The sequence below is a fragment of the Cupressus sempervirens genome, chromosome 7, assembly GCF_028749045.1.
Source record: "Cupressus sempervirens isolate cs-2001-9-10 chromosome 7, ASM2874904v1, whole genome shotgun sequence".
In the NCBI taxonomy this organism is placed as follows: domain Eukaryota; kingdom Viridiplantae; phylum Streptophyta; class Pinopsida; order Cupressales; family Cupressaceae; genus Cupressus; species Cupressus sempervirens.
In genome coordinates this window covers 895,828,363-895,900,451 of record NC_143124.1, presented here as the reverse complement: position 1 = coordinate 895,900,451, position 72,089 = coordinate 895,828,363, and positions in this window count along the sequence as shown.

Here is a 72,089-nt window from a genome sequence, read left to right as displayed (position 1 = left end):
TCAAGTTGATTTGAGAACTAATGATTTGGCTTGTAGCCTTCCTAGAAAGGAAATGAAGCATAAGTTTGAATATCCTCAAACAACATGGTGAGTTGAAAAGATATTTTGGTACCCTTTTAGGTTTTATGAAACATTCCAAAGAACCCAAGAATGGAGAGGAGCAGAGGTTGCTATTGTTACAACATTAGATCGGATTTGAAGGCCTAATTAAGGCATCGTTTACACTACAAGTGCACTTTTTATAATGGGGAAACTAAATATAATTATTGAGAAATGTAGGGACACATAAAATAACTAACAAACCAAGGTTTTATCCTTTGGAAAATCCAAAAACACAAACTAGGAAGGATTATTGTAAATGCTAATTGGTGTACTCATGAGGATGCACACCTAGGGTATGGTGGCAAACCCAAATCCTTCCATTTTCTAGAAAAAAACTTGTAGAATCTGAAAGTACATGGATATAAATTTTATTACACCAAATGGATTTAGTTTCCCATTGTGAAATGTGTCAAAATAACCCATCCCTAGCAAAGTATTGATTTCTAGGCTGAATCTTAGGCAACAAGCAAGAAAATTCAATAACTTTCAAACTAGGAATGATCAAAACATGATAATTGGTGCAAAAAAAAGTAGATTAAATTATCCAAATTATATGATCATTATAACATTCCCACTCATCTATAGAATTTTTTACATAGGCCTAGAACATATGTTTTGCAAGAAAAAATGTTGATCTTGTATTGATTTGAATGCCAAATTACAATTGTTCTTCCTACCATCAGTCCATGAGGCTTTGTGGGACTTCTCCAATGGTTACATGGTCATTTAAAAATACCTAGTCATTTGGAGGAATATTTTTGATGTATTCGACAATTTTTTGCAAATTTGCTCAAAAGTTACTAACAACTTTTGAGCAATTTTTGCAAATTTTGTAAAAATGCAAACCTAGAGACCAAACTTGATTTGGACCTAAAGTAAGTGATCCAACATGAATCTAGATATTAAAAAAATTTAAAAACCTATAATCTTGTGCATTTTTAGGCTTATTGATCATATTTTGTCTTAGTTACCTAGATGCTCATAATTATGCCAGATCTTGAAACTAGGCCTTATAGTTGGATCAATGTGCCAAACTATCCTAAGTGAATTGTTTAGGATCATTAGGTGCCTTCTTCAATGAGTCTAGATTAGGTGTCCCTACACCATACTTCCCTTGAGTTTTAAAACTCAAGTGCCTACTTGAGGGTAGAAAATCCACTGAAGTGCCATATTGCCTGATTTGTTCTTTTGTTAGCCAAGTAGCATCTATGTTGGGAAGGCCCTTCCATTTGACTAAGTACTATATATACTTCTTGGTTCTATTTTTCTTGAGTAGCTTTGTGTTTAATATTTCCTTTAAATCCACTAGTTTTCTTGGTGGAAGGTTGGTAACATAGTCTTCGTCATTGGTGTCTTCATCTTGCTAATCTGATGATCCTACAACATCCTTGTAAGGTGCAAGATCTAGAACATTAAATATGGGGGATATCTCATAGGCATTTTCACTATCTTTTTGAGTATGTAGTAGGGACATACCTTCTTCATCTATAGTTTTTGTACCTTCCTTTAGGTAGTCTCTCCTTCCTTAAAAAAGCCCAAACTCTATCTCCCACTTTGAAGTGGACCTCTCTCCTTCTCTTTCAACATTTTCTTTGTATTTCAAACTAGATTTTTGCAATGCTTCCCTCACTTGCTATTGTACCCTTCTTATTAGTTTTTCCAATTCTTGGTCTTGAGCACTAATTTTAAAATCAAAGGGAAGATCCATCATGTCTAATGGTCCCTTGGAGTGTAGACCATATACTGCTTGAAATGGTCTTTTGCCTATTGATCTATTTAAAGAGTCATTGAAGGGAAAAATTTCTTGGGGAAAAATTGTATCCCAACTTTGAGAGTATTTATTTATTAAACATCTTAGGATATTTTCTAAGGACCTATTCACCAACTCAGTCTATCCATTTGTCTATGGGTGGTAGGTAGAACTATAGGTGACATTTGTACCCAACTTCTTGAAGAGTGTCCTCCAAAAGTGCCCTTGAAATTGCACATCTCTATCTGATATAATTCTTTGAGGCAAGCCATAAATTCTAAATACTTCTTTTAAGAAGATATTGGCTATATATGATGCATCATTTGTGCTCTTCCATGGCATAAAGTGGGTCATCTTGCTGAATTTGTGCTCTTTGACAAATACATTATCATAACCTTACTTTGTTCTGGGTAGTCCCATGACAAAATCTATTGATATGGATTCTCAAGGCCTTGAAGGGATTGGTAAGGGTTGGTAGAGCCCTTGATTTTTTGTCATCCCTTTAGCTTGTTGGAAAATGGTACGACATTTAATGAATTTATTTACTTTATTATTCATCTTGGGCCAAAAATAAATTCTATTCACCATATCTGTTGTTTTATGAATGCCAAAGTGACCTCCTAGGCCACCACAATGTTTTTCTCTTATTATATTTTCTCACATTGAGAACCATGGTATGCATAGTCATGCTCATTTGAAGAGAAGGCCATTTTGATTCAAATATTTAGAATAAAAAGTATGATATTTGTCTTCCATATTTGTGCAAATTTGATATATCTTTGCAAAATTCTGGTCATCTAGGTACAAGTGTTTGAGAGACTCAATTCCAACACTTTGAAGTTGCACTTCTTCCACTAGACCAATCCTCCTACTTAGAGTATCAAAAACCTTGTTTACTACACCCTTTTAATGCTTAATAGTGAAGGTATAGGCCTACAATTGTTCTATCCATTTACGATACCACTAAAAGTTTTTCTTGTGAATTTATAAAACTTAATGCATGATTGTTTGTGTAGACAATTTTTTTTAAGGAATCAGATAGTGCCTCCATTTCTTGAGGTCTTAAGCCATCACATGAATCTCTAGGTCATATGTAGAGTATTTTCTTTTAGCCTCATTCAATGTCTCTAAAAAGAAAGCAACTGGTTTTCCTTCTTAGCTTAAGACAACACCTATAGCCACATTGCTCACATCTATCTTCATAGTGAAGACTTTTTTGAAATCAGGGAGAACCAAGATAGGATATTGAGAAACTCTATTCTTCAAGTATTGGAATGCATAATTTTCTTCCTTTTTCCATGTAAAATTGGTTTTCTTCCCACCTTTTACTGTTTCCAACATTGATCCACACACATGACTGAAATTTTTAATAAACTTCATATAGAAAGTTGAAAGCACATGAAAGATTCTCACATCACCTTGATTCTTTAGTGAAGGCCAATTGATGATTGTATCTACCTTCTCAGGATCCATCTTGAGGGTACCTTGTGAAATTAAAAAACCTAGGAACACAAGTTCCTTCTTCATAAAAATACAATTTTCCAAGTTGATTACCAACTTGTGCTAATGAAGTCTTCTTACTACCTATTCCACATGATCAAGATGGTCTTCCTTGCTATGGCTGAATATTAGTATATCATCAAGGTAAATTACAACAATTTTTCCAATAAAATCTATGAATATATCATTCATAAGCCTCATAAAAGTACTAGGGGAATTGCTTAAACCAAAAGGCATTACTAACCATTCAAAGAAACCATCTATTGTCTTCAATTTTGTTTCCATTCATCTCCTAGCTTGATTCTGATTTGATGATAACTAGACTTCAAGTCTATCTTTGTGAAGTAGTAAGCATCTCCTAGTTGATCCAATAGGTCCTTAATCCTTGGCATGGAGAACTTGTACCTTATTGTGAGTTTATTTAGAGCCCTAATATCAGCACATGACCTCCAGTTTCCATCCTCTTTAGGGGCCAAAATTGAAGGTATGACACAAGGACTAAGACTCTTTTGAATGAGTCCTCTTTCCAAAAATTTAGTAACCTATTTTGCAATATTTGCATGATACAATGGTGTCATTTTATATGGTGCCTTATTAGGCAAGGATGAGCCTAGTATAAAGTCTATTTGATGGCTAATATCCTTGGAATGAAAAATTGGAATAATGATGAATGTACTATGAATATGGTAACACAATGTTAGAGGGAAATATTGGAAAATGTTAGAGATAGTGGCATTGATAGAATGATGAAGAAATTTTAGTTTGAGATGAAACAAAGATTTAGAATCCCTCCCTCTAATGTAGAAAAGTAAAAAGATGAGATATGCTTCATGGTGCAAACTAATAAGACTTGTATGGAAGTAGTAGAACCAAGCATAAAATTCATTGAACCTATGAGATATGAGATAAGTGAAGAACTCATAGAAGGGTATGTGCAGATCATACTATAGTCAAAAAAGGACATTGAATGCCCTTGATGGGGTACCCATGAAGAGAAAGTAAGGGAAGTTCATTCTAAATTTTGCAACAAGGATATTAATAAGAAAAGTGGAGAAGAAGATAGATTCCATCCTTAAGGAATTTGGTATAGCTCGAGAGGATTTTAATGAAATCAAAGGTATTGCACTAGAAATGAAGATCAATGAACATACTGAGGTTATAGTAGCAACTCCAATTGTTATTGTAACACCATCTAAAAGGGTAACAATTGTAAAACATAGTGTATAAATACCTACACCATATATAGAAATTGCACAAGTTCAACCAAGGAGGCAATTATAGGATGACACAACTATTGCAAAGAGGAAATTTGAGAGATTGGTGAAGACAAGGAAGGAACCTTCACCATCCTCCAAGAAAAGGGTCAAGAAAACCACAAGTAGACCTAGGGAAAGGAGAGAGATACTACAAATCATTGATTCTAAGGAATCCAACTATGAACAAAAAGCAAGAAAGCATGGATACCAAAGGTAGAAAATGTAAACATGAAGATTATTAATGATGATAATTTTGTACTAAAAAATAAGTATTATATCTTGTATAATAATATGGATAGAAGGTAATTAGAGAATTCCATACTAAGGAATATGATCTTGAGGAAAAAAATATTTGATAGTATATAATAAAAGATTTTGAAAGATCTCTAAAATAGATTACTAAAGAGAAAAAAGAGAGTAGTACAAGAAGACACCAAGCTAAGAGAGACATGATTAACAAAGTATGTGAAGTAAAAACCAAGAAAAATTGGATAAAAATATTAAAAGGCATTGAACCTCTACTAAGGAATAAAAGAAGAGCTATTCTTCTCATGTGAGGAAACTATGAGGAAGTAAGGAAAGAAATAGAGGAAGCCATTATGAAATACATGACTTTAGTACCTTTAATCATGAAGGAGAGTGTACAACCATGATCAAATTTTCTAGTCTATGTGGAAGCCATTACTCCCACTAATATGAAGAAGATTTTGAAGAGACACAACAAGCATCATCATCTCCTCACATTGTTATGGGCATTGAATCCATGCAAGTGGATGATATGCACATAACACTAGATGCAAAAGAAAATCCTTTTGCAAGTTATGGAACATCAATTTCTGGCAATATTATTTCCTATACCATCTTTGATGAAGAATATAAATAAGAAGAAAGAAAGAGGAATATAAAGAGCAAGAAATTAGAAGAACAAGAAACAAAGAAAATTGTAGAGATGAAAATATTGGAAGAAGAAGAAAGAAAGAAATAGATAGAAGAAAAGAAAATGAAAGAAGAGGAGAATAGAAAAGAAGAGAAGAGGAAAGAAGAGGAAAAGAAGAAAAGAAAAAAGAAAGTAGAATAGGAGAAATAAAAAGAAGCTAAGAAAGAAAGATCAGAAGAAGAGAGGGAGAAGGTTGAGGAAGAGAAGAAGAGTATAGAATTGAAAGTAGTTACACTCATTCCTATAGAAAATCTAGTAGTAGAAACAAAAATAGTATTATTTGATCATGATGATGACTAGAAAGGACTGATGAGTTCTTTGAGAAAATTTCTCCAAAAGAATAAGTCAATTAAGTCTTTGGAGAAGACACTATTAAAAGTCTTGGAAAAATATGAAAGATAGTTCACATGACTACCACAAATCTAGAATTGTAGACTAAGGATAAAGAATTGGTGAATTCTTTTGATGAATAATTCACAACCTAGTCTGAAATTGCTTCAGCTCAAGCATGATGCATCATTGTTTTATATAGTATGCACAAATGTGAGAAATGATATAAAGTCATTAGATGTATGCATCGAGGGATTCAGAAAGAAAATTGGAAGGTAAGAAGTTGTATGGATAGTGCACACTATCATAAAATTACTAGTCATATTTTGAGAATTAAATCAAAGGGAAAATTAGTGTGTTGCATACACTCACCAAAAAGTTGTAGTTGCCAAAGACCATCATTGAATATTTTGGAACCGAAGGAGAGAAGATTCACAATGCAACTAGAGGCATAGAGACTATAAGGAAAAGGTAATCAAAAGGTTCTCTACCCTTACAGAAATCTTGTCACCTATGATTAGCATTTTGCAAAGGCAATAGAACAAGTATCTTGCAACCAAGGAATCCTATGAAAAATTTTCTTATGCTAACTTAAGCACACTAGAAATGGAATCCTATGCAATTTTCACACTCATCAGTATCTCTAATACACTTAAAGAGAATTGAGAGAAAGAAGTTGAGAGACTAAAACTTGTTTATGTAGACTGCTTTTCTAGAATAACAAGTTGGTTACCAAAAGGCAACAAAGTTTTCATATATAATTTTGACAACTTTTCCATTGATGTCAAAGGGGACAAGTATGCATTATCAAACCCTTGCCTAAAGTTTGACCTAAATGAAACCTTATGAAACATGGAAACAATGTCCAAGTTGTGGGACTTGAACAATGAGATTGAGTCTTTGGAGTAGGCTGACTTCCTTACTATCAAGGTGCACCTAACTATTTCTTGAGAGAAAAAGGGAGAAGGAAATGCATGAAAATGAAACTACCTAATCTAATCTAGAGGGGTTATACACCAAATAGTATGTTCAATCTTATCTCTACCTAAAACTACACAATTCATCAATATAATCTCAAAATAAATAGATTCAATCCTTGCTTAACTCAACATTCATATGTAGATAAGAAACCAAAAGAATGCTATAAAGAAGGAGCTTCAATCTATATCATTCAAAAGGAAAGTAGATACAATCATATAATTGAATAATGGAGGAAATAAATCAACATAAGGCAACAAGGTATTACATAGTTTATTAATGGAAGAAAGAGATACAATAGAGAATTATATTCACTTAGAGGCAAAGGGAATTATACTAGTAGAGTATGTGATACATCTGATATAGAATCAAAGAAAATATGGACCCTTGGAGGGTTATAAAAATTTCTTTTATAGCTCAAGAATAACTAAAAAACTTCTATTGAAAGTCAAAATTCAGCCACTCCCATTAAGTTTGCGAAGAACAATCCTTACTAATCCTAGGAAGATTTGATCAGGGTACACTTCCATATGTAGAAATCAGATTTTATCATGAAAAATATAGCCTTGAAGACAAAAAAAAATGGTGGCCATAACTTCATGGTTGGGAATATGGATAATCCAAGGTGTTAGAATGATTAAAAAACATTTACTAGGCATGGGGAACCCCAAAGAGTGGCTGTAAGTGATCAAGAACCTATTTTCTATCAACGAGTTTCTTGATTATGTACTTGCAACCATGCCAAGTCAGTTTTGTCATCATTCAATAGAAATTAACTATCAAACTAACCATGTAGCCCTATAACCTTTAGGAATTTGTCCACCTTCCCAACTTTTGTCTTTATATTGACCTATTGACCACCTTAGTTCAAAACTTCACAACTCATTTTCCCCTTTAACTATTTGATCTTGCAAACCACAACCTTCCTTCTTTACGTCATATTGCTACTTTGTAGCCTAATGTCTCTTCATCTTGCTAACCATTGTGACCTTGTCATCATCACAAAATGGACTTAACAAATCTTTAACCATGAAAAGTTGTGATGGACTCATCCTTTCCTTTGTCTCTCCATTGGAATTTCCAAACATGAAAACCCTTAATGCCATTCTATGCTACAATCACTATTTTGATGACTACAATCTTTGGTTTCACAGCTTCACAACTAAAAATAGAAACCATGGGTAACACCTTGTGAAGTTGTGAAGACCATTAACATTTCATAATTTCTTTGTTCAAAATTTAGCAACATTAAATTTTCTTGAAGCCCTGTAGCCCATGACGCTGCAATAACTACATAATTGAATGTCACTACACCTTACAACTTAAATCATTAAATCAGCTATTAACCTTGCAAAATTATAAACAAGGAAAATTGCATCATCACAACCATAACTAGGGTTCAATGTTAACTCCATGGGATACTACAACAACTATCTATCCTTGACTATTTTACCACTTGCAAAGTTGCAAAAGCCAACCTCAACTATTGACTACCCCGTCACAACCTAAAAACTTAACCATGCCTTCCACCCTATGAACAAGGGAACAAAGGAAATCATGTCATCACAACCAAAACCTTAGGTTAACCATAACAACAATCCAAGATATGAAGATGATCAAACTTGACTACTTCTTGAGTTGTAACATCATAACCTTAAAATTATTTAACCCTATCACTATCTATAATGATGTGATGAAGGATTTAATAAATTGGGGTCCACTAAGACATGTGTCTACTACCTAGATTCTCACTTTGGCTATCTTTCATGTAACTTTGAAAAGTGGGGAAGCAAAAAACATTCATTCTCTTCGAATCTAATGGTAGGGACCTCATCCTTGGGCCTTACTATATTTCTTCCCTTATAATGCTCTAGAACCTCCCTGAATGTTGAAACCTATCCATCATTATGTCACCACCACTAGGCTAACCTTAACTACATGTGAAGATGAAAAAACCATTAGTCATAGCTTCAAAAATTGGAATACTAAAGACAAAAATGCTTCACAATAATGTGATCCATAGTCTTCACCTCTTTGCAACCTGAACTTGAATATTAGCCCTAACAATTGCAAAGATGCAATGACCCTAAAATTGATTGTATCACACAATTGTGGTCCCTATGATATTTATGTCATGAATTGGAGTGATAGAGGAAGAATCACATTGTATCAACTTAAATTTTCTCATACAATGTGAAGGAATTAAAGGACTTAGGGATATAAAAGAATGAATAAGGTTTTTGTGTATCCCTATTGGGCTTGCATTGTAAAAATGAATGATATAATAAACGTAGACATGAAAATCACCCTTGATGTTCATGAGACTATCAATGTTGAAATAATAGGAGGGGGGCTAAAAATGGGTAACACTCAAAGGGGATGCTTACCTACTTAGCATGGAGATTTTGGACAATCATCTATAGATAACTTTGTTCCCATAGATATAGGAAAACACAATGGTCTACAAATTTCCATGTTGAACTTGTCCAACACAAACCTCACATACTTACTTTGAGTCAACCAAAGTTTTCTATTAGACCTATCTCTACTAATTTCCATACCTTACTGCCCCAAGATCTTTCATCTCAAACTATGCTAACAAGTGAGATTTAAAATTAGAAATCATACCCTTACCCTTCCCAAACAGCAACATGTCATCAACATATAATATAAAAATATAAAGGTGATCATTTTCAACTCTAAAATAAACACAATGATTTGATTTTGATCTTACAAATCCAATTGACAACATAAAGGCATCAAACTTAAGGTACCGCATCCTAGGAGATTTTTTCAAACCATAGAAAGACTTCTTTAATCTACAAACCAAAGATTCTTTACCTTTAACAATATAGTGCCTAGGTTGTGACATATAACTCTCTTCCTCCAATCACCATGAAGGAAAGTTGTCTTCACATCCATCTATTCTATCTCTAAATCATATGATATAGCAAGAGATAATAGAAATCTAATGGATGTCAACTTTGTAATAGGAGAGAATATTTCACCATAATCTATTCCCTCTACTTGTGAGTACCCCTTCACAACCAATCTAGCTTTGTACCTTCCAACATTGCCATCTGCACATAAATTCTTCTTGAACACCCATTTGCTACCAATTGGTTTCTATGCTTTTGAAAAAGGTACAAGGTCCCAAGTTTTGTTTTTATCATCATCCATAGCCTTAATCTAGGAACCTACATCTTCCATATCCAAAGCCTCTTACATAGATCTAGGCTCATCAAAATTAGTAATCAAAGTGAAAGCACAACTGGAATCTAACATAGAATAACCAAATCTTTCTGGTTTCTTTCTTTCTCTTTTGGATCTCCTCAAGAGTTGAGTTTGAGATTGTTCTTCCTCTTCTTCTCAAATATCAAAGCTACTATATCTCTCCTCATCATTAGACCAAACATGGTCTTTCTATATAGGCTTCTTAGGGGTAGGAGGTAGCTGAACAATATCTTCATTCTTTTCTTTTTCATCTAGTTGTAGCACAATGGGAGAAGATGTTAGCTCTCTAAAAATAATAGTTTTCCTATACAACACCTTACTAGTTACATGGTCCCAAATCTTGTATCCTTTCAGACTAACACTATATCTGATGAAAATACATTTGACAACTTTGTTTTTCGACTTAGACCTTTTCTCCTTTGGAACATGTGCATAATCTTCACAACCAAAAACATGAAGATGTCCAATTCAAGGCTTCTTACCATACCACACCTCCATGGGTGTCTTATCAAAAATAGATGATGTAGGAGATCTATTAACTAGATAGTAGGTAGTGGCCATAGCTTTAGCCCAAACCTCTATTCAAGACTAGCTCCAGTAAGCATACTTCTAGCCTTCTCCATCAGTGTCATGTTCATTCTATTTGCAACTCCATTTTTCTGTGGGGTATAAGGAGTTGTCTTATTCCTCTTGATACCTCATTATTTATAGAACTATTCAAAATCTATTAAGAAAAACTCACCACCATTGTCAGTTCTTACACACTTAATCTTCTTACTATTTTGATTCTCTACAAGGACTTTAAATTCCTTGAACCAACTAAAGACTTGTATCTTACTTTTTAGGAAATAAATCCATGTCCTTCTATTGTAATCATCTTTGAAATATTAAGAAAATACAGGCTTGGAGATTGAAGAAACTTTTATAGGACCAAATACATCAGAATGAATAAGATCTAAAATATAACAAGATTTGTGAGAACTAGAGTAAAACTAAGCATGATTTTGTTTATGATAGACACAATTTTCATAGAAGTCAAACTAAATATTACAATCATTTAACCCCTCAATGAGTTTCTTATTTTTTAGGGTTTTAAGACCCTTCTCACCAATGTGGCCAAATCTCATATGCCACAACATTATATTTTCTAAAGGAATCTTTCCTTCCAAAGTGTTTGCACCCTTAGGTCCACATGTTGCACTACCATTAGAACCAATAACCACTATCTTCTTTACTACTCATTTAAATGGTGGGGATGAACTGAAAGCTCCTATCTGATTTGCAATAGAAGAACTATTGTACTAAGAAATGCATGCATCAAGCTAAAACAGAGTACCTCTCCTAGTACCCCTAGCAAGCACCACGACTCCTCTCATCATTTTGCATCCATCTTTAGGAAAAAAAAACCTTTAACACCTACATCATTCAACATAATTATAGATAATAGGTTTCGTGCCAAAAAAGGGATGTGCATTACCCCATTGATCCCCTTTACTTGTCCATTAGGGAATCTGATAGTGACCCATCCCTGTCCAACTATCTTTAGGTGAGAATCATCACCCTAGTAAACCTTTCCACCATCAAAAACTTCATACTTTAAGAACCAAATTTGATGAGAGGTCATGTGGAAAGAAGTGCATGAGTCTATCAACCACACATCATCAGATGCATGTGCTACCAAGGCTATAATGAAAGCATCACCATCTTCTTGAGATTTTTCTAAACCTAAATTTGAGGCCTTCTTCTTCTTATTTGGCTCTATACAATTTTTATGGAAGTTCCCAGACTTATCATAGTTCTAGCATTTTTCCTTGGAATTTCTAGGAGTCCTTGATTTTCCATAGGATTTGGATCTACCCTTTCTAGACTTTTTGTCATTTTACTTCCCTCTATCATTGGATCTCCCACAAATAGCAAGAGATTCCTTAATCTAAAGACTTTCTCTACATGTCATCAGATAATAGCAAAGACACCACATCATCTATTCTAAAAGTCACCATAGTACTTCCAAGAGCCATCACAAGATGGTCCCATGAATCTGGAAAGGAACATAATAGGGTCATACATCAATCCTCCTCCTTTATCTTGATACTAGCTGATGTCAACTATGTAATCAATAAATTAAAAGCATTTATATGATCTGTAAAAAATTCTCCTTCCTCCATTCATAGATAATACAAATTCTTCCTTAGGAAAAACTTGTTAACTAGAGATTTGGCCTAATATATAGACCCAAGTCATGTCTACAAACTATTTGTAGTCTTCTCATCAAGAATGTTTAGGAGAACTAAATCAGCTAGATAGAGTCTAATGAGACCCTTAGCTTTTTAATCCTTTAGATTCTAGTCTACTTGAGATACTATTGTGGATCTCACATCAAGTGAAGTTGCCTCCCATAGATCACAATCTTCAAGCAAGTCTTCCATCTTGAGTTTCCACAACTCAAAATTACTACCATTAAATTTCTCCACCTCCATTCTTCAATATGATGAACTTTCCATCTCAATCTACAACAAAGATTCAAAATGCTTTGCAAAAAACTCCCACTCAATTTGAGATTAGCTCAAAAAACCCTAGCCAATAACTAGTATCAAAATTTGATCAAGCTCTGATACCGCTTATAAGGAAACTCAGGCATGAAAACAACTTCCTACACTAATCCCTTAAGGAAATTATTATGCAAATTCCCATTAGATCCTTACAATTTTAGATTCGATATTATGTAAAAAATAATATTGTAGTCAACCATAGATACAAAAAATAAATAGATAAAGAAAATACATAAACACACTGATATGCCAGTGTGGAAAAAACTTTTAGTAAAACAACTCCACCCCTCCAAATCCTACACAATGTATTATCTTCAACATAGAAGGTTACAACACACTTTCAATGCAAGTTCTTTAAGAAGAACAACAACACATAAGACCAATCTAGTAGCAACATACCATACGAATGATACACTTTCTCACTCTCCAATCTGCAACCCTGAAAACACTTATATCTTCCAAAGAACAACCATATTAGGGTTTTACCATTCTCTAGAAAAAATAGAAACCCAAATTTTTTTTTGAGATGATGCCATGAACCTTGTGCATGAGTTAGAGACTCAAGTGTACAATACTCAATGATCAATTGCCACATATCTTCACATCTTCACCTATCATTGAATCTTCCACAGATAGCTCTTACAAATCATAGTAATATGTCATAACTATTTTAGCCATTATGTCCTTACACACAATTCAAGATATTGACACATACAAGTAGAGTGACACATTGACATGCCAACTAGACATGTACACTTACACTTAATTACATTATTTGCAAAAAATATATTTAGAAAACAAAGAATAAGAATAGGAATTATCCAAGGTTGAGACACCTTATTCCTGACATGGTCAACTACCCAAGAGAAAATATGAGTCCCAACAAAGGACTTGGAATTATCTAATATTCTTGTTGAAGGAACACCAAATCGAGTAATAATTCCATCCAAAAATTCCATTACTAAAGTCTCTATGGTATCCTTCATAGCTACTACTTTTGTCCATTTTGTAACACAATCTATTGTAGCTAAGATCCACTTGTCACAAGAGATAGAAGGTGGATTGATTGGACCAATAAAATTTATCTCCCACTAGGAAAATGGTTGATCAACCTGAATATGGTGAAGAGGAAGAGTTTCTAATATATTTTACTTGAAAAGAAGGCACACTTCTCACATTTCCTCACATATTTATGACTACCAGTTAATAGAGTTGGTCAATAATAACCAACTCTCATGATCTTCATGGCTATTTTTCTAGCTAAGAAGTGACCACCATCAAGGCCATCATGAAACTCTTTGATCATTCTATTTGTTTGACTAGGGTTAATACATCTTAATAGGGCTCCATTAAGATCCTTTCTAAAAAGAACCCCATCTACGAGGAAAATAGAATAGACTGCATTCTAAATTGTCTCCTCTTGGCTCTATCTAATCCTTGTGGATATCCTCCTCCCAATAAGAAGGTTTTCATGTCATGCATCCAATTATTTAGATTGTCATCCCTTATTGGTTGTTCATCTATTAATACTAGAGCAATATCTTTAGTTATCTCCTAGGAAAAAAAATCTGCTCACATAATCCTTTACCTCTCACAAGTTTCATGATCTTGATATCAACATCATATTCCATGACCATGGTGATCCATCCAACTCTTTTCTCATCAATATCTTTATTCAAGAGGAAATCCTTCACAGTTGTATGTGGAACTAGGAGCTAGACCTTGTTATGTGATAACAGATGTCTAATTTTTTTTAAATATCTTATGATAGCCAAAACTTTCTTTTCCACATAGCTATATTTGTCTTCATAGTCCTTTATCCCTTCACTAAATAGGCTATAGTTTTCTTTTCATCTGCATCATTCAACTGCATCAAGAAAATTGATATGCTTGACTCACTCCCAAGGGTATAAAGAATGAAATCCTTATCAAAGTTGGGGTTGATAAGAGTGAGGGTTGGTGCTATTGTTGCTTTGATCTCTTCAAAACTAGCTCTTCCTACTTTTTTCTAGGTAAAAACCATGTTTTTGTTTAGCATGGTTGTACAAGGCTTAACCATAGTAGAAAGATTTAGAATAAACCTTCTTAAAAATTTGATTCTACTAACAAATCTTTGCAACCCTTTCATATTACTAAGAAGTGGAAGAGAAAGGATTGCCTTTGTTCTCTTTGGATAAATGGATAAACCATCCTTAGAGACAATATATCATAGAAACTTCCCATAACTAGTAGAAAAAACACACTTGCTTGGATTTAGGGACACACCATAGTCCCTGCACTTGATGAACACCTACCTTAAATGACCAAAGTGGTCTGCAACATTTTTTGAATAGACTGTTATGTCATCAAGGTAGACCAGCACAAATTTCTCAAGCATACTCTTGAAAGCAATCTCCATTTCTTTTTGGAAGGTAGCACCTACATTAGTTAGTCCAAAAGGCATCTTTCTATAAGCATAAGTTCCCCATTTAGTGGTGAAAGTTTTCTTGTATCTATCAGAACCCTAGACTAACACTTGGTTGTAACTAGAAAAACAATCTAAGAAAGAAAATCTTTTAGATCCACCAACCTTGGACAAGATCTATTCCATGGAAGGGAGAAGATGGTGATCTTTGAGAGAGGCCCTATATAGGTTCCTAAAATCTACACATAATTTGATTTCTCCATTCTTCTTCCTATCAATAATAAAGTTGGCTACCCAAGAGGAATGCTTAATAGGAAAAATGATAGCCTCTATTAGCTTGGATAGTTCCTTTCAGGGTAAACTTTAAGAAAACCACCTCCAAAAAAAGATATAAAATATTGGCGAATCTTTCATTATTTTGAAAAAACAAAATTATTTATATTAGTGAAACTCTCAATTTTTTATTCTAAATATGATTAATTTTGGCGATTATTTTTGAATCATAATTTTTTTTTGTATAAAATATTGACGAATATCAATAATAATAGGAAATTCATTAATCACCATGGAATATTACAAATCAAAATTGAACATTTTTTTTACCTTGTGGAATGTTATGAGAATCGTTACATATACTTTAAATCAATAGTGAATAATAAATATTGGTGATATATCCCTAAATTAACTAATAATTATGATAATTATTGGTCAATTCAATTTAATTTCTCCAATAATATATTATATTTAGGTAACTCAAATCTATTCATGTAAAAAATATTGTGGCGAATATTTGAGTTTAAATTTTTCAATAAAATAAATTATTGAGCGATTTTAAATATTCTAGAACTGAATTTTATAAAACTATGGCAATTTAGGTTGTATCAAATCTTAAATTAATAGCCAAATTACTAGCCAAAAAATTCTAAAATTAGCCAATTTACGAATATTAGCCACTAAATTATACCCTAGTTCCTTTCTCATCATAGGTTGAATCTTAGGGTTGACTGGTCTCTTCTTTTGTCTAATAGGCTTTGCATCACTATTTAAATCTATGGTATACTGAAATAGACTTGGGTCAAAATCCTTTAAATCATCATATTCCTATGAAAATACATCATTGAATTCCTAACATAAATGAAAAATAAAATATTGTTCCACTTCAAAGCATACCTTTCCCAAACTAAGAACTTTTCCATCAATAATGGCAACTAGTATATGATCATCTTTATTTGTAGCTAGGTTCATACCTTTGCTCCTTACTTGATCAATAGAGTTGAAAATACTATCTAAGATGATTAAACCTTTAGGAAACTTTTTTGAGATAAGGTTCATGATCTGATCACCATATTGGCTTTGTAACATGGATTGATTCCTATCGAAGAATTCTACCTCACTCTACAAAAAGTTGACAATTAGTACATTAGAATCAAACACCTACCAATTGGTATGATTATTTTGGATTTTAGGTCTTATAACAAGTTTGATGTGTTTCTCTCCTTTTTCCTCAACATGCTCTAGTACATCATAATGAGCATCTATTATGGTAAGTCTATCAACATGTTGGTATCTCTTCTAGGGACGCTTTGGATATTGAATGATTGGAAGCCCTAAAGAAGGTCCCAAACTCTATATTGTATGATCTAAGAAGATTATTCTTTGTGATATTCTAGCTCTGTACTTGGTTAACCACCAGCTCATTGTCTCCAAAGACCTTTAAGGATTTAACCCCTCTCCTTTGTGCAAGCTAGAGCCCTTGAACCAGTGCTTCATATTCTGCTATGTTGTTAGTGCAACTTAATTATAGTCTATAAGAGAAATAAAAATACTCCAAACTAGGGAAGACAAGAATCAAACTAGCCCCTAAGCCATTCTTGTTTCTTGAGCCATCAAATAACATGCTCCATACTCCATCAATGTCCTCTTTTGCTTTCATGAGACTAGGAAAAGGAGTACCTTTCTCCAGTATAAAATACGTGCCAAGGCCTCTCCCTAGAGCTTCTTGTGCTAGATAAAACTAAAATTTAGTGGTCCATTCATCTAAAATATAATTATGCACCTTTACTAAAGAATTGGCAGGTTCATGGGTCATGCCATACATAATCTATCTCATGAATTGTATAATTCATATTTACAAGACTAGGTGTATAAGTCTCTATGTAATTAAGGGCTAGAGGTTCTATCCTTAAAGAAGCTTTTGTCCCATACCTTGTCTTAAAGAACAAATAGGACCAATCTACTACAATATAACCAATTATTTGTGCAGTGAAGTCTCTAGAAAGACATATGGAAAAATATGGCTCAACCTCAACTACTAATATTTCTTGAGTGAAAATACAACTAGGGACTTCATGCAATTCTATTTCCACATTTTTAAAGATCCCTACTATCTTGATAGAGCTACCATCTAACTGGAGTACATCGCTAACGATTGGCTCATATTTAATACCAAGGAGATCAACAATACATTTAAGTATTCCTGAACTACTAGCTCTAGAATATATAATGCATTTGTGAACTAGTTTGTCCCCTATAATCAAAGAGACATAAAAAGGATGAGACTTGTTTTTATTACTTGTTTCTCCTTCTTTTGTTGGTTGCACCAAATATATTGCATGATCTAAGGTGGTTGATTAATTTGACACCCAATACTTTTTAACCCTCGGTGTAGTAGCTCCTTCTATGATGGCATAGTGGAAATAACATCCTACATAGAGATATTAATAATAGTATTTTTTATTTGATCCATCACATTGAGAGGAGTACTAAATTCTTTGATTGAAGCCTTGTGAACTATAGGAACTGATGATTGAATTTTTGTAGCTTGAGGTTTGGTAGACTCCTTGTTTCTTATGTTATATTTCTATTGGGAAGCAACATTTATTTGTGCACTTGTAACTAGAACTTAGGGAGCAACACCTGAAGTTGAAGCTTGATTTGGTCGAGGAGTTGTAGCAATTTCAATGACTCTTCTTTTTCTTTTGGTATTATGAGCTATAGCATCATAGTTATCATGGTTGACATGACAATTCTTCTTTGGTTGATGGTTCATGAAAGAAAAATCATCCTATAGTTGTATATGACAACCATCAGTAGGTTGGCTAGCACTATATTGTTATCCTCCTACTTGATCTTGTGTGGTTAGAGCTTGAGATGGTTCTTCCCTATAGAACATACATTGTTCATAAGAATAATTTCAAGAAGGGAAAAAATCTTTCTCATGAGCAAGGTTGTTTTGAGGAACTAATGCCCTATTTAGATTTGTGCTTGTATTGACCTATAGGTCTATTTTGGTTGTATAAGAGATAACCCTGGCCCTAATTTGGTGGCCTATATGTGGGGTTTTGATAATGAGATTAGAAAGGCCTAGTATTTTAAGTTTATTTCCTTTCTAAGGCCACCACCTTATTTCTCATCTTTTTCACCACTAAGAAGTTGTCTTCCAGTTTCTTTTCTAAGTTATAACTTTGATCTTGTAGCTTCTTCTCTTGATCTTGCAACTTCTTTTCTATATTCCACATCATCATCTATATCATGGCCTTAATTTATCTATCCCTCTCAAATATGTAGAGGCTATTAAGGCTATAGCAAGAGGTTTTCTTGTAAATGTGGTAGGAATAGGGGCTACTATAGGATGATGAGTAGGCATATCCAAAAAGAAGGGCATTAGAGGCCTTGGAGCCAACTTCCCTCCTTCAATCAAGATATTTTTTGCTCTTATAGAAATTTCATATGCAATTGGTAAAGTATCTACTCCCATGGCTTGTAAGGTAATAGAAATATCACTATTGAAAGCTCTTAGATAATGCAAGAAGGCATTACCAGGGGAAGGTTTTATTGTAGTAGGTATTCTATCCCATGTCTTTTGGAATCTATAATTGAAATCTGTCATATATTCATGTAGTGTTCTTTTAATGGTAGTTAGCTACTCTAGAAGTGATAGGTGATCACTTTTATCTTCAAAATGTTTGCATAATCTTTCTCCTAACTCATTCTAGTTATTGATAGAATTATGTGGTAGTCCCCTATACCACTGTAAATCTTTTCCCTTTAATGATGAGGCTAACAGCCTAATAGTAATATCATCCTTTGTAATACCATGTATACTGAAAATATTTGAAACTTCTTAAATGTGTTCTATTGGAGAAATGGAGGTTCCACTAGTAAAATTAGGTATACTTTTAAGAGAAGATACTAGGATATCATGTCTCTAGGCTAAAATAAGAGGATTGCCACCATTGAAGGTAGAAAGCACCTAATTCCTAGGGAGGGTCATGTGGAATAATAGTCTATTTAGATAAAAATATGGTACCCTAGGTTATGATCTATCAAAAAGAGGAGTAGAATGTAGGTCTATGTGCTACTTCTAAGCTCCTAACTAGTGATAGAGAGATTTTATTTATCTTTCTTCTAGGATTTGAAAATGAAAGTTTAGTATATTGAAAAGTACCTCTAGAAGATGCCATTTTTTGAACTTTGGGCATGAATCATAGTAATTTTGGTCTAGAAACCAAGATTTAGAGATGGAGTTGCCAAGTACTTAAATGACAACCTCTTGAAGGATTGAAATTCTAAGAGCAACAATGTTCCCTTAGAATAAGTTGAAGTCCTTTTCTTTGACACTAGAAAAATCGTAGACTTCTTAGTAAGATTGAATGTAGTCCCACTAGGCATGCCAAAAATTGTTGTCATAAAATTTTGTACCCTTGTCTAAAGTTTGACCTAAAGAAAACCTTGTGAAACATAGAAATAATCTCTAAGTTGTGAGACTTGAACAATGGGATTGACTCTCTAGAATAGGCTAGCTTCCTTACTATCAAGGTGCACGTAACTATTTCTTGAGAGGAAAGAGAGAAGGAAATGCATGAAAATCAAACTACCTAATCTAATCTAGGGGGGTGATACACAAAATAGTATATTCAACCTTATCTCTACCTAAAACTATATAGTTCATCAATATAATATCAAAATACACAAATTCAATCCTTAACTCAACAATCATATGTAGATAAAAAACCAAAAGAATTTTATAAGGAAGGAGCTTCACTCTATATCATTCAAAAGGGAAGTAGATAGAATCATAGAATTGAAGAATGGTAGCAATACATCACCACAAGGCAAGAAGTTATTGCACAATATACTAATGGAAGAAAGAGATACAACTGAAATTATATCCAATTAGAGGCAAAGGGAATTATAGTAGTAGAGTATGCAATACATCTGATATAGAATTGGAGAAAAGAAAAACCCTTGGAGGGGTTACAAAACTTGCTTTTATAGCTCAAGCATAACTGAGAAAACTTCCACTGAAAGCCAAAATCCAACCAATGCCATTAAGTTTACATAGAACAATCACTACTGCTCCCAGGAAGATTTGGTCAGAGTACACTTCCATATGCAAAAATTAATTTTTTTAATGCAAAATCTAGCCTTGAAGAGACAAAAATGGAAACCATAACTACATGGCTAGTTAGATGGATAATCCAAGGCGGTGGAAAGATAATACTACATTTACCAGGCATGGGGAACACCAAAGAGTGGCTGCAAGTGATCAAGGACCTCTTCACCATTAAAGAGATGCTTGATTCCATGTTGGCAACCATGCCAAGTTAGATATGTCATCATTTAATAGAAATCAACCATCAATATCACCATGTGGCCCTATAATATTTAAGCATTCTACCACCTTACCCAACTTATATCTTTATATTGACCTACTAACTACCTCTATTTGTGGGTTCACAAATCATTTTCCTCTTTAACTATTTGATCTTTCAAAATAATGACCTTCCTTCTTTATGTCATATTGCTACTTCATAGCCTAATGTGTCTATATCTTGCTAACTATTATGACCATGTGATCATCACAAATTGGATTGCCTTGCACCCTTGCTTCAGTTTGGACTTAACAACCCTTTAACCATGCAAAGTTGTAATATAGTCATCCTTACCTTTTTGGCTCCATCAGAACTACAAAACATGAAACCCCTTAACACCATGCAATTCCATAATCATTACTTTGATGATTGTCATCTATGATTTTAGGGCTTCACAACTAAAAATTGCAACTGTAGGTAACACCTTGTGAACCTATGCAGACTATTAATAGTTCATAATTTCTTTTTTTACAACTTCACAATATTAAATTGTCTTGGAGACCTTTAGCCCATGATTCTATGATAACCACATAATTGACTTCCACTACACCTTCACAACTTTACTCATTAACTTGTCCATTAAACTTGTAAAACTATGAACAAGAGAAATCACATCATCGTAGTTATAACCATGGTTCTATGTTAACTCCATGTGATGCTATGATGGTTCTATGTTAACTCCATGTGATGCTATGATGGTTCTATGTTAACTCCATGTGTTGCTATGTTAACTATTTTATAACTTGTAAAGTTGCAAAGGCTAACCTTAACTATTAATCATTCCATTGCAACCTAAAAACTTAAGCATGCCTTCAACCCTATGAATGAGTGAACAAAGAAAATTGCATCATTGCAACCATAACTTTAGCTTAACCTCAACTACAAGAAAACATGTGAAGACCATCAAAATTGACTAATTATTTGAATCATAATATCACAACCTAAAAATTATTTAAGACTACCGCTATCTGTGATGATGGATTGAAGGATCTAATGAATTGGGGTCTACTGAGACACGTGTCCATTGCTTAGATTCTCACTTTTTTTGTCTTTCATGCAACTTTGAAAAGTGGGGTAGCTACAACCTTTGGTATACTTCTAATTTAATGATAGGGACCTCATCATGGGGCCTTACTATATTTTTTCCATTTTGATGCTCCAGAACCTCTTAGACTACTGGCACCTATCCATCATTACACCACCACTAGGTTGACATTAACTGCATGTAAAGATGCAAAAACCATTAGCCACAACTTCATAGCTTGGAATATTGAAGTCTACTTCATGATCATGTGATCTATAATCTTCACCTCTTTGCAACTTGAACTTGAACATTATTCCTAGTAGTTATGAAGCCACACTGACCCTAAAATTGATCATATTGTATAATCATAGTACCTATGACAATTGAGTCATGAACTAGAGTGATAGAGTGAGAGGAAGAATCATATCTTTACAACTTGAATTTTCTCATATGATGTGAGGAAATTAAAGGACTTAGGGATATAAAAGAATGAATAAGGTTTTTCCATATCCCTATTAGTCTTGCATGGCAATAAATGAATGATCTAATGAGTGTAGACATGACAATCATCCTAGATGTTCATGAGACTAGAAATGTTGGAATAATAGGAGGGGGGCTTGTTATTTGGTATTTTGACCCCAATTTTTGAGCTTTGTAACTTGGTCCCATGAATTTTTTTTCCTATTTAGTATCTTTTTAGTCTCCTCTAATTCTTATTGAAAACTGATTTGTGGAGTCTTTTTTACAAGGATAATGTTTAGGTTAATTATCATATCAACAAACTGAAGGATACATGTGCCAAAGTTCAAATAGGTTTAGGTAGTACAAAGTGGTTATGAATCACTTCATACCTATTGAACTAGTTCATTGGTTCAAAAGTTCAATGAGTTCACATTGATTCTATAACATTCATGGTTTAGAGATGGCATTTCAGGTTTGGAGTTTGAACTTTCAGAGCCCAAGTTCAAGTTTTAGTTTTAGAGATTTTCCATTGTCAAAGCTTGAATTATATATGCAAATTTAGTGGTTCAAGAGAAATGTAGATTTCAATGTTCAAATTTTGGCTCAAAGCATGCAAGTTTTGAGACTCATTAGTTCAAGAATTCAGTTTGAAGGTTCAATCTAGAGAAGTGTAGTTCAAGAATTTAGTGGTGTAGACCCAAAGGTATAAATTCACATGGGCTCCATTAGTATGTAAGAGGCAATGAGAAGAACATGTATCAAAATTCTATGATTTTTATACATTGATTTAGAGATAACAATGGCATGGGTACCCAATGTGGAATCTTATTGATGAGATAGTTCATCTACATTATGCCTAGATATTGCTATGTTGTGGGAAAAGGATCAAGGAGCTAAGAAAGATTGTAACAAAGAATAAAGAAATTGACTACTACTGATAATTGTTAAATTCCATTTGTGTAGTTGTGAATTGATAGAGGATACACTCCTGATAAATAATTTAGGGTCTATAGATGTGCAAAGGAGGCTCAAAGTTCCATCTCTATTCATTGATGAAGATGAAAATATAAGAATCAGAGCCATAGCAATGGTATTTCCCCAATGAACATCCACTCTCCTCAATCACCCGAGTCTATTGAAGACATTGGAAATATGCATGAACTATTTCATGGAATGCCTTGATAGTAGGAGGTAAGTCTCCAATTGAAGGGCATGCAAGTTACACATGCCATGAGTGGTTTGGCATAATGCCAATGCATGTACCTTTAATTTATTATGGTAATGAATGTAGATAAAAAACCAATGTGGGGTCTACATAAGATAATTATTGTGCCTAATTTGGTCTAGTTATTGAGTAAATCTCAAGCCCTCATGGGTGTCAATAAAGGCAACCCACAATAAGAGCACATCAAGTCATGTGATAAGGTGGAGGATGGAAGCCATTTGTACAAGATCAAAGTGTCAATAGCTCCAAGTCATGAACCGAACACATGGAAAGGAATAGAAGAAGTAATTTTCACATGGAGGTTATGATGATTGAGTTAGTTCTCTCCATAATGCACATGAAGTGTCGATACTTGTAGGAGCTCACAGTCACCATTAGGAAAACATGGAGACACCATCATCTAAGGTTGTTCTGAGTCACATAATGGATAGAATACTAGCGGGTATGAAGAGAAAATAGTGCAGGAAGATCATTTAACTAAGTGTCTTTCACTCCCAAGACATGTAGATCAAACAAAGAAATCTTTCCAAATGAAGGACCTTCATGCTGAGGTAGGAAATTGAATTGGTGGGCACATACATATTGGAGCAATTTGATCTTGAACTAACTTGAAGCATTTAGTGATGATAGAGACAAATAGTTTCATAGAGACCTTGTAGATGTAAGGTATCACTTGATGCTTAAAGAGGTTGATTACTTGATCAACCTCATGTTTGATAGAATACCCTAAAAAAGAGAAGTCAATAGAGGTATTATTGGAAATATATGAGGAGTAACTAAGAGGGGAGGGGTGAATCAGTTACTACAATAATATATCCCAGATCCTTGAGATGTTAGTACAAAATAATCTCTAAAAACTAAACTTTGTTGTTTCTTGGTAAACACTTTGAAAATGTTGTAACTTGATAAATACTAAAAATTCTTGGCAAAAACTTAACATGAAAATCTTAATATTTTATTTATGATTACTTATTACTTTAACTTTGTTGCAAACACATAAGAAAAATAGCATAAACACATTTGACACCAATATTTAGTTTGGAAACCCAATTTGGGAAAAACCACCAATTGCAACTAGTTATCCCTTTTCACTCTTCTGAAGTACCCTCTTAAAGGTTAAAAAATGCATTGTTAGGTGTGACCTTATTAGAGGATTTAATCACCCTATTAGGAGTGGCCTTGTTAGTGGTCTTCAAAAAATTCAATAGAAATGTCACCTTGTTAGAAAATTTACAAATAGCTATTAAGCCAACTTTGATAAGAGATTTAAATCACTACTATAATGGTTGGAGAGTAACAATGACATGGCCTAATTTGGATACAACTATATTGCTAATTATAGATCTTATTTTTGGCTTATATAATTGATCCTTCTTGATTGAATATATATTTTCATCTTCTCAAGGATGTTCTACTTATCTTTCTTGATTTTCTTCCTCTCAGCATCATTAAATCTTCAATTATATTTCATGCATACACACACTTCTAATCCTCAACTTGACCTTAGATTTATATCTTCCATATTGTCAATTCAGCTATGATACAACTTAGAATAGTTAATATTAATCTTCTAAGTTGGCTAGAACCAAAAGATGAATCAATTGAACTCAGTATGCCAAACTAAGAAAATCCTTTGTTAGCCAACCCTAATTGGTAGACAGTAACTCAGAAACAATTTTCATGTGTTAACCAAGTGAAATTGGTCAACACTACATATTTTCAAAGTTCCTTTGGTAATTGAGTGAGCTTGATTAACACTAATTTCATCCAACATTTCCTTCATTGACCAAGTGAGCTTGTCTAACACTCATCTTCCATAGACTTTCCTTTGGTGCCCAAGTAAATTTGGTAGATACTACCTTCTGAAATAGGCAAACTCTCAAATGCTCCATAGTCATAGAAAGATGTCTTTAATACCCAAGTGAGTTCAACATACATTGAGTGGTGATAATATGACATTTTGTGTAATGTCAAGGACAATGCATAATTAATCAATTGTTTCAACAATCTCCTTTGGCATTGATGGCAACACAACAGGTCATAATAAAATGAAATTTTGAAGAAAGAATAAAGTAAGTAAAATATCCTTAGTTTCATTTTAATTCTCATCCATGAGAGCTCCCTCTTTAAGTTTGAACTCTTTCTATCTTTAGTTTCTCCCTCTATCAAAAAGCTTATGTTTGCTAGTACTTCTGCCAAGTTTATTCTCCCTCTTTGACAACTCTTTCTCTTTGCAAAATTTCTATATGAATTCAAACTTCTCCCACTTTGAAATCTCATGCCAAAAATAATGTTCAATGAATATTAATATACCTTAACTACTGATTCATTTTTAATATGCCCTTGTCAATACTACACCAATTGATTAATCTTCAATATGCTCTGGTTGATGCATCACTCCACTTCATTTAGTGAGCTTCAAAAAGGGGAATGACACCTAGCTTACCTCTTAAATACAAATATGCATCCTTAGGTAATGGCTTGGTGAATATTTATACATTTTTTTCTTTTGTGTTTAGATATTCTAATTTGACTTCTTTATCTTGAACCAATTCTCTTAAGAAATGATATTTTATAGCAATGTGTTCTGTTTTGGTATGCATCACTAGATTATTTGATATATTGATTGCACTATTGTTATCAAAATAAATAACTACTAGATCCTTGATCTTTATCTTTATACTTTCCATTAGTAGTTTGAACCAAAAAATATTAGAATAATTGACTATTGTTGCCATTTATTTTTCCTTTGTTGTGGATTGAGAGATATAATTTTGTTTCTTGCTTGTCCAAGACACTAGTCTTTTACCAAGAAAGAATGCTTCACCACTAGTATTTTTCTATCATCAATACTTCCTACCCCATCACCATCTATGAATACTTTTAAATCCAAATTACCACCTATTTTGTACCATAAACCATATTCTTTAGTACCTTTCAGATATCTCATGATTCTTTTGTCTACCATCATGTGATTTTCTTTGGGATTTTCTAAGAATCTTACCACCATACCAACTTCTAATGCAATATCAGACCTTATTTGCACAACATATTTCAATTTTCCAATCATTGATCTATATGTGGTCCAATCTACCTTGTTGGAATCATCATTTTTGGAAAGATTATGTCCACTAGACATAGGGGTTCCAACTAGTCTTGAGTCTTCCATTCCAAATCTCTTTAGTATCTCCTTGATATATTTAAATTGAGTAATGTAGATGCCATCTTTCTTCTATTGAATCTGTAATCCAACAAATAATTTTATCTCTCCAAACATAGAAATCTCAAATTCTTTGTTCATTTCTTCTTAAAATGCCTTGCACAAGTCATAATTTCCTATGAATAAAGTATCATCAACAAATATTTCTACCAACACAATCTTTTTGTCTAGTACTTCTTTGATATACAAACTACTATTATCATTGGTTCTTTGAAAACTAATCTATATCAAGTAGTTATGAAGTCATTCATACCAAGTTCTAGGAGCTTTCTTTAGACCATATAATGCCTCATGTAATTTGAAGAGCATGTCCTTTTTTCTAGGATGTACAAAACCTTCAGGTTGTTTAATGTAGACTTATTCATCAAGAATTCCATTCAAGAATGTACATTTTACATCCATTTGATAAAATTTAAATCCTTTGTGAGCTGCACATTCTAGTAAAGTCCTAACACCTTCTAATCTTGCAACAAAAGAAATTTTTTCACCATAATCAATACCTTCTTCTTGAGAATAGATTTTACATACCAACCTTGCTTTGTTTATGGAAACTTTTCCATCTTCATTTAGCTTGTTTCTGAATGCATTTTTTGTGCTAATTACATTTTAATCCTTGGGTCTAGGAAGAAGAGTCCAACATTTTTTTTTCTCTATCTATTCTATTTCTTCATTCATTGCTTCAATCAAACTTTCATTATCCGAAGCATCTTTAACATTTCTAGGTTCAAATTCAACAAATAAACATGTACTTTTGAATTTGCTTCTTGTTATTATTCCATATATTTTGTCTTCAATGATCTGATCAGTTGCATGATGTCTTCTAACATATCTTTCTAACATAGGTTCTTTGGATTTGGAATGATTTTCACTGATTTCATCAAGAACTTCAGTATCAATCTTGGGTCCCACTATTTGTGACTTGGGTACATCAAACTTGGTTTTCTCTTGTAGTAGCTCGATAGCCTCTGATTGTGACTCAGGTCCTTCAGACTATGACTCAAGTTGCACTATTTGTAACTTGGTAGCTTTTCAAGATTTTGGGGACTCAGGATGTGAAGCCTCCTTTCTTTCAGATAGATTTGGTAGCGTATTAGGTTCATAGTAAATAAATCTTTTGTAATCCTCAAGCTCTTTGCTACTTTGTTCTTCATTCTTTTCTGCAAACTCATCAATTTTCACATGTGCACTTTCTATGATTTTATGAGTAGACAAATTCAAACATGTTTATTGTTTACTTCTATAGGACTATCCTAGGAATATGCTTTCATCACCTTTGACATCAAATTTTCCTTTCCTAGACGCCTTCAAGATATAACATTTTCTACCAAATAATTTCAAGTAACTTATATTAGGTTTCTAGGCATATCATATTTAGTAAGGAGTTTAATTTGAGTCTTTCTTTAGCTATACTCTATTTAAAGTATGAACTACAGTGCTGATAGCTTCCTTGAAGTATTTGATTACAATATTCTTTTCTATCATCAATGTTCTTGCATAGTCCATGATGGATCTATTCCTTCTTTTAGTTGTACCATTCTATTGAGGTGTACCACAAGTTGATACTTGTCTTTTAATTCCTTTTTCAATGAAGAATTCATTGAATTCATTTGAGATGAATTCACCACCTCTGTCTAATCTCAAACATTTTAACTTCTTTCTAGTTTCTTTTTCTACTCTTGCCAAATACCACTTGAATTTTTGAAAAACTTTTGTTTTTTATTTTAGATACATTACAATCATCATTTTAGAATAATCATCAAAAAAAATAATGAAAAAATTATCTCTATAACTCTCTATTCTAATAGGTCCACACAAGTTTGTATGCACAAGCTCTAAGACTAGTGATTTTTGTACTGGCAAATCTTTTCCAATTGGCTATTTTGTCTCTTTGAGAAATTGTAATTTGGCTAATAAAACCTACATATGGGGTCAACCATGTCACTAAGATATTAAATAATTTGGGTAAAAATCTAAGGTTAATCGCTCATTAGTTTACACATAATTGGTCCAAATCTCGCTTCAATCGCCAATGTAATCTATATTTATAACAAACTTATTTTAAATTTTTTGCTCGCGTTTCCCTAATGTTTTCTTATTGGACGATGATATTTCACCTATAAAATAAAATAATATTTTCCCTCAGGTTGAGCAGCGCCTACTATTTTACTGAAGTGTGTCTCCAACTATTCCCATTTAGCAGACTATTTTATGTTTTGGTCTTTGGGACACATGTCCTAATTTTGGGAAGATTTAGACTTTATGGTATGTCATTTAAAATTAGACCCAAAATAGAGGTAAAGCCATTGATCTATATTACATCAATGATCTAAATTAATTCCTTTCACTATAAAAATGACAACACTAAACGTGACAACGACCAAGTTGGCAATAAAAAGTGCACAATTTTAATTGACTCTTAATGGATTGGCATACTACAAGTAAATCATATAGTGTACACTTGGCATGTGGGCCATAGACCACTTGCAACTCTATAAATTCACCAAAAAATTAAATAATCTCTCTTTGGAAAATGACATATTATCCAACTATATTAATATTTTGTGTTATATGAAATAATTAATTCACCTCTTACATTACGAAAATGTTTATGAACGAAAAAATAAATCACCTACATTTATTCGCATACCAATTTTTTTTCTTTTAATTTGCCACAATTATTATTAAATTTTGATATGAAAAGGCAAATTTTGCCAATAGAAAACAATTTTCCCCCTTGCCTCAAATGAAAAAATTGCCCTTGATTAGAAATTTTTCCTACATATCTAATGTTGAATTCACCAAAATTTTACATATTTTTCTTGGAAGGGGTTTCTTAAAGTTATCCCTATCTAAGACTTCTTCAAAATGATAGTTCTTTCTTTTAAAACTAGTCTTTCCCATCTTACAAATTTGACAATTTTTGCATAGAACCATATCAAGTTTCCTTAAGCTAGGGGTACTTCTTACTCTTCTATGTTTTCTTATCTTAACTAGATTATCAAATTTTACATCACATAATATTTTGTGCCATAAACAACTTTCTTCTATTTGAGCAATAAAATATGAGCTTTCACTAAGACCAAGATATAATAGGTTACCTTTTTTTGTTTGCTAGATCCAAATAGATTTCCTTTTCCATCTAGTAGTTTGGCCTTCCCATTCATAAATTCTACCTCGAATCCAATGTTATTCAACTATGCCACATTTAGTATATTATGATTTAATCCTTCAACCCAATAAGCATTCTCATATATAAGTTCATTGGTTAATGAAATACATCCTTTTCCTTTTATGAAACAAGGTTCAATATTTCCAAATCTAACACTACCACTATCATAATATTCCATGTGTTCAAACTTTGTTTTGTCTCTAGTCATATGATATGAGTAGGCACTATTGATAGTCCATGTATCATTTTTGCTAATACCAGAGATAAGTGTCATCTTATCTCCTTCATCACTAGATTCATCTTTTACAACAATATATACCATTTCATCTTCACTGTTATTAGAATCTTTAGCCATAAAATAAGATTTCTTACCTTTGTCTTTGTGGTTCTTGAATTCCTTCTTGTCTTTGTACTTACTACTTTACTTTTCATCCTTGTTTTCTCTATTTGGGCATCTTGCAACAATATAACCAACTTCTTCACAAGAAAAATAGATTACAGAATCTTACTTTTGTACTTTCCTCTACTTTAGGAATATTTTCTTGCAAGTAGGGCTTCAAAAACTTCAAGATCACTATTAGAAATTTCTTTTGTTTCTCCTTCACTTTCTAATTGATTTGTATTTGATTTCTAACTCTTTTTCTTGAGTGAGAGTTTGGCTTAAAAAGAAGATTCAATATCTTTGGAGCTAGGAACATAGTTATCATAGTTATCCAACTCAAAAGCTATCAATCTTCCAACTAGAGCATCCAAAGTTATATTTCTATTTGGATCACATCCCATCTCTTGAATAATATATACTCTAATTGCATAAATAAGAAGAAGAGTTTTGAGTACCTTTCTTACAACTATTTTTTCATTGCTCACACTTACTTTGATTCTTTTCACATATTTTGAAATATTTTCATCTTCTATCATTTTCATCTTATCAAATTTCCCTTTGAGACTTTTTTCTTTAGCTCTTCTTATATTGTCATCTCCTTCGTAGATGTCTTTTATTTTGATTTGCATTGCATGAGTTGTAGTGTAGTCTTTTTAATTCATCAAATTTAGCATAATTAAGAGTAGATGCAATATCAATCATCATAATGTTATGATTTTTCTTCTCAGTAATATCTTTAGTTGATGATTTTCTGGTAGGAGAGTTGTGTTTAGTATCAAGATACTTGCAACTTGAATCACTGATAGTTTCTAGATGTAACCTCATAAGTCCTTGCAATGCTACAAAATTGTCTTGGTTCAACCTGGGAATCTCTCTTCTGTAAGACATCCTAATATTTAGCTTAGTTCCTTGAAACATTTTCTATAAGTACCAAATGCTCTAGTACCAATTTTTGAAAATATAAGAGGAGTAACTAAGAGGGGGGTAGGGGGGGGTGAATTAGTTACTACAAAAATAATAAGAATTCTTAGCCAACACTTGATATGAAAATGCTAAAATGTTATATGTGATTACTTATTACTTTCACTTAGTTGTAAACACATGAAGAAAATACATGAACACATTTGACACCAATATTTAGTGTAGAAACCCAATTTGGGAAAAACCACCAATTGCAACTAGTTACTATTTTTTACTCTTTTGAAGTGAGCCATGTTAAAGGTTACAAAATATGCTATTAGGTGTGACCTTGTTAGAGGATTTAATCTGATCTAGTGGATACTTTTAGTGAAAATTGAACTGTCTCATTTCTCTCTAGAGTTTCACCATCAGAAAGATCTTTGCATTCTGATTCCAATGCAACTTGAATGGACAAAAATGGAGTTTGGATGTAGAAATTACACTTGGTCAAAGTTCTGGTCAATAGGTAGACCAGAGGGCTAGATAAGGGGCAAAATTAGACCATCTCAAAAGTGGTCAACAATTGATTTTAAAATGAAGAGCTTGTCACAATCTTTCCAATGGTGTTTGTTTTATCAAAAAAAAACTTCATATGTGAAAGTTATGGTCATTTGAATTTTGGAGGCAAAATGTAATAGTGATGACATCATCATGATATCAGCAGCTTAGGTGATGACACATGTCAAAAATATGAGCAAATAAAATAGTGCCACATGGCACCTCAAGCTCAAATTTGGTGGTTTAAAAATTTGTTGAGGAGGTTTGAACCTTCAACCCCCCACCATTTCCCACTTTTTCACCTTGCCACTAAGCTAGGTGGAGTTTTTAACAATCACCTATCAAACTTTTTATTTAAAGTGTTCTAGCTACAAACCTCAGTTTAAATGGCCTACGGATTTGAACCCCCAACCCTGCACTGGGTGTAAAAGATATGTGGCCATTGGGCCACACATTGGGTTTTGTTATACTTAGGGCATAATTATTATTTGAGTGGGAACAAACAAACCACCCACTTTTTAAATAGGATTTATTTGTTATTTTATTAATAACTAAATCCCAAATATGAATGTAATGCCAAAATATAAAAATGGCAAAGGGGTTATTCAAAGGTGTGTTATGGTTAAAATGCCTAATTATGGATTAATTGGTTTTGGGCCAATTAAGGAAAGTTTTATGTATAAAAGGAGGGAGGTAGTTCATTTTTAAAGGACAATGAAATGGTGAGAGGTCTTGATAGGCATTCATTTGATTTAGGTGGTGAGAACAGGAGAATGTTCAGGAGATTTTTGAAGACTATTTTGCACATCGAGGGCATGTTATGCTGATGTGTTTAAGGGGATAAGTCTTGGTGCATTTGTAGTCTTTTTTGGAGATTAATTAGATTGGTCGTACTCTATTGGAGCTGACTCGAAGACATAGTCATGTTTGTGGTGAACTCTAAAATCAAACTTTGTTTGCACTTTCTACCTTCGTCTCTCTCTCAATTATGTTTATTTCACCTCAAGTTTTTGAGTTTTGATGCTTAATTTCATTTATGTATAAATGTATTAAGACTTCCACTAATTTGATTTTATTTAAGAATTCAATATTGAAATTAGTCTAGATCTGTTCATCAGATCAAGTGGTATCAGAGTCCAGTTGACTATTATTGTTGTTGTTTTCTTGAATGCTAACAAGATCTAGGATTCAGAAGGGAAAAGAAAAGGTTGAAGAATTTAATCCTAAGATCCAGAAGCAAAGAAATTTTTTGAAGATGTCTATTTCTAGAATGGAGGTTCCTGATGAGATCAGTGAGAAGGAATTTCAAAGAGCATTCCTCAAGATGAAGGCTAAAGTGGACATACTTTTTCAAGAAAGACAAGAGCGAAAAGAACATGAAGACAAGAAAGGGAAACATCATGGAAATGATGATAAGAATCTAGATCCACCCTCTTTTTCTTCTCCTCCCTCTTCTCCTTATTCTCCATCTTCTCCTCATTCTACTTCTTCTAATCCTTTCAAGAGTGGGTATAAGCCTAAGATCAAACTGGATGTAAAATTTGACTTGCCTAAGTATTGTGGTGAACTTAATGCTCAAAAATTGGATGATTGGATTTAGCAAGTAGAAGTCTACTGTAGAGTCCAGAACCTATTAGATGATGTTGATAGGATTCAATTAGCTACTCTTTGGTTAGGAGGTACAACTTTAACCTGGTGGGAGGGTAAGACTAAGGTAGAAGTTTCACGACATGGTAGAGTCAGTTTAACTTGGGTAGAGTTTGTTAATGCTCTTAAGAAGCAGTTTTATCTCCTAGGTCATATGCAATAGGTAATGATGGACTGGAAAATGTTTAGGCAAGGGAAAGGTCAAACTATCCAAGCGTACATCCATGAATATAGGAAAAGGGCTATTTCTTTGAATGTTCCTTTGTACACCCAAGATACTTTGTTGAAGTACATAGGAGGTCTTCATTCCTACCTTAGACATTCTATTTTGGTATTGAACCCTTGTAATTTGGATGAAGTATTAGTTCAAGCTACACACTTAGAGTCAAGGGGTAAAGGATCTTTTATTGATAAGTTTGATAATGATGTAAAGAAATCTTCTAAGAATGTAGAGACAGAGAAAGGAAAGAAGGCAGCTATAGTCAAGAAGGATGAGAAACCTTCTTGCACTCACTATGACAAGAAGGGTCATGATAATGAGCATTGTTGGTAGTTGCATCCTAAACTGAAGCCTAAGTGGGCTCAGAGATGGAATCAAAAACATAAAGGTAAGGAGAAAGTTGCAAATGTTTTTATGGATCTTGGTTCAGATTCAGATTATAAGACTAAGATAACAACTATGGGTTTAAAAGGTAAAACTTCTATTTCTAGTGTTTCTATTGCTAGTTGTGCTTCTACTTCTATAGTTAATGATTTCTCTAATTTCTATAGTTGTTTCATTTAAGGGTTGTTGCTAAGAACACTAAAATTGATGCACTCATAGATAGTGGTTCTCAAGTGAACTTGATTTCTAAAAGTATTGTAAGAAACTTGGGATTGAAAATACATTACATAAGAAACCTTATTCACTAGGCTGGATTTGTGAAAATAATAAGTTGCCAGTAACAAGACAATGCACCTTAAGATTCACAATCACTAGTAAATTTGTGGATGAAGTATAGTTTGATGTGGTTCCACTGGATATCTATGGGATAGTACTTGGTAGCCCTTATCTTTATGATAGAAAAGAAATTTTCTATAGGGATAAGAATCGTTATCACTTGTTTAAAGATGGCATTCAGTATATTGTACATTCTCACAGGATTAAGACTAACCATTCTTTTGCGAACATAGGGCACTTAAAGAGGGTAATTAATGCAAGTAAAGAGTTAACTCTTATGTCTATCAGTACAGATGGTTCTACACTTGAACTTGGAGTAGCTAACTAGGGTCAGATGTTGTAGGATGCACCCACAATACATCATGAGGAAATGATGATTGAAAGCATTGATGGTTCCTTGGGTAAAAATGTTCTTGATCTGAAGGATCGATATGTTGTTGACTTATTCTTTTTCATTTTTACATTATTGTTTAGCTTGTTGCTAGTCAATGTCTGTTGGTTAGTGGCCACGACAATTGATGTAGATGCTTATGGAAGTGATAGAATAATGTTTATGATCAACAATGTTGTTGCAGTCTTCATTGTGCTTATGAGCTAGGTATTTGTTGGAAATGATTGAAATGATCAGAAGAACAATTGTTGGAATAATATATGGAACTGGTAAAGAATGTCCTCAATCATTGTTTTGTCATTCATGTCAAACTTGCTATTTTTAGGGATGACAATTGCTTTAGTGATCCAAATACTATCAATTAGTTGATTGTCAAGGTGGAGGCAATCAATAAGATGTAACTAGAACACCTAGAGAAAGGTTGAAGTTATGATGTTGTAATGAAGTACAAGGATCATCTAAGCCATTGATGAAAAAGTGTATTGGATGACATACTAAAAGATACGAAGAATGAGCACACTGAAACATATCAAAGATCTAAGGTTTTAGCTAAGTCTTTTATAAAGTTCAAACTAAGTTCAAGTGCTGAGCAAGCTAGTAAGAGCCGAGAAAATTCTAGTTAAGTGCCGAGCAAGTTCAAGTGCCAAGTAGAATCAAGTGCCGAGCAAGTTCAAGTGCCAAGCAAGTTCAAGTGCTGAGCAGAATCAAGTGCTGAGAAGAATCAAGTGTCAAGCAGAACCAAGTGCCAAGCAGGTGCTGAGTAACATAGAGGTGTTGAGCACCAATAAATCAATGATGCCGAGTTGCTGCATCATTTAGGTAATTGAAGATTCGCCAGATCTAAGCCAACAAATTTGTTATCTAGAAATTTGTGAATTAAAAGGAAGATAAGAATGATGAGTTGGTGGCATAGAACACCATGTAGAAAATTTTTAAGACACAACTGGCAAAGTTTCAAGAAGAGAACAAGATATGGGGTAGATACATTGTATCCTACCTAATCCATTTTGAAACCCAAAATTGGAGAGGGAGAATTGAGCGGCAAAGAAAAATCAGACTTCTATATAAGAAGACATAAGTTAATGAAGAAATAGAGTGGAATAGAGGGGATAGTGAGAGAAAGAGCAGTGGTCAAGCATAAAAGCATGAAATGCTGAAGAATGTGCTAAGGAGAAGATAACACAGGAACTCTATTTGAATAGACCACCACAAGGATGATTGCATTGGCAGAATGAGTAAGAAGACTCAAGGAGATGAAGCTTGAGAGGGAGACAAGCAGTCAGAGCTGAAGTGATTGAAGCCAAGCATAAGGATTGAACTGAAAGAGTGATCTGAAATCTGCAAAGTATGTTGTAAGTTATATCAAATCAAAAGACCATTATCATTACTTTCTAGCAATTATAACAGTAAGATAAATCCTATGGACTTAGGTTGGTTTAACAACCATTAGACAAATCCTTTAACAGGGTGACATTCCAAGTGAATATTCTAAAGACCTTTAACCAGGCCCATTCCTAACAGTTTGGCGAAATCCTCTAACAAGGTCACATTTAACAATGTGTTGTAAGCCTTTAACAGGGCATCACTTCAGAAGAGTGAGAATCAAGTAGCATGTTACTGGTGGTTTTTCCCAAATTGGGTTTCCACGTAAATCATTGTGTCATGTGTTGATCTTGAATGTTTTATCTTTGCATGTTGATTTACAGTAATTTGCTTATATGATTGATTTAAGTTTGAACAGATGAAAAGAGTATGGATTCATTATTAAAAGTATTAATAGGGCATTTGGACCTTGAATAACTGATTCACCCCCCCCCCCCCCCCCCCCCCCCCCTCCCTCTCAGTTATTCTAAAGAATTCTAACAATTGGTATCAGAGCTTAACTGCTGATTTAGTTTAAAGGGACTACTAATAGAAAAGATCAAAATGCCAAAGAGAGAAGTTTCCAAGCTCAACAAAGACAACTTTTTTGCATGGCAAAGTTTGATGAAGCTACATCTTGGATCCATAGGATATTATGCCCAAAATTCAATTATCACTGAACATGTAGATCCAACAGCTGCTCTTACTGCCGAAGACATGAAAAACAAGCAAGAACACAACCAGACAGTGCTGGAAATTGCCTCTGCACTCAGCTATGCTGAATTTGATGATATCAAAGGATGTGACACTGCATTCAAAATGTGGAAAGCCCTATTAGACATCTATGGAGGAGATTAGAATGTACAAAGAGCAAAAAGAGAAAGTCTCAGAGGAAAATTTGATGACATGAAAATGGAAGAAAATGAGAATGTTGCTTAGTATGGTGCAAGAATAAAGGAAGTGGTAAGTGCAATAAGATGCTTGAATGGTCAACTGGATGAAGAAACTGTTAATAGTAAGTTCTTAAGGACCTTGCTCCCTATCTATGCTATTAGAGTATCAACAATACAAGAGCTAAGATGTATACTGGGAAATAATCTAAGCTTTGAACGTATAATAGGTAGACTCACTGCATTTGAGTTATCTAACTTTAACAACTACAAACTTGAAAATGTTGAATCTGCTTTTAAGGCCAAGTTATCACTAAAAGATGCCGAACAGGTGAAATTAAGGAAAGGAAGAAAAATGAAGTATGTATCTAGTGACAATAGCATTGATGAAGAAGATGTGGAACAATTGGAAGCATTGCTCACTAGAAGATTTCACAAGGGAAAAGGAAAATTCAAAGGTAAGATGCCTATCATTTGTTTCAATTGCAATGAAGTAGGTCATATTGCTGCAAGATGTCCATAGAAAAAGGATTCCAAGGAAGGCAACAAATACAAGAACAAAAGAGATGATGACAAGAGAGATTACAAAGAAAAAGGTAAGAAGTGTTATATTGTTGAAGAAAATTCTAATGACAATGATGATGAAGTTGTTTATGTAGCCATAAAGGACCAATCTGATGAAGAAGAAGCCATAGCACTGGTGACATGTATAAACAAGAATGACAGATGGATCATAGATAGTGGATGCTCACACCACATGACAGGAGACAAAAGTAAGTTTGTTAACTTTACTCAGTATGATAAAAATAATGTTAGATTTGGTAATGATGCTCCATGTCAAATCAAAGGAAAAGGTTCCATTAAGCTCATAGACCAAATTTCATGTGACAATGCATACTATGTTGAAGGATTAAACTACAATTTACTGAGTGTCTCACAATTAGGCAATATAGGTTGCAAAGTGGAATTTGAAAACAAAACTGCAAAAATCCATGACAATGATGGTAAACTGATAGGAAAAGGAGATCAAACAAAGATTAATTTGTTTTACCTTGATATGGATGATATTTCTTGTCTACTTCCAAAATTTGATGATGAATGGTTATGGCATAGAAGATTATGTCATGTCAACTTTGACAGTCTAGTCAAAATTAGTAAAATGAAGAAAGTCAGAGGTCTACCAAAATTGAAGAAGCCTGATAATATCATGTGTAAACAATGTCAGCTAGGAAAGATGACAAAGTCAATTTTCAAAAGAAAAAACTATACATCTAAAGAGATACTTGAGTTAGTTCACACTGACTTATGTGGTCCAATGGAAATACAAAGCTATAAAGGAGATAAATACATAATGTTATTTGTTGATGACTATTCCAGGATGATGATTGTTATGTTCTTAAAACAAAAATATGGTTCTTTTCAAAATTTTAAGTGGTATGTGGACAGAGTTGAAAAGGAAATTGGAAAAAGCTTGAAATGTCTAAGATCAGATAGAGGTGGTGAATTTACATCAAATGAATTTACAGAATGGAATTGCTGAAAGAAGAAATAGATCTGTAATTGACTGTGCCAGAACATTAATGATGGAAAAGAATGTTGCTTTAAAATACTGGAGAGAAGTTGTAAGCATAGATGTTCATACACTGAACCGAGTACAAGTCAAGAAAGGTACAAAGACAACACCTTTTGAATTATGGTATGGTTACTCACCAAATGTAAAACATTTCAAAGTGTTTGGTTGCAAATGTTTTATCCTTAAAGATGTTAGAAATGAGAAATTTGATGGAAAAAGTGATGAAGGTATATTTCTTGGTTACTGCACTAGAAGTAAGGCATATAAGTGTTTGAATATCAACACTAACAAAATTGTGGAAAGTGAAAATATAAATTTTGATGAGCACATAGAAGTCCAAGTTGAAATACCAAAGAAAATGGAAGAATATAGAACCTTTGTGTATTCTTATGAAGGAATGACTGCTAATGAGGATGATGTCAATCAAATTGAAAATCAACAACAAGTGTCAGTTTCAGCCGATTCACAACCAGTGAATGCCGAGTTGCATTCAGAAGTTGAGTTATAGAATGAAGAAAATGCATAGTCCAATTTTGAAGACAACATACATGATGAAGAACAACCTGACAATGAAGTGCATAGTGATCCTGAATCTAAAAGATCAAATATGGAAACAAGGATAGAGCCAAGATTATCCAAATATGTGAAAAGACATCACCCTGCTCGACAAATAATTGGTGACAAAAATGCAAGACCAATGACAAGGAACAAACTAAAACATGAATCATGTCTAATTAGCCAATCTAAACCCAAGATAGTACATGGCGCATTACAAGATGATGACTGGTATAAAGCTATGGAAGAAGAAATTGATCAAATAAGAAAAAATAAAACCTAGAGTTCGGTTCCCATACCAACTAACAAGAATGTGATTGGAAACAAATGGGTATTCAGAAACAAACTAGATGAGAATGGTGAGATTACCAAAAACAAAGCCAGATTAGTATGCAAGGGTTATGCTCAAGAAGAAGGAATAGACTATGGAGAAATATTCGCTCCTATTGCTAGAATGGAAGGAGTAAGAACTTTACTTGCATATGTTGCCTACAAAGATTTCAAAGTCTATCAGATGGATGTAAAATCCACCTTCTTAAATGGTATACTAGAAGAAGAAGTCTACATTGAACAACCAGAAGGATTTTTTGATGAAAACAACAGGGATATGGTGTGTAAGTTACGTAAAGAACTCTATGGTTTGAAACAAGCACCTAGAGCATGGTATGAGAGACTTCACAAGTATCTAGTGCAAATTGGATTTGAAAAAACTGATGATATTAGCAACATGTACATCAAAGCTGAAGAAGGTAAAGTCATTATTGTATTTGAAATTTTTGTGGATGACATAGTATTTGGTGGTAAGGAAGTACTTTGCAAAGGCTTTGCTGACAAAATGAAACATAAATTTGAGATGTCTATGTTTGGAGAAATCAAATTTTTTGTTGGATTGCAAGTACATTAACTCAAACATGGAATATTTATTACACAATCAAAATAGATCAAAGAAATTCTTAAAACATTTGGATTGGAGGAATCCAAACCAGTCAGCACACCAATGGCCACAAGAAAGAGCTATCCAAAAATGATGAGTCAGCTGAAGTCAATCAAACAATGTACATATCCATGATTAGAAAACTACAATATGTTGTACATAGTAGACCAAACATAGCATTAGCAGTTGGAATAGTGTCTAGGTTCTCTACTAATCCTAAAGAAAATCATCTCATAGCAGTAAAAAGAATAATGAGATATCTCAAAGGGACTGATGAATTTGGTCTATACTACCAAAAGAATGAAAAATTTGAACTCAATGCATATACAGATGCAGACTGGGGAGGAAACATTGATGATAGAAAAAAAACAAGTGGAGGTGCATTATTTCTAGGCAAAAGGCTGGTTACCTAGACTAGCAAGAAACAAACATGTATATCCCAGTCCATTGCAGAATCAGAATATGTGGCAGCTGCAGTCAATTGTACAAACATTGTATGGCTCACACATCTATTGAATGGAATGAAAGAAGAAGTAATAAAATTAGTGATATTGTATTGTGATAATACAAGTGCTATAAATATATCCAAAAATCTAGTAATGCATGCGAAAACCAAGCATATTGCAATCAAGTATCATTATGTTAGAGAATTGGTAGAAGACAAACAAGTGAAGTTGGAATACATTCACACAAAGGAACAAACTGCAAATATCTTCACCAAACCATTGCCCAAGGATGCCTATGCATATCTTAGAGGAAAGTTGGGGGTTATACCCCTAAGTCAAGTAGTTTAAGGAAAGAAGGAAGCTGCCTTGCATTAATAGGAATAAATCCTTGAAATATTAACAGGTTGATGCAAAGGATGACAGCAGGAACTGAAGCTCCAAATTAGTCACAAGCATGGTGACAGAGGGAGAAAAAAATCAAGAAGCCAAAGCTTATATTTTGCAGGATAAAGATGCTACATCTTTGGCATTTATGTCAAAGAGGGAGAAAAATGCAGAAAATTGATCAATGCAAAAAAAGAGGGAGATATATATGAAAGAGGGAGATATATGAGATCAGTAGTGAAAATGCAGCAAGCTAACGTATACAATCTTGGTGGTAACTGAATTGATTACTTGATCAGTTTGGTTTGCCATCAATGCCAAAGAGGGAGATTGTTGGAAATGATTGAAATGATCAGAATAACAATTGTTGGAATAATATATGGAACTGGTAAAGAATGTCCTCAATCATTGTTTTGTCATTGATGTCAAACTTGCTACTTGGAGGGATGGTAATTCCTTTAGTGATCCAAATACTATCAATTAGTTGATTGTCAAGGTGGAGGCAATCAATAAGATGTAACTAGAAAACTTAGAGAAAGGTTGAAGTTATGATGTTGTAATGAAGTACAAGGATTAGCTAAGCCATTGATGAAAAAGTGTATTGGATGACATACTAAAAGATATGAAGAATGAGCACACTGAAACATATCAAAGATTTAAGGTTTTAGCTAAGTCTTTTGTAAAGCTCAAACTAAGTTCAAGTGTCGAGCAAGCTAGTAAGAGCTGAGATTCTAGTTAAGTGCCAAGCAAGTTCAAGTGCCGAGCAGAATCAAGTGTCGAGCAAGTTCAAGTGCCGAGCAAGTTCAAGTGCCGAACAAGTTCAAGTGCCAAGCAAGTTAAAGTGCCGAGAAGAATCAAGTGCCGAGCAGAAAGAAGTGCTGAGTAGGTGCCAAGTAATACAAAGGTGCTGAGCACCAATAACTCAATGATGCCAAGTTGCTGCATCATTTAGGAAATCAAAGATTTGCCAGATCTAAGACGATAAAGTTGTTATCTAGAAATATGTGAATTAAAAGGAAGATAAGAATGATGAGTTGGTGGCACAAAACACCATGTAGAACATTTTTAAGATACAACTGGCAAAGTTTCAAGAAGAGAACAAGATATGGGGTAGATACATTGTATCCTACCTAATCCATTTTGAAACCCAAAATTGGAGAGGGAGAATTGAGCGGGAAAGACAAATCAGATTTCTATATAAGAAGACATAAGTTAATGAATAAATAGTGTGGAATAGAGGGGATAGTGAAAGAAAGAGTAGTGGTCAAGCATAAAAGCATGAAATGCTGAAGAATGTGCTAAGGAGAAGATAACACAAGAACTCTATTTGAATAGACCACCACAAGGATGATTGCATTGGAAAAATGAGTAAGAAGACTCAAGGAGATGAAGCTTGAGAGGGAGACAAGTAGTCAGAGCTAAAGTGATTGAAGCCAAGCATAAGGATTGAACTGAAAGAGTGATATGAAATCTGCAAAGTATGTTGTAAGTTATATCAGATCAAAAGACCATTATTGTTACTTTCTACCAATTGTAATAGTAAGATAAATCATATGGACTTAGGTTGGTTTAACAACCATTAGACAAATCCTTTAACAGGGTGACATTCCAAGTGAATGTTCTAAAGACCTTTAACCAGGCCCATTCCTAACAATTTGGTGAAATCCTCTAACACGGTCACATTTAACAGTGTGTTGTAAGCCTTTAACAGGGTAGGCTTTTAACAGGGCATCACTTTAGAAGAGTGAGAATCAAGTAGCATGTTACTGGTGGTTTTTCCCAAATTGGGTTTCCACGTAAATCATTGTGTCATGTGTTGATCTTGAATGTTTTATCTTTGCATGTTGATTTACAGTAATTTTCTTATATGACTGATTTAAGTTTGAACAGATGAAAAGAGTGGATTCATTATTAAAAGTATTAATAGGGCATTTGGACCTTGAATAACTAATTCACCCCACCCCCCCCACCCCCCTTAGTTATTCTAAAGAATTCTAACAGTATTTAGATGTACAAATGATACAAGACAAGTGGGAAGGCCAAGTCCTCACTTTGTGTCAGAGTAAATGTCACTTTTGGAGGTCCAAAAGGTCTCTAGTGGGGAGGCCTAATATGGTGGATACTTTTAGTGAAAATTGAAGTGTCTCATTTCTCTCCAAAGTTAGGACCATCAGAGAGATCTCCACATCCTGATTCCAATGAAACTTGAATGGACAAAAATGGAGTTCGGATGTAGAAGTTACACTTGGTCAAAGTTTTGGTCAATAGGCAGACTAGAGGGCTAGATAAGGGGCAAAATCAGACCATCTCAAAAGTGGTCAATAATGTATTTTAAAATGAAGAGTTCATCACAAGCTTTCCAATGGTGTTCGTTTCATCAAAAATGAACTTCATATGTGAAAGTTATGGTCGTTTGAATTTTGGAGGCAAAATATAACAGTGATGATTTCATCATGATATCAGCAGCTCAGGTGATGACACATGTCAAAAATATGAGAAAATAAAATAGTGCCACATGGCACCTCAAGCTCAAATTTGGTGGTATAAAAATTTGTTGAGGAGGTTTGAACCGGCAACCTCCCATTTCCTAAATTTTCTCCTTGCCACTAAGCCAAGTGGAGTTTTTAACAATCACTTAACAAACTTTTTATTTAAACTGTTCCAGCCACAAACTTCAGTTTAAACGGCGTACGAATTTGAACCTCCAACCCTACGGTGGGTGTAAAAGATATTGGGCCACATGTTGGGTTTTGTTATACTTAGGGCATAATTATTATTTGAGTAGGAACAAACAAACCACCCACTTTTTAAATAGGATTTATTTGTTATTTTATTAATAACTAAACCCCAAATATGAATGTAATGCCAAAATATAAAAATGGCAAAGGGATTATTCGAAGGTGTGTTATGGTTAAAATGACTAATTATGGATTAATTGGTTTTGGGCCAATTAAGGCAAGTTTTATACATAAAAGGAGGGGGGTAGTTCATTTTTAAATGACAATGAAATGGTGAGAGGTATTGATAGGCATTCAGTTGATTTAGGTGGTGAGAACAGGAGAATGTTCAAGAGATTTTTGAAGACTATTCTCTACATCGAGGGCATGTTATGCTGATGTGTTTAAGGGGATAATTCTTGGTGCATTTGTAATCTTTTTTAGAGATTAATCAGATCGGTTGTACTCTATTGGAGCCAACCAAGAGATGTAGTCACTTTTGTGGTGAACTCTGAAAGAAAACTTTGTTTGCACTTTCTATCTTCTTCTCTCTCTCAATTCTATTTATTTCACCTCAAGTTTTTGAGTTTTGATGCTTAATTTCATTTATGTATAAATATATTAAGACTTTCGCTAATTTGATTTTATTCAAGCATTCAATACTGCAATTAGTCTAGATCCATTCATCAAATCACACTATTAGGAGTGGCATTGTTAGAGGTCTTTGGACAATTCAATAAAAATTTCACCTTGTTAAAGTATTTACAAATAGCTATTAAGCCAACTCTATTAAGAGATTTAGATCACTACTACAATGGTTAGAGAGTAATAATGACATGACTTGATTTGGACGCAACTGAATTGCTGATTACAAATCTCAGTTATGGCTTGTATACTTGATCCTTCTTCATCAAATGTATATTTTTCATCTTCTCAAGGATATTCTTCTTATCCTTCTTGATTTTTTTCCTCTTAGTATCATTAAATCTTCAATTATCTTACATGCATACACACACTTCTAATCCTCAAATTGACCTTATATTTATATCTTTCATATTGTCAAGTCTACTAGAATACAACTTAGAATAACTAATATTCATATTCTCAGTCATCTAGAACCAATAGATAAATCAATTGAACATAATATGCCAGAACAACAAAATTCTTCTTTAGCTAAGCCTGCTAAGTAGACACTAACTTAGAAATGATTTTTCAATGTTAACTAAGTGTTCTTGGTCAATATTGTACATTTGCAAAGTTGCTTTGGTAACCAAGTGAGCTCGGCTAATACTCATCTTCTATAGAATTTTTTTTGTGCTTGAGTGAACTCGATAGATACTGTAGACACCTAAAAAATCTTTAGAAAATAAAGTATTTTTATTTTCTAAAAAATTCCTGATGACATCATCATTTATTAATTAATTAATTATTTAATTAATTAATTTATTTTTATGCCATTAAATCCCTTTATCTTAATTAAAAATATTTAATTAAGAAATCCCTCCCAAAAATGTTAAATCTTATTTAAACATTATTTCCTTATTTATTAATTATTTAATTAATAAATTGACCAAAAATCCCAAAATAAATAAATAAATAAATTTTTTTCCCAAAAGTTGGCCAATTTCCTTAAGACCACTAACCTCTTCCAAAATCTTCTAATCCTTCTTTAATTTTGATTAAAGGCTAATCCCATCATTTCCTACCCCTAATCCCAACTCAAAATATTTAATCAAGATTAAATATTAATCCTTATGTTTATTAAAAATATTTTAATAAATATCTCCTCAACCCAAACCCTTGAAATAAATAAAACTTTATTTATTTCATAAAATCTTATCCTAAGAAGTTCTAGACTCTTCTAGAAAGTCTTCATCCTCATCCAAAGCCTAGACTCTTCTAGAAGATGTCTTTAACCCTAATCCTAATCCCCTCCTAACCTTGTCACATTCCCTAAACATGGGTTAAGAATTACTAAACCCAAGCCAAAGTTAACAAATATCTCCTCCTTCACCCACCCTCATTAAATGCCATCCACTTGCCTATCCCTAAGCTAATCCTAAACCATCCTAATCCATCCTCTAATCATTTGCACAAGCCTAAACAAGCTTAAAACCTTCCTAATCAAGTCCAAGTCGAAATTGCTGTCATCACCCTCAAAATATCTCAACCAAAAAACTTTATAAAGCCCACAAAGTCATAAATGTTCTTACAAAGCACTTATGAAGGGTCTTTATGAAGATTTTATCCCTTGAGCCTCCTTTGTTGACTCATCCTTCCCCTTTCCTCCATCCTCTCACCATGTGACATGTGTCACTCCTTGATTAGTTGTAAGGAAGGACAATCCATGTGCTCTCCTCTCATGCAATCTAAGCCCTCCATGAGCTGTTTCCCATCCTTGCATCTTAGCCCTCAATCCCTCAAGCCTCTTGCCTATAAATTGGATCCTTCCCCTTTGCAAAATAACACAATCCATGAAGTAAAGTTATAATGCTATTTTGAGAGCCAAATCCATACTAAAGCCATCTATCCACACCAAAAATCCACAATCATCCATTGAAGCCTTTGGAAGCATATTGAGCATACATCCTATCCATTTAGACAAAGCCACTCAACAAGAGAGCTTCTTATTGAGAGAGTCCATTAATGGCTCATATTCTCAATTGAGAGCTCATCTTAGTCTATCTTGAAGTTTATGAATTTTGTTTAGTTTGTAGAAGCTTTATTTAAATTTGGTTTCTATTAGCATACTAAAATTGCTCATATACAGATACTACCTTCTAAACTAGGTAAACTTTGGAATGCTCGAGTGAGCTCGACATATATTGACTAGTGATAATATGAAATATTCTATAACATCAAGGATAATACACAATTAATCAATTATTTCAATAGGCATATGTGACTTAATGGTCATATTTAAAATAGACATTGATAATAAAAAAAATGAAGCTTGAAAGTTAAGTCATTTTCCATGTGTCTTGTAGAAAATGATGGATGTCAAGATGTAACAAGAAAATATCACCAACAAAGTAAGAGATATTCCCCATTTTGTTCAGACAGATGTCCCAAGTTTAACCAAAATCCAATGAACCTTAATATTATGTGTCACTTAAGTATGATGTTTGGTTCTTTTGATAGAATAGAACATTATACTTGTTAATAAAACTTAAAGGATGGGAAGTTTTAAATCATCAAAGAGGAGATATGAATATTAAAAGAAGATCTTATGAAAACTTTCAAAAAGAATTGGTTTTCAAGATTTAGTTATAGAATAGACCAAGGAGCCCATAAATATGTTTATTCCAAAATTAAGGACGAGCAAAGGGTTCTTTTTCTGTAGGAGGTAAACTATGGGTTGCACGTCACAAGAATTATAATATATAGGGTTGACAGTTCTTGATGGAGAACGTACTATGAATTCTTAGTTAGTTCCATTTTTTATACAAGTATTTTGGTTTTCTAGCATTATATAGGAACAAGATTATTTTTGGATTGAAAGAACTATATATATATACACACACAAACATACATGTATATGTATATACATATATATATGTGTATATAGATATATAATATGTATATATACATATAGATGTATATATACATCTACATGTATATATAGATATATGTATATATACATATATATGCATATCTATAGACATATATATATATTATGTATATAGATATATATATATATATCTATATACATAAACATATATATGTATATCTATATACATACATATATATATATGTATATACACATATATATCTATATACATATATATGTATATATATATATATATACATATATATGTATATATATATATATATATATATACATATATATATATATATATACATACATACATGGGTATGTGCAGGATCATGGTGTACCAAACTATGGCCTTAAGTGGCAGTCAAAAACTAACAAATCAGGGTTATGTCAACTTGACACATAATTTTAAAGTGGTTCTGGACTTTATATCAAAAAGTTGTCAGAAAATAATCTGTAGGAAATTGAATCTAGTTTCTAAAATACAAGGCCTTATCTAGAGAAAAAATTATTTGATTGGTCAAAAGTTTGGATTTTAATGCAGTACTACAAAAATTTCAGGGCAAAAATAAAAAGTAGGTGTATGTCTGACCACCTTAACCATAATCAAATGATAATATTTTTAAATATAATTTTATATATAAAAAGTAGACTCATGCTTGGATGTGACACATATTTTTGGGAATTTTTATTCCAAATAAATAATTAATTATGAATTTTCTACTATACTGTTTTCATAATTAAAAAACTCCTGTGTCTGACCACCTTAACTAGTTCAAAAAAAATCAAAATTAAGTTTTTTTTTTTTTTCTTATACTAGTCAAAGCATAGAATGTGATGCATCTTTTGGATTTCACAAATCTTATATGGTTTGAAAGTTATAGCTATTTTTCAACCAGTATGTCAATCAACACTTTGTAGCTAACTCCATTAGAAAATAAGTAATAATTACTTACTAAACTCATAATTTGACAAGCCTTACATTTATGAAAAGCTAAGAACATTCTTAAGAAACCCTTTTCATTACATCAAATTTTGGTTTAAAAAAAGTCGTCAGCTACATGCTTGAAGTAAAAAACACATAAAAACATGCTAGAAACACTTTTTCAGGATGTTTTAAAGATGACCATATAAGGTTGGTATCGAAAGATATAGTAGGAATTATAAAGGTATTAATTGTTTTCATTTAGTATCAGGATGGGTGGGAAAAAAGTTGGAATAGATTTTAAAATTCTTTGAGGTATTTCAGAACTATATATTTTTCAGATCGCCACTTTTTGGCACACCATGATCCTGCACATACTCATATATATATATATATATATATATATATATATATGTACATATATATATATATCTATGTACATATATATATATATATATCTATGTACATATATATATAGATCTATGTACATATACATATATATATATATATATACATATACATATATATATCTATATACATACATATATATATATGTATATATATATATGCACACACACACATATATATACATGTATATATATACATAAATAGATATACATGTATATACATGTATATATATATATGTATAGATGTATATATATATATATGTATATATGTATATATACATATATATATATACATGTATATATATACATGTATATATACATGTATATCTATGCATATATATATACATGTATATACATGTATATCTATCCATATATATATACATATATATATATACATGTATATATATATATATATATGTATATATACATATATACATATATATATACATCTATACATATATATATATATATATACATGTATATAAATGTATATACATATATACATATATATATATATATATATATATATATATATATATATATATATATATATAAATATATATATATATTTGAAGACTGTGTCTAGTTGGTTTATGATTGAATCAATGTTGAATAGTGGGATTTCTTTTTTATGTTGGATGCTTTTATTGTGCATAACTTAGATAATATATTTACTTCATAGTTCTTTTGAATGGTGATCAATAGGAAAGCTGTGAATTTTTCTTGTTTACCAAGCATTCAATTTACTTGGCTATAGTTTGTTTGGTTTTTCCCCTATCTGAGAATAATGAGGGAAGCCGCACTACAAAATTCAGAGGATGCTTGTATAATTCCATTGCAATGCAATCTAACTTTGGTCCTATTTTTTCTTCAAGTCTAGGCATTTTTGAGTCATTTTTTAAAGCATTTTATGCAAAGACAAATCTACTTACCAACAGGGCTAAAAATGGCTAGCAATATGTAAGGAAAATTGTATATGTTTATGATGTTTAAGGGAGACGTTTATGTAATAAATTGTATATGTAAGGGTGAGTAAACCTATATACCATTGTAAGGAGTGATAAAAAATGTAATGATCTATCAAAACATGAACTTTTTTGTTTGTTTTTGTTTTGAAGGCAAATTTTCTAGTTACCTTTTATATTTACTTATGTTTTGTATGACATCATTTTGGGACTTTGAAAATTATTCCCAAATGTTTCCATCGATGCCAAAGGGGGAGATTGTTGGCAATATGATCAGTTAGATGTCTAGAGTGTTGTCATTTATGGCAACATATACTCATTATTCTATTTATGTATTTAGAGTTGGAAAATCATCTAAGTGTTAGATAGTTTGCAACAATACAAAGATAGATGTGATGTGTACAAACAACACACTTCAAATTAGCTCATGCACAATTAAGGATAGCTATATTAAAATTTTGTGATGATGTAAGTCAGTGCACATGTATGTATAGATAGTATTGTGAAAATTATAGCTGATTTACCAGTTTAGGTATAAAATAGGACAAAACATAGAATATCAAAAATATGAGTTGTACAACTTAAGGAATTATTTTGGTGACAAAGTAATTAATAAGTCAAGATGGGCCAAAATTATAGATATTTTTCAATAAGTGATTTTATATCAATTCAAGCATGTGAAGACATGAAGGACAACTAAGAAGATATTTGTTAATTTGTGAGGTATAAGTAAAGATCTTATCTTGCACAAATAAGGAGAAAGATATGTGACATGAAAACTATTGTGAAGATAGCTTGAAAGATATGCGAGCCTTATGTGATAAAAAATCTATTGTATGATCAGATCAAGTGTGAATTTCATTTGTGAGAAATTTATTGCTTATTGCATGCTAGTGCGTGCACTCTTCTTGCATACATTGTGTTTGATCTACCAACTCCTAACAGGGTTGAAGCAACTCCTAATAGGTTTGAGACTTTTAATAGGGCCCAATCCTCTAACAAGGACTTGAGATAGTATATGTACTTCATATACTCCTAACAAGGTCAATATCCTTAACATGATCCTTTTTTTTAGTGGATCATCTAGTGGGTATCATCCCTACCAAGGTTTTCCCTTCACCAAGGTTCCCTACCTAACAAATAATGGTGTTATGAGTTTCTTTATGTATGGTTATATTTTCTTTCTAACATTGTTGGTTTACTTTCATATGCAAACTATAAAGTAATTAACAATATTTAGTTGTGGGAAAAAGTTTGTAGAATATTGATTCAACCCCCCACCCCATCTCTCTCAGTATTATCTATTTCTAACATCTCTTGAATCATGCCAATGTCAAAATTTCAACTGAATCCAACTCAAATTGAGAAATCCATGTAGCATCTTCAACTAGTCTATTCTTCCATTTCATCAAATACTCATAATAATCTTTTCTTCTATTTCTCTTACCAATTTTCTAATCCAATACATGTTCAACCTCTTCAATCTACTTTTTAGGATAATCATCTCAACATATTACCCAAGCTTCTATTCATAACCTTTGTCTGTCCATCTATCTATGGATGAGATGTAGAACTAAATATAAACTCAATACCCATCTTCTTTCACAAAGTCCTCCAAAAGTAACCAAAAAACTTACTATCTCTATCAAAAATAATACTTCTTGGTAATCCATGCAATCTAAAAATATCTTTGAAAAAAATTTCAGCAACATGCTTAAAATTTGATGTCTACTTACATGATATGAAATGATCCATCATAGAAAATCTATCCACAACAACAAATATGGAATAATACCCTTTTATTGTCTTAGGTAATCCAAGAACAAAATCCATATTGATGTCACTCCAAGGTTTCTTAGGAAAAATAATAGGTCTATATAAACCAATATTTTGACTTACTCCTTTTGCAACTTGAAAAAATCCACAAATCCTTATAAACTTCTAAACATTCTTATACATTTGTGGCCAATAGTATTTATCCTTCAACAAACTCAATGTCTTATCAATTCCAAAATGTTCATCTAATCCACAAAAATGTTTTTCTTTAATCAAATTAACTCTCATAGAACTTCTTGGTATAAGTAATTGAATTTATTTGAACATCATACCTTTTTGAATGAAATGCTCATAAAACTTACTCATGTGATCTGATAAATTCAGTATTCTACTATCTCTCCATGCCTTAGAATAATCAAGTTTAGTATCATACAACTCTTTCATTTCATTTAAACCAAGAATTTCAACCTTCACATCGATCAAAAAATAATTACCTCTTCTCAATACATTAATAACTTAGTTAGTAACACCACTTTTATGCTTAACCACAAATGTGAAACTCTACAAGTACTCAACCCACTTTATATGTCTCTTATTCAATTTATGTTGACTTCCCAAGTATTGTAAAGCTTTATGATAAGTATACAACACAAACTCCTTAGGAATCAAATAATGTATTCACTTCTTCAAGGCTTGAAAAATTGCATAAAACTCTTGATCATACATAATTTTTTCTTCTTAACTCAACATAGCTCCTATTGCACTACCACATGCATCACATTCAAATTGAAATACCTTATTGAAATTAGGAAAATCCAATACAAGTACCTCAACAACCTTTTGTTTCAAAGTCTCAAAATTCTTATCAACTCCATGTGTCTACATGAAATCATTTTTATCTCCTCTTATTGTCTCTATCATAGCATTACAAATAGAACTGAAATTCTTGATAAACTTCTTTAAAAAACTAGCCAAAACATAAAATGATCCTAGCTCACCCACATTCTTGGGTATAGGCCATTCCAAAATTTCTTTAACATTCTTAGGATCCATTCTCAAACCATCAACTAAAATCACAAATCCTAAATACACAATCTCCTCTTGCATAAAAGAACATTTTTTTAAGTTAATCATCAATTTCTCCACTTTCAATCTCTGCAATACTTGTCTAAAATGCTCATGATGTTTTTAAGAATTTTCCTAAGGAAATCATTCAATGCCAAGATCAAGAAGCTTAGTAGATAGAACAAGAGAGACAAATAGTGATCAAATGAGAATCTCAATAATGATCAAATTGATAATGGATATCAAATGAATACATCATATAAGTGCCTTGTAGATAAAGGAAACTAATATGTATAGGAGTCATAAAAGAGATAAGCATAACAACTAAGCACATGTCCACCAAGAGTGGATTATCCTCCATTGTGCATGATTGTACATGCAACAATGAGAGGATAAGAATAAAAAGGTGTATCTTGTAAAGAGATGCAATAGACAACATGTGCTTAAATGGAGTGCAAAATATAGTGGTGTTACATGACAACTCATATGATTATGTAAACTCCTAGGTGTCTACATAAAAATTAATATAAACATGAATTATCCTAAGTAAACTTAAGTGTAAATAGTAAATACTTATTTACACCAACAAGTTTCTTCCCTAGTCTATTGAATATCAAAATATCATCCAAATAAATGATCATAAACCTATCCAAATATCTCTTGAGAACTTCATTCATCAACCTCATGAAAGTACTAGGTGCATTAGTCAAACCAAAAGACATTACCAATCATTTACACAAACCATCTTTTATCTTGAAAGAAACATTCCATCGATCACCTTCTCCATTTTTGATCTAATGATAACCACTCCTCAAATCAATTCTAATAAAATACCTTTTTCCACTCAAATAATCCATTATGTCATCCATCCTTGGCATAGGAATACCTATATTTCACTATGGTCTTGTTAATAGATATGGAATCAGTACACATTATCCATTCTCTATTCTTCTTAGGTGGTAATATAGTAGGTACAACACATGGACTCAAACTTTCTCTGATCAAAGTTTTCTGAAACAACTCATGCACTTATCTATTAAGCTCTTCATTATCTATAGGTGTTAATCTATATGCTTCTCTATTTGAAAATCTAGCTATAGGAATAAAGTCCATACAATGACTTATGGTCCTTACTAGTGGTAAACTATTAGGTATATCTTTTGCAATAATATATGTACTTGGTCCTGATGGGGACACAACCCAAGAACAAAATGGACACAACAAAAAAGGGAAATTATATTAACTAAGAAAATAAGCTAGTACAAATAGTATAGAGAAAATAAACTTCAGAACATGCCCTAAGGGCTTACAATAGCATAAATCTGGAGAATATTTCTCCTTTTAGCACCTCCTCTCAAACTCCACTCCGAACTGCCTTTTACAATGTCAGAAATCTCCTTAAATAGACCCCGGAGGGTTAAGGACTAGGAGTACATTCTAGAAAGTTCTAGTAGGCATCCATCGACAAAATAGAAGGTTCCAGAAGCTACGTTAGAAGTCGATGCAAATCTAGAAGAATCCAAAAATGGTAGCCGAACTTTTGGGAGGCATAACTTTTGAACCATAGCTCTGATTGACGAACCGTTTACATTTTCGAAAAGCTCTCAAAGTGCTCTATAGCCCTATGGACAAGCTTCACTCATCTCCCATTTTTTGACCCTTTTCAAGGTCATTTAATACCCCAAACCTAACTTTGAAGCATTCTTAGGAGGTCTCCAAAACTCAAAAAACTACAATAACTTTCAAACCGTAGGGCCTTTTGACCTGATTCTTTTTCTGGAATGCTCTAAATCACAATTACATTCATCTAGCCAATTCACACCCTCTAGGTCACCAAAATGATGGTCAAATTGCATGCTCCTATTTTTTCAGGATTTTCAAACACACTAATAGTGGAACTGTGAGAGTTGGAACCTTTATTTGACCCAAATGGGTATCCAAAAATGTAAGGACATGAAATAGAAACTAAGTCTAAGTACATTTTTTTTTTGGGTGACACAGGATTGCCCTTATACCTCTGGATGCTCCTGCATCAGACACCCAGGGTAGATTGAAAAGTGACCCTGTCACTTTATGGATGGTAGAGGAAATCCCAAATGGGAAACCTCAGCTACTGAAATCCAAGTTAAGTCCTTGATTGGTCGTCCTTTCCATTTGACCAAATACTCTTCATACTGCCTATTTTTGGTACTCCTACCCACACAATGATCTAGAATGTCTTCTATCTCCTCCTTCTTAGAAGCAGGAATTGGACATGGTTCTAACACCAGCTCCTCATCTGCACCATCATCATGATACTCTGTTAAATCTGCAATGTTGAAAATGGGAGAAATGTGAATACCATCTGGCAGCTCCACCTCATATGCATTTCCTGAGTTATGTTTCTTCAAAACTTTGCAGGGGCCAAATTTCTTCATTTTTAGCTTGTTGTAAGTACCAACTGGAAATCTTTCTTTTCGTAAGTGCACCATGACTAGATCCCCTACTTGGAATTCATTATGTCTTCTCCTTTGATCAGCCCTAGCTTTATACTCTTGATTCATCTTGATAATGTGTGCTTGAACCTCCTCATGTAGACGCTTGATGTGTTCAGCAAATTCCTCAGCTTCAACACTTGTCCTCTCCCCTTGTTCTATCTTCCTCAATTCTGGTGCAGTCCTTGGGCTATTCCCATATACAATTTGGAATGGTGATTTTCCAGTACTCCTATTTATAGAGTTATTATAAGAAAACTCTGCCTGTGGTAGAATCAAATCCCATCCCTTGGGCTTATCCCCAACTAAACATCTCAGCAAATTGCCCAAACTTCTATTTACCACTTTTGTTTGACCATCAGTCCATGGGTGATGCGTGGAACTAAATTTTAGGTCTGTTCTCAACTTCTTCCACAATGTCCTCCAGAAATACCCCACAAATTTAGTATCTCTGTCAGAAACTATACTCCTTGGAAGACCATGTAGTCTTACCACCTCTTTGAAAAACAAGTCTGCAATATGGACAACATCATGAATTTTGTGGCATGGAATAAAATGTGCCATTTTGGAGAACCTATCAACCACCACGAATACTGAGTCATTACCCCTTTGTGTCCTTGGCAATCCAAGAACAAAATCCATACTTATGTCCTCCCATGGCCTTGATGGAATAGGCAACGACTGATAAAGACCCGTATTGTGACTAAACCCCTTGGCAACTTGACAAACCTGGAAACTTTGTACGAACTTCTTCACATCCTGTGAAATTTGTGGCCAAAAATAATGTTCTCTAAGAATGGAAATGGTCTTATCTCGACCAAAATTTCCTACCATCCCTCCACTTTGTTTCTCCTTAATCAGATTTTCCCTCATGGAACTCCTTGGAATGCACAATTGACTACCTTTGAACAACATGCCATCCTGAATCAAATAATCTAACCATTTTGTTCTATCTACAGCAACAGGCTCTTTACAAGCTTTCCATGCTTTAGCAAAATTAGGATCCTCGGGGTACAAATTCTTGAGTTCATCAAACCCAACTACTTCAACCTACATTGTTGTAAGCAACAACTGTCTCCTACTTAGTGCATCTGCAACCCTGTTAGATTTTCCACTTCTATGCTTCAACACAAATGTATAACTCTGCAAGAATTCTACCCACTTCATATGCCTCTAATTCAATTTACCTTGGCTATTTAGGTACTGTAATGCCTAATGATCAGTATAAAAAACAAATTCCTTTGGCAATAAATAATGCCTCCATTTCTTTAAGGCCTGAACTATTGCATAGAACTCTTGATCATAAACAGAATACTTCTTCTTTGCATCATTCAATTTTTCACTAAAATATGCAATAGGCTTACCTTCTTGGCTTAATACAGCCCCAATAGTGCTACCACTAGCATCACAATCCACTTGGAATACTTTTCTAAAATCTGGAAGTGCCAACACAGGTTGTTCAGTCACCTTCTTCTTCAGCAATTCAAAACTTCTCGCAGCTGTTGCAGTCCATTTGAACTCTTTTCTATCCCCTCTTATTGTATTAGTTAGGGGTGCACATATGCCACTGAAATTCTTAATAAACTTCCTATAAAAACTAACCAGACCATGAAATGATCTTACCTCAGTAGCAGACCTTGGAGTAGGCCATTCCAAGATGGCTTTTACCTTCTCTGGATCCATTTTGAGACCTTTAGGTGATATAAAAAATCCCAAATAGACTAACTCCCTTTTTGCAAAGACACGCTTCTTTAGATTAATTAACAGTTTCTCTTCCCTTAGCCTTTCAAGGAAACTACGAATATGCAGTAAATGTTCTTCCAAAGTTTTGCTGAAAATTAAAATATCATCCAAATAGACAATAACAAATTTTCCCAAGAACTTCTTAAGTACCTCATTCATGAGCCGCATGAAGGTGCTTGGGGCATTTGTCAATCCAAAGGGCATGACTAACCACCCATAAAGACCCTCCTTGGTCTTGAAGGCTATTTTCCACTCATCTCCTTCTTGAATCCATATCTGATGATAGCCACTCTTTAGATCTCTCTTTGTGAAGTACTGAGCTCCACTCAAGCAGTCCATAAGATCATCCATCCTTGGTAAATGAAACTGGTACTTGATGGTTATCCTATTTATAGCTCAAGAATCTGTACACATCCTCCACTCTCCATCCTTCTTTGGTGCAAGTATTGTAGGTACTGCACATGGACTCAGGCTCTCTCGAATCAAGCCCTTCCTCAACAACTCCTAAACCTGTCTATTTAGCTCCTCTGTTTCAGTAGGAGTCATCCTATGAGCAGCCTTGTTAGGAAAACAAGCTCCTGGAATTAGATCTATCTGATGACTGATTTGCCTTACTGGTGGCAATCCATCTAGAACTTTATCAGAGATAATATCTCCAAATTCCCCTAGTAAATCTGAAACTTCAAATGGTATTTCACTACTACCTTCTTTATCTTTCCTAGGAATCAAAGCATAGCACATATGCTGATGTTTCATGCCATCTAAAAACTTCCTTCCATCAACAAGACAAATCCTAGCACTGCTACATACCTTTTCATCTTCCTTATTCATGGGCTTCAATTTGTGGCAAACTCCATCCTTTGTCAGAGAGTATGTGTTTGCATGTCCATCATGTATTGCATGTCTATCAAACTGCCATGGTCTACCCAAAAATAGATGGCAAACATCCATCAAAATAACATCACAGAGAACTTCATCATGGTAACTCCCAATTTTGAATTTTACTAAACATTTTTCACTTACCAAGACCTTATGATCATCTTTTACCCAAGAAATCTGATAGGGTTGGGGATGTTTCTCCCTCTTGAGCTTTAGCTTAGAGACCATCTCTTCTGATACCAGGTTATCAGTGCTACCACCATCAATGATCACATCACAACATTTATCCTCACACTTGCATCTGGTACAAAACAAACTCCTTTGTTGTCCTGGTTCATTCTCACCACTTAGTAGGACTCTTTCATTTACCAAGGTCTCTCCTCTTTCTGCATCCTCTAAATGTGATGATTGTGCATCCTCATCCACATGAGCAACCCTAGCTTGGCCCTCAGCTCTCCTATCTGTCCTTCCTTTTCGTTGAGGGCATTCAAAGGCACGATGACCTTCTTCATTGCAATGGAAACAGGTACCACAGAAGCCTCCTCTTCCTTGTCCATGTCCTCTACCTCTTCCTCTTTGATTTCCAAAGTCTTGATCATGGGAGCGGTTGAAACCCTCATTCCTCTGGTTTCTGCTAGTACCCACATCTTCATTTTTATTTTGGGTTTCATTGCAGCCTCCAGATGATCTACCACTTCCCCTTCCTCCTTGATCACGCCCTCTTTGTCTTCATTTAAACCTTTTATTCAGCTTATCTTCAACTCGTAGGGCAAACTAGTATGCTTCTTCAACACTAGTCATTCTTACCAGACCTAATTCCTCCTGGATACTAGGTCGCAACCCATTGATATAATGAGAAACCTTCTCCTTATTTGCTTCTACATGCCCCACTCTAATCAAGAGTTGGTAAAACTCCTTTGTATATTCTTGGACTGATCTTCCTACTTGCTTTAACCCATGCATCTTCTTAAACAGATCAAGCTCGTAGTCCACAGGAATGAACTGCTTCTTCAATTTGTCCACCATGCGATCCCATATTGTGATCTTCTCCTTTCCTCTTCTAAGTCTTTCCAGTTAAACCTCTTGCCACCAGATTTTGGCATGGCCTTTCAGTTTGCCCTTTGCAAACTTAACCCTATCTGGGTCCCTTATATCCTCATACTCAAAGTATTCTTCCAGTTCATTGATCCAATCGATCAACTCATCTGGTTTCAGATTTCTTGAAAATATACCCACTTCAATTGTAGGTCTTTTCCCAAACTTAGTAATGGCCCTAAAAAGCCTTTCCTCTACAGGATTCAGAACTTCGTCGTCAACTTCCTAATTTGGTCCCATTACTTCCTCTTCATTGTCATCCTCACTATTGTCACCTGTGGCAACATTTGCTCCTCTATGAAGCTCCTCTTGCAATGCTTGTACCTGCCTCTAGAGGGCTCTAACCTCCTCAGGATCAATAGCTCTGGCCCTTCCACCACGCTCTCTTCGTGGAGGCATCTTTGAACCCACAACCACACAGTCCTGGTGCAAACTGTCTCACACTTGGCGCTCTATCTACACACTCAGGAAAACCCGCTCTGATACCACTTGATGGGGACACAACCCAAGAACAAAATGGACAAAAAAAAAAGGGAAATTATATTAATTGAGAAAATAAGCTAGTAAAAATAGTATAGAGAAAATAAACTTTAGAACATGCCATAAGGGCTTACAATAGCATAAATCTAGAGAATATTTCTCCTTTTAGCACTTCCTCTCAAACTCCACTCCGAACTACCTTTTACAATGCCAGAAATCTCCTTAAATAGACCCCAGAGGGTTAAGGACTAGGAGTGCATTCTAGAAAGTGCTATTAGGCATCCACTGACAAAATAGAAGGTTCCAGAAGCTGCATTAGAAGTCGGTGCAAATCTAGAAGAATCCAGAAACGGTAGCTGAACTTTCGGGAGGCATAACTTTTGAACCGTAGCTTCGATTGACGAACCGTTTACATTTTTGGAAAGCTCTTGAAGCGCTCTATAGCCCTATGGACAAGCTTTGCTCTTCCCCCATTTTTTGACCCTTTTTTAGGTCATTTAATGCCCTAAAACTGACTTTGAAGCATTCTTAAGAGGTCTCCAAAACCCGAAAAATTGCAATAACTTTCAAACCGTGGGGCCTTTTCACCTGATTCTTTTTCTAGAATGCTCTAAATCACAATTACATTCATCTAGCCAATTCACACCTTCTAGGTCACCAAAATGGTGGCCAAATTGCATGCTCCTATTTTTTTGGGATTTTCAAACACATTGATAGTGGAACTATGAGAGTTGGAACCTTTATTTGACCCAAATGGGTATCCAAAAATGTAAAGACATGAAACAGAAACTAAGTCTAAGTACATTTTTTTTTGGGTGACACAGGATTGCCCTTATACCTCTGGATGCTCCTGCATCAGGTCCATACTACCAAATCTTGTTGTCACTCAATTTCTACTATCTATTATTCGGTTGCTACTAGGGTCTTCCACTTAGTTGCCACCATATATCACTTAGTTATGACTAGCATGATTTAGTCTCCTTAGAATTATGGCAAAAAAACTTGATTCTTCTTCACTTCTTTTTCAAATTTCTTTCCATTAACCATGCAAATTCTCATAGTAGTACAATTAACCTCATCTGGAATTCCAATTAAAGGAATAAGTATTTTATTTCTCTCATTCACCCAAAGAGTATATTGATTCAATATTCCATCATGTATAACATATCTATCATATTGCTAAAGTCTACCCAACAAAATATGATAGCAGTCCATAGGCATAACATCACATAGAACTTCATCAAAATAATGTCCAATATTGAATGTCACAATACATTGTTCACTTACCAATATCTTATGCTCATATTTGATACATGAAATATGATAGGGCTTAGGATGCTCCAGCATCTGCAAATGAAACTTTGTAACCAACTCTTCTGATGCCAAATTTTTTGAACTTCCACTATCAAAGATCACCTTGAAGCATTTTCTAGCCATCTTACATCTGGTCTTGAAAAGACTTCTTCTTAGAATAGGTTCTGATCACTTCCCTTATTACATAAGGTTCTTTTCACCATCAGATTTTCTCTAGCATCAGGCCCACTTGGTGAACCCTCAATGTCTCCTTGAAGCATAGCGTTTTTGTTACCTTGTTCATTCTCAGAGGATTGATACTCAAAGGATCTATGCCCTTCCTTGCCACATCTAAAAAAATTACCACAAAAAGTACCTCTTGAATAAGAATTACCTCTTCCTTGATAAGAACTAGTACCTCCTCAATAATAATTACCACCTTTCCACTTAGTCTTTTCTTTTTCATCATTCTTCCATTCAAATTTTTCCTTGTCTTGCACAGTATTGTCATATCTTTGACCTTCTCCATAAGATCTATCTCTGCCTCTCTAGAATCTTCCACCTCTACCTCTTTGTAATTATTCATGCTTCTTTGACAAGATCTCCTCAACACTCAAGGTATTTTAATATGTTTCCTTCACACTTTCCAATTTCACAAAACTTATTTCATCTTGAATTCTAGTTCTCAATCCATTTAGGTACCTTGAAAATTTCTCAACATCATTATCCACATGTCCAAATCTAATGTCTAATATTCGTTAGTATAATCCTTCAGAGTCATGTCCCTTTTTCTCAAATTTTGCATTTTCCTCAACAAGCTAACTTGGTAATCAGTAGGAAGGAACTTTGTCTTTACCTTATTCACTATTTTACACCAATTCTTGATCTTCTCCTTTCCTCTCCTTTGTATATCAGTTTGTAAATTCTCCCACCAAAATGAGGCATGGCCCTTTAGCCTACTAACTGCAATTTTCATCTTCCTATTATCAAGAGTGTTTTTGATGAAGGGTGCTCCCCTTAGTACCATAAACCATAATAGAAAACAAAGAAACAAAAAAAAATGAAAGAACAAAATATGGAATTCTTATTTGTGTTGCAAATGTGGAATTACAAAATTCACAAGTACAATATGCTAATCCACATGGGAACCTTCATTACAATAATTTGCAAGACAAGCTACACAGTATCACCCAGAGTTGTTCTAGACAATGTTTGAGCCTTTTTGAAATAGGTAATATTATGTTGCTCGGGAAGGTTCTAGATAATGGAACTTAATACTTGGGTTTGATAGACACTAACAAGATGTATAGAGTCAACCAAATAAATCTTTGATAGTTATTTTAAATATTTCATGTAGCTTAACTTCGAAAGGCCATAACTCTCGAACCGTTGCTCTGATTGGCTATTATAACCACTTTTTGAAAATGCTAGCTCATGATATACAAGCTTGGGACTACACAAGTGTCCTTTTGTCGAGTTTTTAGACCTGATCCAAGCAATCTAAGGCCTCCAATGGTGAGCCTGAAGATTTTTCTACAAAATTTTCCACCAAAAATATGTAATAACTTCTCCAATACTTGAGATGGAGTAATGATATTTTTATAGTAGGCTTATAACTCTAAAATGGACCTTCATATTGAAAATGAGAACATTTTGAGCTTGTATGAAAAACTTACTAAAAATAGCAAGTTACCATAAATAGTAACCACCCTGTCTACTAGTCCTTATTAAAATAGAAAAGATTGAAAACAATTTTTTTTTTTTTTTTTGTGATGCAAGATTGCTCTCACACCTAGGATACTCCTACATCAGACACCTGGGGTAATTTGAGAAGTGACTCTGTCACATCTCAAGTGATTAGAGGAAAACCAAGATAGTAAACCTCCTCCCTTGTTATCCATGATGAATCCTCTACTGGTCTCTCTTTCCATTTGACCAAGTATTCCTCATAAGTTCTGTTCCTTGTATTTTTTTCAACATGACTATCCAATATCTCCTCAATATCCTTTGTAGTTGAACTAGCTACTCGAATACTCTACTACACTTCTGCAACTTCATCTCCATCACCTCTTTCATAATACTTTGTCAAATCTAAAATATTAAATACTAGTGATATATTGAATTCAACAGGAAACTCTGCTTCATAAAAATTTCCAAAATCATCCCTTTTAACTATCTTGCATGGTCCAAAGTTCTTCATCTTCAACCTATTATACGTCCCCATTGGAAAATGCTCTTTTCTCAAATGAACTATGACTTCATCTCTAATCTAAAATTCCTTATACTTCTTTTTCACACTTATGTTAGCTTTATACTATGTATACATCTTTATGATATGTTTCATTAACTTCTCATGGATGTTCTTCATATGTTCATCAAATTCTTCTACTTTAGCACTACTTATCTCTCCTTTATCCAACTACCTCAATTCAAAAGAATTTCTGGGACTACTCCCATATACAATCTAGAATGGTGATTTACCATTACTCCTATTCATAGAATTATTACATGCAAAATTTTCCTATGGTAAAATCATATCTCATCCTTTTGGATTGTCTCCAAACAAACATCTCAGCAAGTTTCCCAAACTAAAATTCACAACTTCTATCTCTCCATTAGTCTTTGGATGATGTGATGAACTGAATTTCAAATCTATCTTCAACTTCTTCCATAATGCATGCTAGAAATGCTCAACAAATTTGGTATCTTGATCTAAAACTATACTCTTTGGAAAACCATGTAGTCTTACCACTTCTCTAAAAAACAACTCTACTTCATGAACAACATCACTAGTCTTGTTGCAAGGAATAAAATGTATCATATTTGAAAACTTGTTAACCACCACAAAAATAGAATCATGCCCATGTTGAGTCCTTTGTATCCAAGAACAAAATCCATACTGCCATCCTTCCACAACTTCTCTAGTATAGGTAATGGCTAGTACAACCTTGTATTTTGCTTCACTCCTTTCACCATCTGACATATTCTACAACTTTGTACAAAATTATTCACATCTTACTTTAACTATGACCAATAATAATTCTCAGCAACCAAAGCAATGGTTTTATCTCTACCAAAATATCCAATGAATCCTCCACTTTGCTTCTTCTTGATTAGATTCTCTCTCATTAAACTTCTATGAATGCACAACTAGCTTCCTTTGAACAAGCTACTATCCTAAATTATGAAATCCAACCACTTTTTCCTATCAAGTGTAGTAAGTTCCATACAAGCCTTTCATGCTTCACCAAAATCAAGATTATTTGGATACAAAGTACTAAGTTCCTTGAACCCAACCACCTCTATATACATTTATGTCAACAAAAATTTTCTTGTACTAAGAGCATCTTTAACTTTGTTAGAATTCCCCCTCCTATGTTTCAAAATAAATGTATAATTATGCAAAAAATCAACCCACTTCAAATGCCTTTGGTTCAATTTTCCTTGACTATTTCAATATTGCAAATTGTGATGATTAGTATACAAAGCAAACTCCTTAGGAAGAAGATAGTGTCTCCACTTCATCAATGCTTGAACTATAACATAAAATTCCTTATCATAAATAGAGTATTTTCCTTTTGCATCATTAAATTCTCACCAGAATGAGCAACAGGTCTAACTTCATAACTCATAACAGATCCTATTGTAGTACAACTAGCATCATAGTCTACTTGAAACACCTTGTTAAAATTAGGAAGTGCTAAAATGGGCTGCTCAGTAACTTTTTGTTTCAACATATTAAAACTCTTATTTGCCCCTATAGTCCACTTAAATTCTTTCCAACCCTCTCTCATTGTTTTAGTCAAGGGTCCATAATTACTACTAATACCTCTTATGAACTTTCAATGAAAACTAGCCAGTCCATGAAAATATCTTACCTCTGTCGTACTCCTTGGAGTAAGCCATTCAAGGATAGACCTCACTTTCTCTAGGTCTATTTTTAGACCTTCTTCCAAAACTACAAATCCCAGGTACACCAACACCTTCTTTATAAACTACACTTCTTCAAGTTTATCAACACATTTTCTAACCTCAACTTATCAAACATCTTGAAAATATGGACCAAATGCTCCTTCAATGTCCTACTAAAGTTCAAAATATCATCTAGGTAAATAATAACTAACGTACACAAAAACTCCTTTAGTACCTCATTCATGAACCTCACGAAAATGATTGATGCATTAGTTAGCCCAAAAGGCATGACTATCCATTATATAGTCCCTCTTTCATCTTGAAAGTAGTCTTCCAATCATCACCTTCTCTGATGTGAATTTGATGGTATCCACACTTTAGATCTATCCTTGTGAAATACTCAGCTCGACTCAAATAGTCCATAATATCATCCATCCTTATCAATGGAAATATGTACTTGATTATGATCTTGTTGATAGCACAAGAATCTTTACAAATACTCTATTCACCATTCTTCTTTGGTGCTAATACAACTAGTACAACACATGGACTCAGACTCTCTCAAATCAACCATTCTACAATAACTCATAAACTTGTCTGTTCAACTCTTTACTTTTTTTTGGTATCATTCTATGTGTTTCCTTGTTTGGAAAACTAGCTCCTAAATCCAAATCCATCTGGTGACTAATCTTCCTCATTGGGGGCAATTCATTAGGTACATTATCTGATACAATATTAAAAATCTCTTCCAACATATTTGCAACTTCTACAGGTAGCTCCTCTACTTCTTCTTTACTATATTTTGGAATTGTAGCAAAATACATATGCTCACACTTCATACCTTTGAGAAACTCTTTTCCATCAACAAAACATATTTTGGTAGTACTACCTACCTTTTCTTCTTTCTCCTTTAATGGCTTCAACTTATGTTTCACTTCATCCTTGGTTAGAGTGTAGGTATTTGCTCACCCATCATGTGCATCATGCCTATCAAATTTCCATGGCCTACCCAACAACATATGATATATATCAATAGGTATGATATTACATAATACCTCATCTTGGTAGCTTCCAATCTTGAACTTCATGGAGCACTACTCATTGACCATGACCTTGTGGTTGTCTTGCACCCAAGTAATACGATATGGATGTAGCTATTTCTATCTCTTTAGCTTCAACTTAGTGACCATCATTTCTAACACTAGATTTTTAGTACTTCCACCATCAATTATCACATTACAACACTTATCTTGATATCTAAATCTTGTGCAAAACAAGCTCCTTCTTTGATCAGGTTCATTCTCACCACTTAGTAAGACTCTTCTATTAACTAGGACTTCCCCTCTTTCAACATCTTCATCAACATGTGAAAGTCTAGCTTGGCCTTTTATTCTTCAATCTATCATTCCTTAGTATTGGGAATATTCAAACTCTCTATGCCTTTCTTCTCCATAGTGAAAACATTTCCCACAGAAGGCTCCTCTTCTAGATCCTTTTCCTCTGCTTCTTCCTCTCTAATCTCTACTATTCTAATCATGGAAATGATTGGAATTATTTACCCTTTGGTTTTGATTGATAATTCTAGCCACTTCCTTATTCTTTTGATCATCACTATGAACTCCATAATATTGTCCACCAGATCTTGCACTGTAAGAGCAATCTTGCATCTATTTTCAAACTCAAAAAACTTCTCCATAATAGATATGCAATCCAACATAACATTGTTGTCCAATTTTCCATCATAAAGAACAACTTCTATAGTAGGCTTTGAATGTGCCCTAGACAATACTCTAAAAAATCTTTCCTCTATTGGAAATATTGCCATATATATATATATATATATATATATATATATATATATATATATCTTGGTGGTTGTCATTTATGGAAACATACATGCAAAATTTCATTTATAGATTTAGAGATAGAAAATGGTCTTAGTATTAGACAATTTGTAGTAGCATAGAGTACAGATCTTAAGAGAACAAATGATGCACAAAGAGTTAGCTTATGCATACCTGAGGAAAACTTTGTGAAATTGTCATGATGATGTGTACTAGTGTACATGTGTGTATGGATAGTACAATGCAAGTTATACTAAGATTAATAGTGCAAGGATTTAAGAGTAAAGAGTATAGCATAGCAATAGATAGAGTTGTATGAGTTTAAGAATTATTTTGGTTACAAAATATTACTAAGTTATGTTGAGCTGACTATGTGGATATTATATCATAAATTATTTTATATTATGTGAAGCGAGTGATAACATGATGGTCAACAGTGTAGAGTTTTCTGATTATGCATTTCAAAGATCTTATCTTGCACATATAATGTGGAAGTTATGTGATTAGATGTGACATGTGAACCATTGTGAGAACTATATGCAAGCCTTATGTGATGTGAAATCTGATGTAATATTAGAGCAAGTGCAAGTTATAGTAGCAAAGCAAGTATTGTATGTATACCTCTCTTGTGAAGGAATTGAATTGTATAATTACATGTTAGGGAAGTGGTCTCATCTTGTCTACATTGTAATTTTCTACCAACTCCTAACAAGGTTGTAAAAAATCCTAATAGGGTTGAGGCTTCTAAAAAGGCCTAGTCCTCTAACAAGGACTCAAGACACTATATGTACTTTATAGACTCCTAAAAAGGTCAATATCCTAGATAGGATTCTATTGTTTAGTGAATCATCTACTAGGTATCATCCCCACAAGGGTTTTCCCTCTGGCTAGGTTTTCCCTATTTAACAAATAATGGTGTTATCATTTTCTTGCCTAACTTTCAGTCTATCAAAATTTTTACAAAACATTATGAAAAATAGGAAGTTTTGTGCTCAGAATTGCTTAGGGTTTCAAGAAAAATTTTCATTCATCTTCAAACCCTAGGATTTTGCCTTGTTTTTATTTTGATAAGGTTTAGGATTTTAACCTTTTGAGAGGGATACATAAAAACCTTGTATATATTTTTATATCCCTAAGTTTCTTGGCACTTTACCCCTTTATATTGTCTTTCCTAAGTCATGATTGTGCAAAAAATTCTCAGGCACAACTCCACTACTTTTCCATTGCTAATGTTTTGTGATGGTGTGATGGTGCGAGATGGTTTCATTTCATGTCAGTGTGGTTTTGTAGTAGTTATGGATAATTGCATCATCTAAGGTATGAAGACATGATTTAACAGATTAAATGATTGTGACTATTTCCTAGTAGTTACACTTTGTAGTGCAACTGATAAATCAAAATTTATGATAGCTACCACGACTTCATAAGGAAATTTATGTGGTTAAATTTTATGTCATGACTAGGTGACATGGTTAACATGATGGTCTAATGTATATTGTTCACAACATCATAAGATTTGAATTGGTTTCCTGAGGTTAATTATGATATGGTGATTGCTTGACTCATAGCTTTGCAAGGTTCAAATTGAGTTAAGGATTTTTAGTAGCAATGGTGCAATCATGGTTAAAGAGTCTCTTTAGTCATAGGATCACATAGGGTTAATTTTGACCATAGGTTTGAGTGGTGATGGTGTGGAATGCTTTGGTTCATATGGTTGCTAAGATGAAGAGCTAATCTCAAGTTAAGGTTGTAGAGTTGTGACTAGCTGCCATGTGGATAAAAAGGATAATATGGAAATACAATGTTAGAATTTTGTGGCATATGAGTAGCTCCTGGTTGGTTAAAAGGAAGACAAGGGACATAGGTTTGTAGTTTTACCTTGGTCGTAGATATGATGAAAGATCAAGGGTTGTCTCTTTGTCATTATGTAAATTGTGAGGTGCTTTGTTCATAGTGACATAGTGACAGTTTGACATGTGGCTAGTGGGGCCTTTTTTCACAAGGATTGTTGTTTTCATAGTTGCATGGCATGGTTAAATATTCAGCTCTTTAACCATGACTAGGTGATGCAGTTAAACTCAAAGCAGAATATGGTGATCTCTTAGTTGTAAAAGCTAATTTTTAAAACACATAAGTGTACTAGGCCATGAATTGATGAAGTAAGGGTGATCTCAAGGTCACTAGTATTAAGTATAAATGTTAACATGAGGTGGAGACCACATAATTAAAGTTAAGTAAAGGGTTAGATACTATGATTGCTTGGTTGCAAGGTTAGTCATCAACAACAAAGGATGGACTAGAAGTAGCAAAAAGAAGTAAAATACTATAGTCAACGAGGTTTTGACCCTAAGATAATGAAAAAATAAAGCATGGCACAAGGTCAGAACCAAATAGATAAATGGTTATTGGCTTGATAAGAACATTCATGATCAGGATCAAATTTTTCAATTGAGTAAAGCTATGGTGAAGATCAAATAGGATCATATCCTTTGGAATGACTACCAAGAGAAGTAAATATTTTGAAGGTATCCATAGATATTAAGGCTATGCTATTGGAGGAAGTTGAAGCATGTCATGATTAAAGGTAGTAGATGATGAACTGATTGATGTTGAGGATTCCTAGAATAAGTGCCTACTACTAGCTTTGCAAATACTTCCCCAAGTTTTGTCTAAATGTAGATAATGTTTGTAATGTAACAATGTAGAAATTTCTCTATAGTTTTGTTTCTAGTCAGTTTTTTGACATGTGTCCTCCTCTCATTGGTAACTTTGTGCAATCCTTCTCTATATAAGGATTGCCACGATGAGGAGGAAAGGGTTCCAGTTTTACTACCGTGATACACACAAGTTGGTTCTAATTTTAATTTTTGTAACTATAATATTGCAAGGATGATTCTAGTTTAGTCTTGTTATTGTGATACCACCCACTTTTTAGTATTTCTCTATTATGAATGGTAGTATTGTGGTTTCCTTGAAACAAATAGTATTATACAATCATTTTTTGTGTCTTATCTAAATCATATATACACTTTATGTATTGGTTTCAATAACATGAATACAAAGAACAACCAATTTCTTAGTTTCATTTTGATTCTTGTCTCCTCTATCTTTAATTTGAAAATTTTTATGGTTTACGGACAAAGAACTTAAACTCTTTTGCATCTTTTTAGGGTTGTATGTCTTGTATGTTTTTCTATTGGAATAAAGAGCCAAGAAAATGTTTGATATATTTGACAAGGTTGTGGTTATTTGAGAAAGATATTTCATAAGTATGAGGTCTTTATGAACAATGATGTCTATTTGCAAGGTAGATAGATAAATCAAATATCCACATATATGAGTGTATCTAGGTATCCATGTGTATGTTTGACTTAGTTAATGCCCAATGGGTAAGGGGCTAATTAGCTTGGGAAATGGATGTTTGTGTTGTTCATACCTTAGTCTTATTAATATTCAACATCATAAGTCAAATATTTTCCCTTTCATGTTGAAAGAGATAAAAGAATTACCCTTACTTTTTTTATCAAATTCATGTGTCCTATTATTATCTATTTCATGTCCATGAATGCTTGCATAAACATAAAAGATTTAGGGGTTTTTATCTATTATATAGATTCAATTATATCCCTTTACACTAATACCATATAAAGAATTTGAGGTCCACCTACCTAGGTCTTGTAGAGCTTGAAGAGAATAAGGAGATTAAATAGCTTTATAGTTGGCTCTAGTGTCTAAATAGGTGCATTGAACATGGTAATTATCTTCCCCTAGGTGCATGTGTTTTTTATTGACATTCTAGTCATGTTTGTTACTAGTGACATACACTTATTTATATTGTAGGTATCTACTAAGTTCTATAGTTGCTACCAAGTCCTTTAGATAGATTTTAGTTTGTGACAAGTAGTTACTACTATGGTGATGATCAATAGTATAAATTGAGCATCTCAGTGTATGCCAAATTTACCAATGTAAATTGAATTATGTAGTCCTTATCGAGTTTTTAGTTGATGTGATGTGAGTCTAGTGTTAACTGAGCTAATCAATGTTAACCAAGTGACTCAATTTATACCGAGCTCATAGTGATAACATTGATTGTGCTATGTAGTGTGAATCATTGACTACTTAGAAGAAATCATTATGGACCAAGCTTCTATGTCCACTGAGTGCATGATGATGCTAAGAATTGACAATGGATTTCGAGTATCAGAACCTCACCAAGTTAGTCTTTAGAACTCAAGTTTCTACACTTTGGTCAAATTTTTAATATTTGTGTAAACTTGTATGTGGTTGACTTTGTAAGTTGTAATTGCATTTTTATATATGTAATAAATTGGGTCATAGCCAACATATTAAAAATAACATAGAAGTAATTAGAGAAGAGAAGAAGAGTGAATTACAAAGGCTACAATAGTATAAGGAGCAACAAAAAATTATCTATCACAACAAGGTGATTTCTACACTTAAAGGAATCTTATTCAACAAACCAAGTTGCAGATCAGAGATTAGCTACTACTTCATCCTAATAGGTGGATCAATTAAATCCTTTAACAAGGTAGACCTAATAGTCTTGTGTAAATCTCTTTACTGAGTGCATACTTAATTGTATGTTTATAAATTCTTTTGCAAGGTGGGCCTAGCAGTCCTTATTTCTCCTAATAGGGCAAATCATCAGAAGTTATCATTATAAGCCTTAATAGACCAACTTTATACTACAATACTAAAGCTTGTGGGTTTCATCCCCACCCTAGTTTTACTTTTTATTTGGAAGGTTTTTGGATTACTAAAATGTGTGTCAAAAGTGTTATGTATGCTTTAATGTTTTTAGTTTCTCATGCATTCAATTAGATCAGAATATACATAAAGGATTAATTGCTAATTATTGATTAAATTTTATAAGTTACTAATTCACCCCTCCCCTCTTAATAACTTATCCTATCATAATATTTCCAACAATTGGTATCAAATATTTCTTAGAGAAAAATTTTAACAGCTTGAGGAAAGATCAAAAGTGATGGAGGTATTTAGACTTGACAAGGCTATTCATAATGAGAAGCTAGATTTGGAATTGGCTATTAGACAACTCAAGAAAGAAAAAGAGTAACTCTCTCAATCCTTGAAATTAATAAAAGATATTGTAATCAAGATGAACAATCCATTCTACATTGAAGAAATATTTGAAGACATCCATTCAAGCAATTCAGGTGAAGCTGATGAAGCAATCAAGGAACTATTGGAAAAGAATAGTACTTTTCAAGAAGAAGTAGGAAAAATAAGAATAGAGCAAGAAATTTAGTCAATAAGTTTGTGTGAAGACATGGAAGAGAAAAACAATATAAAATAAGAGACAAAAGGAAAGAATAATGAAATTCAACACCTATCTCTTTAGCAAGCAGACTTCATTAATCAAATCACCAATGCAAATGAAGATATCATGAATCTAAGATCAGAGAATGAAAGATTGTAGAATGATCTAAACACTAAAAGGAAAATCAATGAAAGGATAATGAAATCTCAAGTAGAAATGAATTAGTTGAATGAGCAAAGTCATTATTGACAAAAGGGAAAAGCAAGAATTGGATATATAAAAGAAGATGAATCATCCAAGGAATGAGCTCAAAAGAATAAAAAACCTACTTGTAGTCATTGTGGTAAGATAGGTCATACATCAAAAAAATGCTAGAGCAATGGGAAAGAAAAATTCAATAGAAAATACTACAATTGTAATCAACATGGTCATAGAGAAAATGAATGTAAAGAAAAACTAAAATTTTGAGGCAAATGTCACAAATGTAAGAAGCATGGACATAAGTCATCATAATGCAAAACTAAGATATCGAATCTAGTAGAACAGATTGTAAAAGCTATATTTGGTTGGGACTACAACACTTGGTGCAGATGTCATTACTCTAGGGAATTTGGACACATTGGAATGAATTGTGAAAAACATCACATGAGGAAAATAAATACTACTAGAAGATGTTTCACTTGTTTAAAACTTGGTCATCTTGCCAAGAATTGTATGAATACTAGAGGAATTAAAGATGAAAAGAAGGCAAAAGCTAGTAACATCAAAAAGTAGATGAGACAAAAATGGGTTCCAAAATCTTTTGAGAATACAAGTCCAAGAAACAATAATCAAGTTACTCAAGAATTTGGTGACTCCAACATTTCCACTTGATTTCTCAAAGGAGGACTAGAACTA